A 69,498-nucleotide genomic window follows, 5' to 3' on the forward strand; every position below is an offset into this window, starting at 1 on the left:
CCATCAATGCCCATCCTACACACACAGGCAACTGAAGGAGGCCAGCAACCCATGCCTTCTCTGGGAGCCGGGCTCATAGGGCAGCGAGAGCCAGAAAGCCTAGCTTCATGTCCTTTCCCTCCTCTCTGCCCCCAGGGGGACTCTGGTGGCCCTCTGGTATGTAACAATGTGGTCCAGGGCATCGTCTCCTATGGAGACAGTAATGGCATCCCTCCAGCTGTGTTCACCAAGATCCAGAGCTTCCTTCCCTGGATAAAGAGGACAATGAGGCGCCTTGCACCCCGGACATCAGCGACCTACTGACTCCCTGTCTGGGGCACAGACCAGCTCCAGGGGATTTCCATAGCCTTGATGAATGTCATATGGAGAGTGTAAACTTTGTTTATTAAATATCATTTAGTAGTGTCTTAATTTGTTGAACTCCTATGTCAAAATGCCACACAGTGGTATGATAAACAACAGAAATTAATTTTGTTAGAGAGGCTGAGAAGTCCAAAGTCAGAGAGCCCCAGGCATTCGGTGTCTGATGAGGGGCTGCTTACGAGATCACAGCTGTCTTCTTCCCGTGTGCTCAGGTGGTAGAAAGGGCAGGGAATTCCATGGAGCCCCTTCAATGGGGTGACTACTCACAAGAGTTCCTCTCTCGTCACCCACCGCCTCTCATCTAACCCCTTTCAAATGGGGATGTGGTTTCAATGTGTCAGTGTTGAAGACGCATTAACCCTCGTTCACCAGTGACATGAGCCTGGGCAGAGTGAAGTTCCTCCAGAAAATGAGTTTTCTTCCCCATGACAAACACACCTTATCATCGACCCACAGCCTGGGGCTGGAGGTGAGCTCCCTCCCTTCCTGACGCCACAGCCGGCCTTTCTCCTCTTCTCACTCTCCGGAACCGGCTTCTCTCCCCAGGGCAAGGCTCTCTCTCCCTGAAACTCCCCCCCCCCCCATCAGTGCTGATCTATGCAGACACAGATAAGCCTGGTCAAAGGACAGAGTTGCAATCCCATGAAAATCCCCATTTAATACAAGACAAATCTCAAATCCTTGAAAACAATGAACTTTTAATAAGTGGTATTAGGACAACCAGATAGTTGTTTTGATGGGGAAAAGATAATATTGAATCAATTCCTTACACCCCACTCAAAAAATAAACCTTAAATGCATACAAATGCTAAAGATTAAACTACACAGGCACTAGGAGAGAGGAGCAAACAGAACACTGATGTGTTTAAATGAAGACCAATGTTCATAGGAGCACAAGTCACAAGAGTAAAGGGAGAAGCAAGGCAGTGTCTGTCACAGACGGCAGTTCTTGTCTAAAACATCATACCGCCATGCTGTGTTATAGACCAGTGCTTTCATTTTCAGTGTACACTTTCAGTACTCTGAAGTTATATAAAACTTCAAACAAAATATTGACCAAAAGAATAATGTTTCTATGGCTGTCTACATCGAATAAAGGATCACTGAAATCAGACTTTAAACATCTTGAGGTCACTGCACAGAATCGCTGTAACGGTTTTCTGGTACATCAAAACGTTCTTTACACCCGACAGTGGGATGTCTGCAATCTGAACTATTTCGGTTTCTATAGTCTTAAGTGAAATAATTACTGAACAGATATTTTACCAAATCCAGCTGGGCATACACACAAATGCTCTGGTGGATTCCATCATTGTTTTATGTGTAACTCCTATCAGAAGGACATTTGTTTAATATTCAATATAGGTCATTTGTCAACAAAATTGTAGCCAATAGCGTCTAAGGCATCATTCATTTTGTCTGGTAACTGTATGCTCAGGGGAATTATCTATTACTTCTGGGTTCTCGGGGATGAGTCTCACTATTAAATGTTTATACTGACAAATGGAAAGAACTCATGCCAGCAAGATTAGAAGAACTGAAAACAGTAAAAATGTCCCCCTATTTGTCCTGTGACATTGACTTAGAGTGCCCAGTCCTAGAGTCAATAATAAGGAAACCCAGGGGCAGCCCCAGCTCTTTGCACGTCCTCCTGTTCCTACCAGCACTCCCAAGGCAGCTTCTCATAACTGACTTCCATTTAGAAAGGTTCCTACTGGTCCCTAAGGTCCTGATGTCTATTTCCCATGAGATTGTGCAGGCTCTGACCTCACCTTCAGGCGCCTTTGGTGTTTTCATGTTCTTTAGCACACCACTCCATACACACATGCACATTCACACATATACTCAGGACTTGAAGTCTCACTGAGGGGCCTGACCCACTAACGCAGGTAGGTCTAGGCTGTGAATTGTGTTCTTCTCATGACCAGATCCGAGTGCTCTGTTTAGCAAACAGATCTGAAGGGCCTGAGGGACTGGGAGATCACTCTCTACACCATCACCTGTTCCCACTGTGTCTCTTACATGTCCCTGATGAAAGTCTCAATGTCATTTTTAACATTTTTAACAGTGGTGACAGCTAGAGTATTCCTTTGATGACAGTCTACTTATATCTCAGCAAAGAGGATTCTAAGATGGATTCTAAGCAGGCTCCTGGGCATCTATCCAAGGTTTAAAACATTCGCACTACCCAGCCATTCGCCAGTCTCAATATACATCAGCCCACCCCTCTGCTAATAGTTGTGAGCCTCACTTCTGAGCCACACCCCTGCCTGCTGAACATGTGTGCTTCACCTGCCTTTTGTGTAAGAGGAGTTTTGGAATGTTGTGCCCTCCCTCCTTCAAGACATAAGTGGTTGTGAGAAGCAGGCAATTTCCAGGGCAGTGCTGGCTCTGGAGATGTAGTGGTGAGCATGAGGCTTAATAACCTATTATTGGGGTGATGACAATCTGCACTCAAGATGGCTTTGTCCTCAGAGCCCCTTGTGATGAAGCTTAGGTGAAATGTTAATATGAGGAAAATGGGGGGGGAAAGGGGGAGGGCTTTACCAGGGAGGGAAGAGAGAGGTTGATGTAGAAGAGGAGGGAGGGAAGAGAGAAAAATAATACTAAGGATGTTTGGAGAAGCCACAAGGACCGTCTTGGTTAGGTTTCTATTACTGCAGTGAAACATCATGACCAAAAACCAAGTCAGGGAAGAAAGGGTTTATTTGGCTTACACTTCTATATTGCTGCTCATCATCAAAAGAAGTCAGGACAGGAACTTAAACAGGGCAGGAACCTGGAAGCAGGAGCTGATGCAGAGGCCAAGGAGGGGTGCTGCTTACTGGCTTGTTCTCCATGGCTTGCTTTCTTATAGAGCCCAGGACCACCAGCCCAAGGATGGCACCATCCACAATGGGCTGGGCCCTCCCCAATCAATCACTAATTAAGAAAATGCCTTACAGCCAGATCTTACAGAGATATTTTCTCAACTGAAGTTCCCTCCTTTCAGATAACTCTAGTTTGTATGGCAAGTTAACATAAGCTTAGCCAGCACAAGGACCCACATTATTTTTTACTTAGGTAAGATTACACATTATACATGTAAGTGTGTGTGTATACAGACACATATACAGCTTAAATGAAGTTATGTCACTTGAGCTGGCAGTGCTGACCCCAAGAGCCATATACTCTTGAACAAAACCCCCAGTACCAGGCATGGGAAACCTCCTTTTGAATTGTTGATCAGGGGAGTCCAAGAGACCCCTAAAACAATGGGGGTCATTTCTGCTGCCCTTGGTTGCCTCCCAGATCTTGAAAGTAATTCCCTGTTGCTGAAGTCACCATGCACTTTAGACACAGGATTCAATGGATCTGGTAAGAGTGGAAGCTGTCAAGGGAGGGAAGCAACCAATAGTCCTACCCAACCGGGATGCCTTATGAACCACAACAAGGACCATGATAACAAGATATCCCTAAAGGTGCGACAGTGGCACTTATATCCCGGAAGTAACCAACACCCATCTAATTAGATTTAAAGCCTGTTCAACAGAAGAAAAACCATGCTTGGTACTGGAAATCTAACCAACTACTTGGATGGAGCTAGTGAGGTCATTATGCATTTATATAATGTAACAATAGTAATTAAAGAAAAGAAAGTAATTAAAGAAAGGCTTTGGATCTGGGGAATTGGCTCAGTGGTTAGCGTGCTTACTGCTCTTCCAAAGGACCTGAGTTTGGTTTCCAGCACCCACATCAGGCAATTCACAACTGCCTGTAACTGCAGCTCCAGGGGATCCTATGCAGGCTTCCATCCCCCACACATGTGACACACATACACATAAATAAAAATAACTATTTAACAAGAAGGAAAAAAACAGGCTGTGAATATGACAGGGAGTGCATAAAAAAGGTTGGGGAGAGGGAAAGGGAAGAGGGAAGTGTAGATGAATTTCTAAATGGTCTTATTAAATAAAAAACATGGAGCCAAATATAGGAGTGAAAGCCTTAGATCAGGGAAACAGGGAAAGCTACCAACCAAACTTACCTCACCAATTCTGCAGCTTCCAAATGACATGACTTCCTGTCGACCTAGGCTTTATATGCCTTGCTTTTCTGCCCTCTCATTGGCTCTCTTAGCCCAGCTACCTCACTTCCTCTTCCTACATAGCTCTGTCATTTTTTTTGTCTGTCTTCATAGACCTCCAGGTCTCTATGATTGGTACTGGGATTAAAGGCGTGTGTTACCACCCTTGGCTCTGTTCCCTAGTGTGGCCTTGAACACACAGAGGTCCTGCCTGCTAAGTGATAGGATTAAGGGTGTATGCTACCACTGCCTGACTTCTTTGTTTACTTATAATGGCTTTCCCCCAACCTCCAGGCAAGCTTTATTTATCAAAGCACAAATAAAATATCACCATATTTCAGCACAGTTAAAATATCACCACAGGGAAGTGATGTGATTATATCATAATTTTAAAAATTAAAGTCACTACAAAGGTAAGAATATTCAATTCTAGTATAAATATCACAACTTTCATTGTAGCACCTATATTCTACTGGTATCATTTCACATGACCATAGAAAATAGTATAAAAATGACTAGAGTTCACAGAACCTTGCTGATGGTCATGGCCCATGGATCAAACTAAGAAGTACCCCAGACAAGAAGGGGAAGAAGGAGATTGACACATAATTACACATGCCCATGGGTCTTAAATGTGAAATATTCCACCCATTGGTGAAAGTATTTCCTGAAATAAAACTATCCCTTTAAAAAAAAGAAGAAGAAGAATTACAGACACAGAGTGATACACAGATGTAAGTCCCAGGCAAGAGAGTAACCATCAGAGATCTCAGCAAGTTCACTACAGAACATGGGCTGCCTTGTCCACACTGCCAAAACAGGGCTCCTCTACTAGGAAAGTTCACTTCTGACAATCATTTTTCTTCCAAATCTGTATTTGTGTGGCCACCCAGGCCCCTCTGGCATTTCCTGGAGAGGATATTGCACATGAGACCATGTGGTCTCACGTCCTTCCTCTGAGCTGGTTATCACCTGCACATCTCCAGGAGTGGCAGGATTCGAGCTGCCTGGTTCTGTTTAGATATCTATTGTTGTAACTCTCTACATTTGAACTACTAAAGAGTCAGAGAAAAAGAAGATGCCCGTGGCTGATACAGGGCACAGTCCCTGGTGTTGTGGAACATTATGAGTGGGAGTGAAGCCCAGGAGACACAGCAGGGGTGACCTCATCAGTTGAAGGAGACATCTCCATCAAGAATAAAAGTTCAGGAAACATCTTGACAGTATAGGTAATTGAGCCAAGTGAAGCATGACTGAAGTCCTGATCTAGGTGGCATGTCTTCCAGAACGGTTAAAATCATCATCATTCTTATAGTCCACCACAATTATTTCAGCATATCTTCAAAAATGTAAGAGCCTTTGGGACCCAGACTTCCTTCCACTCTGATAAGTGTCGCCTTCACCCTTCATCAAAGGAACTTCTCTTCGCAACAGAGACCACTCCAGGAAACCACAGCCAATCGATAAGGACAGTTGTGGAGCCCAGTTCAAGTGGGTACATCTATGGCACACTCCCGCACCTAAGGCTCGGGGGGACATTCCAGAAGAGGAGCCAGAAAGCCTGTAAGAGTCAGAGGGTCAGGGAGTGAGCTGTGGGACTGTGCCGCCTAGTAACAGCAGAAGCTACACCATAAAGCCTCACCACCATGACTGTGAGAACAAGGATGATGCCAGTGAACATGCCAAAATGGGCAAGGAAAAACCCATGAGGTCTCAACCCTACACAGAGAGCTATAGGTGACTGAGGAGAGCTGGGGGGGAGGGGCATCCCTAGGGAAGAGCACACCAGTCGGTTGTCCAGTGCCAAATGGTCAGTCCTGAAAACATACAAACAAGCAACGTTGTACAGAATCCGCAGTTATATCTTAAAACATATATGTGTATACAGATACACATATAAACATAACAGCAATTAGGTTTTTTCTTTAAGGCCAGGAATTTGAAGGCAAGCAGGGAGGGGTATATAGGAGAGTTAGGAGAGAGAAGAGGGAAGGGAGAAATACTGTAATTAAATTATAATCTAAAAAAATTAAATATCAAAAACAAATAACCTATGGATACATTATGACCAGGTATGGCATTTTACAAAACCATTTCGACAATGAGAAACGTAAGTGTTTCTCTTCGAGAATAATTGTGTTATAAGCAGCATCAGTAGGACCGGTCACTATTTTAGAAGCAGTTACATCTGAGCAGAAAACAAAACTAGCTCAAGCTGGCCTCCTATTCCGGGCATAATCACACTCATGGCCACCTTGCCTAAGGACAAACAGCCCTGAAACTCCCGAGTCTAGAGACCACCAAGCCCAGGACCCACACAAGAGCGGAGGGAAGAGGGATAGTGGCCCTTTAGTTCCGAGTCACTCAGGGGCCTGAGGTACCTTCAGGAGACAAAGTTCCAGTCCCTGGCCGTAGGAACCAATGTGAAGGCAGATGCCAGCTTCCACGTCCCACTAGGCAGACTGGTCGTCCTTACTGCAGGACGGCTGTCATAGTCTCCATCCTCTCAGGACCACTGTCTTCCCCCACACCAAACTCCTCCTCTCCAGCTCTTCACCTGCCATCTTCATGTGCTTGGGAGTCCATTCATTTCCCAGGATCCTCTCCTGTGGGAATCCACCTTAAGATGGGAACTCCTGTCACAGCCTCAAGCAAACCTGTGAGGAAGATGCAGTCCTCAGACACAGTGAGCAGCTCAGCAGATGCTCAAGCCTTTGAGTGTGGTTCCTGGAAGCCATGCAACAAACACCTCAGCTGCATGGACCACTGTGCCTGCAGTGGTGGGTTCTACAGAAGAGAGGAGGAAGGAAGGCCCAGGTGGGTCAACAACATCACCTTAACTGGGGTGCTTATTCCTTGGAGACCAGATCAGAGGACAGTGCAAGACCTCAGGCTTTCTCAGATGAGTCTGATGACATCTGTTTGTCACTTTAAAAAGTGTGAATCTCATGTTTTCCTCCAAAACAACCAAAACTGTGGTAATCCTGACCCAGAAGCCTGCCTTAAAAAAACTAAGGAGATCATGAAAACAAACTCCCTCCTGGAAGATGGCTCCTTGGGGTCCAGATCAGAGAGATGAATTCAGGCAGGCTTTTCTGTTTCCACCTCACCCCCTCCCCAGCTCTCACTCTGGTTTTAACACTTTCTTCATTTTCAAGGCCTCAGCATAGTCCTTACCTATCTAAGCGGGTCTAGTTAGTAGATAAAGTATGAGACATGAGGTAGCATCCTGCTCAGGAGGCTGGTGTCTGTGCAACAGTCTCTCACAGATCAACAGAGACACAAATAAAATCAGACAGGAGCAACAGGTCAGCATTATCTTATAGGTTCAGTGTTTCCATACAGAAATCTGAAAAGTAAGTAAGATGAATGTAGCTGATAGCCAAACAAGGATGTGGGTCTGCACAATGCCATTGAACTTGACTAGTGAAAGCAGGTAAAATTATCAAACTTGTGTTTTTACATTGTGTAGCAGTGGCAATTGTTTGATTTTAAACAATCTGTAAGAATATAAGGAGACCAAGTCTTAATGGAATAAGATGTTGCCTAGAGAAGGCGGATGGCACCATCCCCTGTTCAGATAAAGCATTGATGAAGCTTCTTTTCCCCTGGATCTTTCAGTTACCAGGCCTAAGAAGAAGGTTCCAAGAGTAGCGGCTATCACATCCTGGCAGGGTCCCCAGTCTACCTTTCTCCTCTGTGATCTTAACACAGAAAGAGAAGTTGTGGGTGACGGGGACCCAGAAGCACTATCTAAAGAGAGGGCTGGGCAGAAATGGAGAGGATGGGCAAAGACACACATGGAAAGGGCTTGCATGGCCTAGACACTTGTCTGAATTCATCCTACTAGGATCATGAGAGGACTTCAGTGATTATTTTTTCATCAAACATGAGAAATTCTCATCATGATTTCCATGCATTGATCCTGGCCTGTTTGTAATTTGCTTCTGGACCTCTCACTCACATACAGACACTATTCTATTGAAATGTGGGCCTTTCTCTTCTTCCAACTCACAAAGTAATAAGGCAACTAAACATTCATCTGTGAAATCCTAACACCAGCAAAAACACTTAATTCACCACAAAGTGTCCAATCTACTGCACATATTCCCCATCCCCTGGTCAAAAAAGCTGTCAGCTCTGAGAAGGGCCAGAGGGAGCAGGAGGGACTCACAGTGTGGCTGCTTGACAATGTGAACTGGTCCCAAGAAGCTATGAGATAATGGGGCTCTGAGCCAAGTGTGAGGCAGAAGGCTAGCCCAAGAGACCGCCCCAATCACTCAAAAGTCGTTTAACTGCCAGGAAAATGTGATGGCACTATCAAGATGTAAGAAATCAGGAAGGAACTTGTAACAGAGCAGGACCAGATGATTCTAAATGATAATCAGTTGCTGCAGGGGTAACATAATCAAGCATCTTTCATTTTCTATGTGTATAACCACATAGATTTTGTATTAGCAGTTATATGGTACCACACAGATATTTAATAATTGTTCCAACATCAGAGAAACTTCATCATTTGCAAATTGGACATATGAAGATAGAACTGAATTAACAGAGAATTTAACAAGAAATTTACTTCACAAAAGTAAATTAACAAGACAGAAATACTACCTTTCATATGCTTTGGGAGGAGAATGAAGATGACAATGGGTTTGACTATTCCAGCTTTGCTGTGACAGATGCCAAGTCAGCAGAAGGACGGCATGCAGCTTACATCAGAGGTCTCCTGTGTCTGTACTAAATGACAAACATGTCCAGAAGACCAGTCTTAAATGTCACGTGGACTCTGAGATCTGAAGAAGAAATGCACATGACTTTTACATTAAAAGCACCTGTGTATAAAAACTGCAAGAGGAGCTACAGCTGATTCCTCAGCAGACACACAGAGAGAAGATGGTTCTCAGGGGAGACAGAGAGAGAAAGAAGCTGGTTCCTCAGCAGAGACAGACAGCAAACAGGGAATACCTTTGCCTCCATCACCTTCTTCCCTGGAGTCCAGAGTGCCTTGACAGTGTGGAACAAGAGCAAGTACAGACTCTGGGCAGGAGCAACACAGCTTTGTTTCTTCTCTTCATCTCTCCTTCCTGCCACCAACTCCTTTCCTGATGAAATATGTTAAACCTTTGAAATGTCTTTATAGACTGGCATGGGAACCTGAATGTTCGTCTGTCAAGTCCGTTCTACTGGCTTCCCTACTCTGTCATTTCCTCACCTCCTGACAGAGTCATCAACATCACAGTAATCTTCATGCTAAATCCCTACCACACATGTCATCCCCCAATAGAGTTCAAAGCTCTTGAGATGTCAATAGGTGACCCGGCTTTTTCCAAGGGTATTATCTTAGAAGGACACTTTTGAATCTTGAAATAAAGCCCTTGTGCTCTTGGAAAAAAAAGATAAACATAGATAGTATTAGGGGATGTAGAGCTGTTACTTTTAAAGAAGATAAGTACCTGATCATACCTTCAAGGCACAGAGGCATCATACTGAAATTCCCTGATGACTGACATGAGAAGGGGACCCCCTCTCTGCCTGATGTGGAAAACCTCAGAAGACTCTTGCTCCCTTCTCAGAGACCAGCATTCCTCTGGGAATGTGATCATGCTCACCAGCAACTGGCTGACAAAGTGCTTCCTGTACATTCACCACAGAGATGCAGCAAGAACTCAGATCTTAAATATTACACAGGAAACAGTGGCCACTGGCCCTGGCCCTCTTTCCACACCTAATGGTTTCAAAGTTGTGAGGCATAAACAGGTGACAATTGAGAACTGGTCAGACCCCTGAAGAAGATGTTCCTGCTCCTGCTTCTCCTGGTGGCTGTCCTGCCAGTCCGCACTGAAGGAGGTAAGCAGCCATTCCCTTCTCTAGAGTCTGAAATCTGTCACCAGGGACACTTTCATGGTGCCCCAGTCAGGCTGTGTCTAAGGTCTGCTCCTCACTCAGTTCATCTGAGAAGTTTGCTGAGCCCCAGCTCCAGGACTGGATAGAGAGGGCTCTGAAATCACCAGGAAATACTTGTAATGTCACCTGGTGAGTGAGATCTCAGTCATCTAACAGTGAGGAATTATAAAAGTATTCAGGGACCCTAGTGGAAAGATGCAGTTGAAACTGAGGGCTGCAAGATCCAATTGGCCAGGCCTAAGAGAGGGCATCTTTATCCCAGTTCTGCAATCAGGATTTCAGACTCCAAGAACTGTCTATTCTGGATTCCAGGGTTCACCTTTGTCTTGTCTCTGTTCTTCTGAGCCATACAGGTCTCCATGACAGCTACCCACAGTCTAACAGAGCCTGCAAAGTGAGGCTTCATCCCTGCTCCATAGCTTGATTGGAACAGGCTGACACTGGATCCTCCCACCCATCACCCATCTCACTGGGATCCCAACTCCTCTGTGTTCTTCTTCTAAGTGCTGAAGGTTATTTCAATGTCCTAGAAAGACAATTCTATGCTGAAGTTCAGTCTACACTGGGAACTCTCCAACCAGCTACTGGCATAGGGCAACGAGGGCTTCTCATGGTTAAGACAAGCTTGTTGTTTCTAAGTTGTACACTATGTATGGAGAATCAGAGTGGAGAAAAGGCAGCCAGAGTTTTCTAACCCAATAGAACATCATGTTTACTTCAGGCACAGCCCAGTGCTTAAGTGAACAGGACTCCAGAGGGAGCAGGAGACAGAGAAGTAAGGGTAGTTGGTTGGAGGTATTCTAGATTTTCTGAACAATGTATGCTGAATTCTTCCTTAATGTGAACATGAGCTTGAATTTGATTCAGGGAAAAGTCTCGACTCCATCATTACTACAAAGAGAAACTGCAAACTAGGGGAAAAGTGACATCATGCCACAAGGTCGGGGTGACAAACCACAGAAGCCAGGGTTTCTCAGTGTGTGACAGTCTCTACAAAACTCTCTTCTCCATCCATGTCAACTCCACAGACTCTCCTAGCATGAAATGTCCCTTAGGCCAGCAACCAAGTGTGGTGCACAGTTTCAAAATGCACAGAGGAATCCAGAACAAATACTCTCTTTCAGGAAAAATACGTTGGGGTACAGAGGCCAAACCCCACTCCCGGCCCTACATGGCATTCATAAATTATTATGATAGCAAATCAGTCAAGATTCGATGTGGTGGTTTCCTGGTGAGAGAAGACATCGTCATGACAGCCGCTCACTGTAATGGAAGGTGAGGAGAGGCAACTGGGTCTTTGTTGCCTGGGATTGACCAAATAACAGGTATGGGTTATCCCTAAAAATAGACCAAGGGTCCAGATCAACCTCACCTTATCTCATTTGACCTAGGCTGTTATAGGTCATGGGACTGTGGTACCAGTGAAGGATTTGAGAGGCTGTGGAGGTTTCTGAAGACCTAGGACACAACTTTTCCATGAATTTCTTGCTATTTGACTCAGCCAAGCTCTGACGTAGGGTGAGCCTTACACCTGCCTTCCCGAGACTGATTCATTGCTCCTATGTTTACTTCATCCATTTTATGTTCAAGGAATATAAATGTAACCTTGGGTGCTCACGATATCAAGAAACAGGAAAACACACAACACATCTCGGTTCTTAAATCCGTCCCTCACCAGGACTTTAACGGAAAAACACTGGTCAATGACATCATGCTACTAAAGGTACCATGTTACTGATTATTTTTGGTTCACTCCACAGGTTACTAGTGTATAAGTCCAGTGTTATCCCCTGAGTGGCTGAACTATTGGTCCCAGGACCATAGAATAGAGCTTTTGAAGGCTTTACAAGTGGGGAAGGTACAGGGAACCCCATCAATAGTTAAAGCTTGCTGAGAGTGCGAAACCTAAACACTTATTTTCCATCTTTCTAACCAGCTGAAACACAAAGCTCGACTCAATAATGTTGTGCAGAAAATTGACCTTCCAAAGAGCCAGGACTGGGTGAAACCTGGGCAGGTGTGCACAGTGGCAGGCTGGGGAACCCTGGCCAATGATAGTCTGTCTAACACACTTCAGGAAGTAAACCTAGAAGTTCAAAAAAGTCATACATGCCAAGAAATGTCCAAAAACTACAACGACTCCATCCAGATCTGTGTGGGCAATCCCAAGAAGAAGAAGGCTACTGGTAAGGTAAGGACATGGCCATCTTCAAATGTTTGCCCAGAAGCAGAGCCATGCTGCAGACACAGCCAGCATGTCTCCCTTGTGCTACTGCTGCTAGTCTAGATGCTGTGTAGGGATCAACCTACAGGGATCTAGCACTTTCCCTGAGCCAATCTTCTGTCCTTTCACCATGGGAAATAGGAGAGCTGGAGTCCAGTGAAACTGAAGAAGGATGCAGCCAGGCAAGGACACACCAGTTAGAGAGTGACAGGGCTCATCGACCCCATCCCATCAGGACCGAGGGTGATGGTGGCACTTAGCCTTTCCATCTGAAAACTCCTGCCTTAGTGGGAACAGAGATGAAGGGGGAGAAAACCAGTCTGGTAAGAGATGATGATATTTACTAAGACTTCCCATTTTTCCATCCACAGGGAGATTCAGGGGGACCCTTTGTGTGCCACAATGTGGCCCAGGGCATTGTCAGTCGTACCTTTAATACCATAAAACCTCCTCGGGCATTCACTAGAATCTCTAGCTTTCTACCTTGGATTCAAGAAAAAATGAAACTCCTTCAACAACCCTAGAAGACAAGCCCTGTGTCTAGGGTAGTGTCCAACATCCTGGGGCACAGCTACCTGAATCTTAATAAAGAAATCTGTCTTCACAACAAAGCTGACATCAGTCTGTTCTGTAAAAGCCCATCTCTAACAATTTTGTTCACCAGCTTCTTCTTCACCCTCCCCGGTCTCATGTTCACTATCTCCAAATACTTCTCACTAAGCCTGCTCATACCTGTGCACTGACTGCATTCAAACAGCACTGATATAGACCAGTACTGTCAGTCCTGGGGAGAATTGACTGTCTGACAAGGATGCCTTCTTCCTTTCCAAATTCTTCTCCAAATTTCACAGACTACGAAGGGAAGGCAAGATCAAAAGCCCTTAACTCCCACTCTACCCATTCTTCTAAGGAATTTCTACAGTCTTAGGAAGTCCACCGTTCTCTCAGGCTCCCCCCAGGTCTCCTGGTCCAGTACCCCAAGGCCTTCTCCCCAGCTGTCCTCTCATCTCAGAACTGCATCCACCTCTCTTTATCTTGCCCACAGGGACTCAGGCGATGACACATGACAGCTCCATCACCCGGGTCAGGAGCTTTAGCAGAGGATCAATGTTGTGTGCCTAGACCTGTACAGTCACCTCCAGTGCAGCAGGGCCAGCTCAGCACTCTCATATACGTGTGTTTACATCTTGTCCCAGAGCCCTGGTGTGAGCTGAGTCACGAACAATCCACTGAACAACTACTGTCTCATTCAGCTTGTGCGCCTAGTCATAATGGCAACCCGACAACTATTTTTAAACAATTTCTCACACGTGTTCTGTGCTTCTTGAACATTCTCAAAAACTCTCACCTCCATAACATATTTATATACCTTAGGCTCTCCTCACAAATCTCTCTCTAACACACATTTATATCTTTGTATTAGTTTTATATTAAAAAGGTCAACTGTGTAATTGTGGGTTTGGCTCTATCCTTGTAGGCTCAGCGGTGGATATACAGCTCAAGACATTGATTTCCTCCTCTCCCAGACTATAAATAGCCAATAGTTCAGAGCTAAAGAATGGGGTCTACAAGCCCCTCCCCATTTCTTGACTGATTGTTGACAGGACTGCTCTTATATGAGCCAGTGCTGGTAGCTACATTTGGTCTGAACTGATTATTGCAATAATTCTATCAAGACTAGGTAAAGAAATTATGAAGCCCTTCATCCTACCTTCCAGCTCTTTCATACTTCCCATGCCCTCTCCCATAATGTGGCCTGAGCCTTAGAGGGGGTGGTATAATGACTTGATTGTGGATGGACTCGCAACCATCACATTTTTGTGCATCTTGGGCAGCAATGATCTCGGCATTAACCAGCATTCACCATAGGGAGCAGCATCTCTGATTGAGGCTGGAAGACACTTTTATCTATGGGGGAAAGCCCTGGTATTTGGAAGTCAGTTTGCTGCTGTGTGAGTTCAGTTAATAATCAGAAATGCACTCCCCACATGGGCCTATGCCTCCCCTGTAGGTTATAAGGCAGGCTTACAGCACCAGGCAGCGTCCCCTGCAGCCCATGGTGTGGATCTTGAATCTGATCAGAAGACAGCTGGCTATCCTCAAAACAGTAAAGCTGCTATTGCCCACCTGGCTTTCCATATGGTTGCTTTATTCTTTCTTTATCTCACTTAATTCTTCCCTCCAGCCCAAACCTACAGCTCCCATCCCCTGCCTCTCTTCCACCCTAACCCTTTCTATTTCAATATTCCCCTTCTTTACTACCTATCTTTTCCAATCTGTGGAGGGTTGAATGTAATTGGTCACCATAAGTTCATAGGGAATGGCACTATTAGAAGAAGTGGCCTTGTTGGAGGAAATATGACACTTGTGGGTGGGATTCGAGATCTTTGCTCAAGCTCTGCTCAGTGTGACAGATAGATGACTTCTTGTTGCCCTTGGATCAAGATGTAGAAATCTTAGACCCTTCTCTAGCACCATGCCTGCCTGCATGCCACCATGTTTCCTGCCATGATGATAATGGACTGTAAGCCTCCCAAATAAAATATTGTCCTTTATAAAAGATGTTGTCATCATGGTGTCTCTTCACAGCAATAGAAACCCTAAGGCAGAAATTGGTACCAGGAGGAGGGTACTGTTTTCATAGGCTTGCCATGGGTTTCTTTGGAGGAATTTGAACTTTGCTACTTTGGGTTAGGAAAGCAGTGCAATCCTTTAAGCACTGCTTGATGGACCATACTAGTCGGACCATGGAATATTTGAACTGTAGGAGTCTGGATCAAGGGGTTTCATAGGAGAAGAATTCTAGTATGTTGCCTAGATCAAGGATACCATGGGAAGGCTCACACAATCAACTAACCTGGGCTCCTAGGGGCTAGCAGACACTAAACAGACAACCAGGAAGCCTGAAATGAACTGACCTAGGCACTTTGCATATATGTGACTGTTGTGTAGCTTGGTCTTCTTGTGGGGTTCCTAACAGCAGAAACAGTGACTGTCTGACTTTTACTCACTTTTGGGACCTTACTCTTCATACTGGATTGACTTGTCCAGCCTTAATACAAGGGGAGATGCTTTGTCTTACTGCAACTTGATATACCAAGTTTTATTGATACTCATGGGAGACCTGCCTGCCCTTGCCTGGATAGAAACAGAAGAAAAAAGGATTGGGGGTGGGTTGTGGGGACAACTGGGATACTCTGATGGGAGCATGGAGGAGACACTGTGGCTAGGATATAAAGTAAATAGATTAATAATATATATACATATACATAAGCAATATGGACCTCACATATAATTTGTTAAAATATGATGCCATGTTTTTTCTGTTTAGAAAACTAAAATATTGTCACTTGCTAGTTCCATTTTACAATAATACCTGGACTACTTACTAGCCTCTTCAGAAGACCCTTCTTAACTTTTGAATGCCAAAAATGGATTACAGTTAACAGATACAGAGACCCACACTCAAACATTAGGCTGAGCTCAGAGAATCCTGCTGAAGAGAGAAATGAAGGACTGTGGGAGTCAGAGGAGTCAAGGACATCACAAGAAAATCCACAGAATCAGCAATCCTGAGCTCATAGGAGCTCATAGAGACCGAACCGACAACCAGGGAGACTTCATGGGACTGACTGTGCATATATGTGACAGTTGTGTGGCTTGCTCCTCTTATGGGACTCCTAGTAGCAGGAACAGGTGCTGTCTCTGACCTTTTTGCTGACTTTTGGATCGTGTTCCTTCTACTGGCTCCCCTTGTCCAGCCTTAATATAAGGCAAGGTGCTAAGTTTTCCTGAAACTTGATATACCATGTTTGGTAGATATCCACTCAAGGCCTGCTCTTTACTGAATAGATACAGAAGAGGAGTGGGGGAAGGGTGATCAGAGTAGAGGTGATGTCAGGGACTGGGAGGAGATGGGGGATGGAATACTGTGGTCCAGTCATAAAATATATACATACATACATACATACATAAAATATTAAACTTGAAAAGGAAATGGATTCCAGTCAAGGTTCACATTCATTTTTACCACAGATACTGGTTCCTGGTGTATCCTCACCACAAAGGGCTTTGAGCTAGGGGTGCTCAGGATTCTACTACAAAGCAGCAACAGCAGACTGCTTGATTCACAGGCCTCAGTTCCCAGCTCTCCAGTACTTCCCATCACATGGTACCTACAGGATTGTCCTGCTAGACCAGAACTTGCCATTCAGATTCCATCACACCTTAGAGCATTCCAATTCTGGAGCTGCCTATAAAGGGTGGAGGAGAAAAAGAATAAAGAAACCTACCTCATATCTTTTAATTACAGAGGACCATGAGTATTAAATATTTGCTATGGCTTTTACTTTTATTTCATGTAAATATCATGGTTAACAAAAGAAAAATGTTTAAAGGAGCAAATATACACTACCCACCTCCATGAAATGGAAGGAGGACCCAGAAAGGAAGTGACCACACAGCATCTTGTTAGTTAATTGAGGAACATAGTTAATTCAGATCCCAGGTCTCCACTCTTAGCTGATGCTCCTCTGATTAAGTATATTTGATGATGCCTCCTCTGCTCAAATATGTATGTGGAGAGGATTTCTCATGGGAAACCAATTGACCTATTCGTTCTCTGTCCACTGACTTGAAACCTACCTCCCTGGGATTTCCAAACAGCTGTGCATCCCAGGAAGGTAGCAGTGTTGGATAACCTGTTTCTATGAGACTCCTGTGTGACTCTTTAATTGAATGAATGTCTGCGATGGGTCATTTGTCCTCTCTGAACCAAAGAATTCCCTCAAAAGATTCTCAGCATCAAATCAAACAGTGTCTGTGTGTTCTGTACAGCACACCCCGCACTAGAGAGCATCCGTTCACATAGACTCCTTTGCCCTCTTCTGCCCCATCTCTGGAACCACGAAGAGAAAATCCCACTAGGCAGACTGGTCGTCCTTACTGCAGGACGGCTGTCATAGTCTCCATCCTCTCAGGGCCACTGTCTTCCCCCACACCAAACTCCTCCTCTCCAGTTCTTCACCTGCCATCTTCATGTGCTTGGGAGTCCATTCATTTCCCAGGATCCTCTCCTGTGGGAATCCACCTTAAGATGGGGACTCCTGTCACAGCCTCAAGCAAACCCGTGAGGAAGATGCAGTCCTCAGACACAGTGAGCAGCTCAGCAGACACTCAAGCCTTTGAGTGTGGTTCCTGGAAGCCATGCAACAAACACCTCAACTGCATGGACCACTGGGCTTGCAGTGGTGGGTTCTACAGAAGAGAGGAGGAAGAAAGGCCCAGGTGGGTCAACAGCATCACCTGAACTGGGGGTGTTTATTCCTTGGAGTCAAGATCAGAGGACAGTGCAAGACCTCAGGCTTTTCTCAGATGAGTCTGATGACATCTGTTTGTCACATTAAAAAGTGTGAATCTCATGTTTTCCTCCAAAACAACCAAAACTGTGGTACCCCAGACTCCTGTAGTCTTCCTTAAAGCAGTCAGAGATGCAATCAAACTCCCTCCTGGAAGATTCCTTTTAGTGGCCCAGATCAGAAAGATGAACTCAGAGAGGCTTTTCTTTCATCACCTGGGCCCCTCCCCATCTCTCACCCTGGTTTTAACACTTTCTTCATCTTCAAGGCCTCAACATAGTCCTGATCTATCTAAAACAGTCTGGTTAGTATATAAACTATGACCAGGAGGTAGCATCATGCTCAGGAGGCTGGTGTCTGTGCAACAGTCTCTCACAGATCAACAGAGACACAAATAGAATCAGACAGGAGCAACAGGTCAGCATTATCTTATAGGTTCAGTGTTTCCATACAGAAATCTGAAAAGTAAGTAAGATGAATGTAGCTGATAGCCAAACAAGGATATGGGTCTGCACAATGCCATTGAACTTGACTAGTGAAAGCAGCTAAAATTATCAAACTTGTGTTTTTACATTGTGCAGCAGTGGCAATTGATTGATTTTAAACAATCTGTGAGAATATAAGAAGACCAAGTCTTAATGGAATAAGATGTTGCCTGGAAAAGGTAGGTGGCACCATCCCCTGTTTAGATAAAGTATTGATGAGGCTTCTTTTCCCCTGGATCTTTACATTTCCAGCACAAGGATAAGGCTCCAAGTGTAGCTGATATCACATCCTGGCAGGGTCCCCAAACTACCTTGCTCCTCCATGATCAAAACACAGAAACAGAAGTTGTGGGTGACAGGGACCCAGAAGCACTATCTAAAGAGAGGGCTGGGCAGAAATGGAGAGGATGGGCAAAGACACACGTGGAAAGGGCTGAATGGCCCAGACAATTGTCTGAGTTTCTCCTATAGAGTCCCCAGGGCTCATGGGAGGACCGCAGTGATTTTTGTTGTCAAACATGAGAGTTCTTCACACATTACATTCATGCATTGATCCTGGCCACTTTGTCACTGTCTTCTGGACCTGTCACTCACATACATGGTGTATATACGCTATCCCAATCACATGTTGCCATTTGATCATTACCCTCTAGACATCTCACTCACATACATACACTATCCCATTCAAATGTAGGCCTCCTTTGTTTCCATTCTTTCAACTCACAGAGTTCCCTGTGCTGGAAATAAGGCAATTACATATTCATCACTGAAATCCTCACACCAGCGAACACACTACATTCCACCCATAGTGTTCAGTTTCATGAACATATTCACCATTCCTTGGACAGGACATCTGTCACCTCTGAGAAAGACCACAGGGAGCAGGAGGGACACTCACAGTGAGGCTGCTTGACAATGTGAACTCGGCCCAAGAAGCCCTGAAGTAATGAGGCTGTGAGTCAGGTGTAAGGCAGAAGGCTAGCCCAAGAGCCCGCCCCAGGCACTCAAAAGTCATTTAACTACCAGAAAAATGTGATGGCGATATCAAGATGCAAGATATCAGAAGTGAACATTATGAAACAGAGGGACCAGATACATCTAAATGATAATCAGCTGCTGCAGGAGTAACATAATCTAGCGTCTTTCATTTTCTATGTGTATAACCTCATGGGTTTTTTTCAGTAGATATATTGAGCAACATGGATTTTAACAATTATTCCAACATTACTGAATGTATTTATCACTTGCAAATTGTAAATATAGGATACAAGTAAGTTAACACAGAAACAGATAATAATAAACCCTTGGATACCTTAAGAGGAGAATGAAGATGACAATGGGTTTGACTATTCCAGCTTTGCTGTGCCAGATGCCAAGTCAGCAGAAGGACGGCATGCAGCTTACATCAGAGGTCTCCTGTGTCTGTACTAAATGACACGAATGTCCAGAAAAATCAGTCTTAAATGTCACGTGGACTCTGTGATCCGAAGAAGAAATGCACATGACTTTTACATTAAAAGCACCTGTGTATAAAAACTGCGAAAGGAGCTACAGCTGATTCCTCAGCAGACACAGAGAGAGAAGATAGTTCTAAGGGGGGAGAAAGAGAGAGAGAGAGAGAGAGAGAGAGAGAGAGAGAGAGAGAGAGAGAGAGAGAGAGAAAGAAGCTGGTTCCTCAAGGGAGACAGAGAGAGATAGAGAAGCTGGTTCCTCAGCAGAGAAACAGAGAGAGAAAAAAGCTGGTTCCTCAGCAAAGACAGAGAGCAAACAGGGAATACCTTTGTCTCCGTCACCTTCTTCGCTGGAGACCAGAGTGCCTTGACAGTGTGGAACAAGAGCAAGTACAGACTCTGGGCAGGAGCAACACAGCTCAGTTTCTGCTCTTCATCTCTCCTTCCTGCCACCAACTCCTTTGCTGACCAAATATGTTAAACCTTTGAAATGTCTTTATACACTGGCATGGGACCCTGAATGTTGCTCTGTCAAGTCCATTCTACTGGCTTCCCTACTCTGTCATTTCCTCACCTCCTGACAGTGTCATCAACATCACACTAATCTTCATCCTAAGTCCTTACTCCACAGCCATCCCCAATAGAGTTGAAAGCTCTTGAGATGTTAATAGGTGACCCAGCTTTTTCCTAGGATATTATCTTAGAAGGGCACTTTTGAATCTTGAAATAAAGCCCTTGTGCTCTTTAAAAAATATAAGATAAACATAGATAGTGTTAGGGGAAGTAGAAATGTTACTTTTGAAGGAGATAATTGCCTGATCACATTCAAGGCACAGAGGCATCATACTGAAATTCCCTGATGACTGAAATGAGAAGGGGACCCCCTCTCTGCCTGACTCTTGCTCCCTTCTCAGAGTCCAGCATTCCTCTGGGAATGTGGACATGCTCACCAGCAACTGGCTGACAAAGTGCTTCCTGTACATTCACCACAGAGATGCAGCAAGAACTCAGATCTTAAATATCACACAGGAAATAGTGGCCACTGGCCCTGGCCCTCTTTCCACACCTAATGGTTTAAAAGTTGTGAGGCATAAACAGGTGACAATTGAGAACTGGTCAGACCCCTGAAGAAGATGTTCCTGCTCCTGCTTCTCCTGGTGGCTGTCCTTCCAGTCAGCACTGAAGGAGGTAAGCAGCCGTTCCCTTCTCTAGAGTCTGAAATCTGTCACCAGGGACACTTCCATGGTGCCCCAGTCAGGCTGTGTCTAAGGTCTGCTCCTCACTCAGTTCATCTGAGAAGTTTGCTGAGCCCCAGCTCCAGGACTGGATAGAGAGGGCTCTGAAATCACCAGGAAAAATTTGTAATGTCTCCTGGTGAGTGAGATCTCAGTCATCTAACAGTGAGGAGTTATAAGGTTATTTCAATGTCCTAGGAAGACAATCCTATACTGAAGTTCAGACTGCATTAGAACTCTCCTCCCAGCCACTGGCATAGGACATATGAGGGCTTCTCATGGTTAAGACAGGCTTGTTGTTTCTAAGTTGTACACTATGTATCAAGAATCAGAATGGAGGAAAAGCAGCCAGAGTTTTCTAACCCAATAGAACATCATGATTACTTCAGTCACAGGCCCGTGCCTAAGTGAGTAGGACTACAGAGGGAGCAGGAGACAGAGAAGCAACTGTAATTGGTTGGAGGTATTCTAGATTTTCTGAACAATGTATGCTGAATTCTTCCTTAATGTGAACAAGAGGTTGAATTTGATCAGGGAAAACTCTTGGCTCCATCATTACAAGAAGAAATTAAAAACTAGTGGAAAAGTGGCGTCATGCAGCAAACCCTGAGTGACACCCGAGAAGCCAGGGCCCTTTCTCAGTGTGTGACAATCTCTGCAAAAGCTCTCTTCTCCACCCATGTCAAGCCAACCGACTCTCCTGGCATGAACTGTCCCTGATGCCAGCCACCATGTGTGGTGCACACTTTCCACATGCACAGAAATTCAGAACAAATTGTCTCTTTCAGGAGAAATCTTTTGGGGTACAGAGTCCAAACCCCACTCCCGGCCCTACATGGCATTCATAAATTTTTATGACAGTCAATCAGACCGGCAGCGATGTGGTGGTTTCCTGGTGAGAGAAGACATCGTCATGACCGCCGCTCACTGTAATGGAAGGTGAGGATCAGCAACTGGGTCTTTGTTGCCTGGGACTGAACAAATAACAGGTATGGGTTATCCCTAAAAATAGACCAAGGGTCAAGAGCAAACTCACTTTAACCCACTTGACCTAGGCTGACACAGGACCCCGGACCATAGTGTCAGTGAAGGATCTGAAAGAATGGGGAGGTTTCTGAAGACCTTGGACACAACTTTCCCCATGAATTTCCTCCTCTTTGAGTCAGCCAAGCTCTGCCTTAGGCTGAGCCTTACGCCTGCCTTCCAGGGACTGATTCATTGCTCCTATGTTTACTTCATCCATTTTATTTTCAAGGAATATAAATGTAACCTTGGGTGCTCACAATATCAAGAAACAGGAAAATACACAACACATCTCGGTTCTTAAAGCCATCCCTCACAAGAGCTTTAACAGTAAAACACTGGTCAATGACATCATGCTCCTGAAGGTACCATTTTCCTGACTTCTGGTGCACTCCACAGGTTACTAGTGTATCAGTCCAGTCCTCTCTTCTGGGTGGCTGATCTATTTGTTCTCACGGCAATAGAGTGGGTATTTGGGAGGTTTTGAAATTGGGGATGGTACAGGGAACCCCATCTGTGGTTTAAGCTTGTTAAGTGCCAGACCTGAACCATTAATCTTCATCTTTCTAACCAGTTGAAACACAAAGCTAAACTCAATGGTGTTGTGAAGACCATTGCCCTTCCGAAGAGCCAGGACTGGGTGAAACCTGGGCAAGTGTGCACAGTGGCAGGCTGGGGAACCCTGGCCAATTGTAGCCTGTCTAACACACTTCAGGAAGTAAACCTGGAAGTTCAAAAAAGTCAGACATGCCAAGCAATGTCCAAAAACTACAAGGACTCCATCCAGATCTGTGTGGGAAATCCCAAGGAGAAGAAGGCTACTGCTGGGGTAAGGACATGGCCATCTTCAAATGTTTGCCCAGAAGCAGAGCCATGCTGCAGACACAGCCAGCATGTCTCCCTTGTGCAACTGCTGCTAGTCTAGATGCTGTGTAGGGATCAACCTACAGGGATCTAGCACTTTCCCTGAGCCAATCTTCTGTCCTTTCACCATGGGAAAATAGGAGAGCTGGAGTCCAGTGAAACTGAAGAAGGATGCAGCCAGACAATGACACTCCAGTTAGAGAGTGACAGGGCTCATCGACCCCATCCCATCAGGACCGAGGGTGATGGTGGCACTTAGCCTTTCCATCTGAAAACTCCTGTCTTAGTGGGAACACAGAAGAATGGGTAGAAAACCATTCTGGCAACAGGTGATGATATTTACTAAGACTTCTCATTTTTCCATCCACAGGGAGATTCAGGGGGACCCTTTGTGTGCCACAATGTGGCCCAGGGCATTGTCAGTCATCACTATTGTACTGGAAAACCTCCTCGGGTATTCACCAGAATCTCAAGCTTTCTACCTTGGATTCAAGAAAAAATGAAACTCCTTCAACAACCCTAGAAGACAAGCCCTGTGTCTAGGGTAGTATCCAACATCCTGGGGCACAGCTACCTGAATCTTAATAAAGAAAATCTGTCTTCACAACAAAGCTGACATCAGTCTCTTCTGTAAAAGCCCATCTCTAACAATTTTGTTCACCAGCTTCTTCTTCACCCTCCCCTGGTCTCATGTTCCTTCTTTACTACCTATGTTTTCCTGTTTGTGGAGGGTTGAATGTAATTGGTCACAAGTTCATAGAGAAAGGCACTATTAGAAGAAGTGGCCTTTAGGAGCAAGTGTGCCACTGTGGGAGCAGGCTTCAAGGTCTCCTTTTGCTCAAGCTCTGCTCAGTGTGACAGACAGTTCACTTTCTGTTTCCCTTGGATCAAGATGTAGAAATCTCAGACCCTTCTCCAGCACCATGCCTGCCTGCATGCCACCATGTTTCCTGCCGTGATTATAATGGGCTAAACCTTTTAAACTGTAAGCCTCCCAATAAAATATTGTCCTTTATAAAAGATGTTGTCATCATGGTGTCTCTTCACAGCAATAGAAACCCTAAGGCAGAAATTGGTACCAGGAGTAGGGTACTGTTTTCATAGGCTTGACCATGGGTTTCTTTGAATTGAACTTTGCTGCTTTGGGTTAGGAAAGCAGTGCAATCCTTTAAGCACTGCTTGATGGACCATACTAGTCGGACCATGGAATATTTGAACTGCAGGGGTCTGGATAAAGGGATTTCATAGGAGAAGAATTCTAGTATGTTGCCTAGATCAATGATACCATGGGAAGGCTCACACAATCAACTAACCTGGGCTCATAGGGGCTAGCAGAGGCTAAAGAGAAGCCAGGGAGCCTACATGGAACTGACTAATCACTTTACATATATGTGACTGTTGTGTAGCTTGAGCCTCTGTGGGACTCCTAACAGCAGAAACAGTGACTGTCTGACTCTTACTTGCTTTTGGAACCTTACTCCTCATGCTGGATTGACTTGCCCAACCTTAATCAAGGGAGATGCTTAGTCTTACTACAACTTGATATACCATGTTCTATTGATACTCATGGGAGACTTGCCTGCCCTTCCCTGGATAGAAACAGAAGAAAAAAGAATTGGGGGTGGGAATGGGAGGTGATGGGGACACACTGATTGGAGGCTGGAGGGGACACTGTGGCTAGGATGTAAAATAAATAGATTAATAATATATATACATATACATAAGGAATATGGACCTCACACGTAATTTGTTAAAATATGATATCATGTTTTTTCTGTTTAGAAAACTAGCCGGGCGGTGGTGGCGCACGCCTTTAATCCCAGCACTTGGGAGGCAGAGGCAGGTGGATCTCTGTGAGTTTGAGGCCAGCCTGGTCTACCAAGTGAGTTCCAGGAAAGGTGCAAAGCTACACAGAGAAACCCTGTCTTGAAAAACCAAAAAAAAAAAAGAAAAGAAAAAGAAAACTAAAATATTGTCACTTGCTAATTCCATTTTACAATAATACCTGGACTAATTACTAGCCTCTTCAAAAGATCCTTCTTAACTTTTAAATGCCAACAAAATTCATTCTAGCCAACAGATATAGAGACCCACGCTCAAATATTAGGCTGAGCTCAGGGAATCCTGCTGAAGAGAGAGAGGACTATGGAATTAGAGGAGTCAAGGACATCACAAGAAAATCTACAGAATCAACAAATCTGGCCTTATAGGAGCTCACAGAGACTGAACCGACAACCAGGGAGCCTGCATTGGACTGACAGTGTGTATATATGTGACAGTTGTGTGGCTTGGTCTTCTTGTGAGTCTCCAAATAGCAGGAACAGGTGTTCTCTCTGACTCTTCACTGACCTTTGTGATCCAATTCCTCCTACTGGCTCCCCTTGTCCAGCCTAAATAAAAAGCAAGGTGCTAAGTTTTTCTGCAACTTGATATGCCATATTTGGTAGGTATCCACTGGAGCCCTGCCCTTTACTCAACAGATACAGAAGAGGATGGGGGATGTGGGGTGATCAAAGAAGAGGTGGTGTCAGGGACTGGGAGGAGATGGAGGATGGAAAACCGAGGTCCAGCTGTAAAATAAATAAGTAAATAAAATATCAAACTTGAAAAGGAAATGGATTCCAGTCAAAGTTCACATTCACTTTGACCACAGACGCTGGTTCCTGGTGTAGCCTCACCACAAAAGGCTTTGAGCATATGGCATTGAGGATTCTATGAATCAGCATCAGCAGTCTGTTTGATTCCCAGGCCTCAGTTCCCAGCTCTCCAGTACTTCCCATCACATGGTACCTACAGGATTGTTCTGCTAGACCAGTACTTGTCATTCACATTCCATTACACCTTAGAGCATTCCAATTCTGGAGCTGCCTATAAAGGGTGAGGGGGGGGAAGAATAAAGACACCCACCCATACCATTTAATCAGACAGGATCATGAGTATTAAATATTTCCTATGGCTTTCACTTTATTTCATGAAAATATCATGGCAAACAAAAGAAAATGTTTAAAGGAGCAAATATACACTACCAACGTCCATGAAAAGGGAGGCGGACCCACAAAGGAAGTGAACACACAGCATCTTGTCAGTTAATTCAGGAACACAGTTAATTCAGATCCCAGGTCTCCACTCATAGCTGATGCTCCTTTGATTAAGTATTTTTATGATGCCTCCTCTGCTCAATTATATATGTGGAGAGGATTTCTCGTGTGGAACTTCTGACCTATTTCTTCTCTGTCCACTGACTTTAAACCTACCTCCCTGGTATTTCCAAACAGCCATACATCCCAGGAAGGTAGTAGTGTTGGATTATCTGTTCCTATGAGACTCCTGCTTTGGTGTGACTCTTTAATTGAATGAATGTCTGGGATGGGTCATTTGTCATCTCTGAACCAAAGAATTCCCTCAAAAGATTCTCAGCATCAAATCAAACAGTGTCTGTGTGTTCTGTACAGCACACCCTGCACTAGAGAGCATCCGTTCACATAGACTCCTTTGCCCTCTTCTGCCCCATCTCTGGAACCACGAAGAGAAAGTCCCACTAGGCAGACTGGTCGTCCTTACTGCAGGACGGCTGTCATAGTCTCCATCCTCTCAGGACCACTGTCTTCCCCCACACCAAACTCCTCCTCTCCAGCTCTTCACCTGCCATCTTCATGTGCTTGGGAGTCCATTCATTTCCCAGGATCCTCTCCTGTGGGAATCCACCTTAAGATGGGAACTCCTGTCACAGCCTCAAGCAAACCTGTGAGGAAGATGCAGTCCTCAGACACAGTGAGCAGCTCAGCAGACACTCAAGCCTTTGAGTGTGGTTCCTGGAAGCCATGCAACAAACACCTCAACTGCATGGACCACTGTGCTTGCAGTGGTGGGTTCTATATAAAAAAGGCAGAAGAAACGCCCAAGCCAGGCAGGAAGTTCACTGGGGATGTTTATTCCTTGGAGACAAGAACAAGAGGACAGTGCAAGACTCAGAATTTTTTCAGATGAGTCTGATGACATCCATTTCCACTACAAAATATTGTTTCTCATGGTTTTCTTCCAAAACATCTAAAACTGTGATAACCCAGACCCCTGTAGTCTTCCTTAAAGCAGTCAGGGATGCAATTAAATTCCCTCTTGGAAGATTCCTTCTAGTGGTCCAGATCTGAAAGATGAATTCAGATAGGCTTTTTTTAAGGTATGATCATTTATTGTTACCCATATAACTTATTTTTGGCTGGACCCAGACATAGAAGTAGAATCTCTCAAAGAGCACATCTGCCTCTTTCTTGGTGCCTTTCTTTGTTTTCCTTCATTCTCTTGGCCAAAAGTTTAGCATATTCTTTACCCTCCTCCTTGTTTTTCTTTTTCTTTTTTGTTGTTGTTGTTTCTTTGGAGCAATACATCGGCATTTGTGTTGCGGGACACGCAGAGTAACAAGTTCCTAAATCTTGGGTGCTTTGGTCCTGGACTTCTTACCTTCTTTGTTTAACGGCTTTCTGACCACGTATTGGCAGACATCATCTTTTTTAGAAAGATTAAAAAGCTTTTGGATTCTGCTAGCTCTTTTAGGTTCCAAACAACAAGGCACAGTAGTATCTGTCAGTCTAGGAATATCCTTCTCTTCTTTTTTCACAATAACCAAGTTGAGAACACTGAGATTGGCATCCACGATGCATCCTTGAACAGACTTGTGCTTCCTCTCTCCTGTTCTCCTTGGTCATAACAAGAATGTCCCTTACTCCCTGAGTGAGGTAATCCAGACTCAGAAAGACAAATATGGTATGTACTCACTCATAGGAGGATACTAGATGTAAAACAAAGGATGACTAGACTGCTACTCACAACTCCGGGGAGGCTACCTAGTAAAGAGGACCCTAAGAAACACACAGGGATCCCCCAATGATAGAGAAATGGATGAGATCTACATGAGCAAACGGGACATGAGGTGGGGAAATGAAGGGCAAGAGTCGAGGGAAAGAGAGCTTGGGGGAGCAGGAGATACCAGCTAAATCAAGAACAGAGAGGGAAAACAAAGAAAAAGAGACCATGATAAATGAAAACCTCAGGGAAATAGGAAAAACCAAAGTGCTAGAGAGGTCCCCAGAAATCCACAAAGATACCTCCACAGTAGACTACTGTCAATGGTCAAGAGAAAGCCCGAACTGACCTACTCTGGTGATCCCGATGGCCAAACACCCTAACTGTTGTGCTAGAACTCTCATCCAATGACTGATGGAAGCAGATGCAGAAATCCATGGCCAGGCCCCAGATGGATCTCCAGGACTCCAATCAGTGAGAAAGAGGAGGGATTATATGAGTGAGACTTGTTGAGACCATGATTGGAAAAAGCACAGGGACAAATAGCCAAACCAGTGGAAACATATGAACTGTGAACCAATAGCTGAGGAGCCCCCATGAAACTGGATCAGGCCATCTGGATAAGTGAGACAGTTGATTAGCTTGAACTGTTTGGGAGGCATCCAGGCAGTGGGACCAGGACCTGTCCTTGGTGCATGAGCTGCTGTTTGGAACCTGGGGCCTATGCACGGACACTTAGCTCAGCCTGGGAGGATGGGACTGGACCTGCCTCAACAGAATCTACCAGGTTGAGCTGAGTCTCCAGGGGAGTCCTTGCCCTGGAGGAGATGGGAATGGGGGGTGGGCTGAGGAGAGGGTGGGGGAGCGGGAGGAGGGAGGACAGGGGAATCCGTGGCTGATATGTAAAATTAAATTAAATTATAAAATAAAAAAAGAATGCCCCTTACTCAACAGTAGGTGCACTCTGCCACGGGTCAAAACACCTTGCTTCATGGGAAAACCTTGTTTGTCATTCCCGCCACTGAATCGGACCACACAGCCCTTCTGTTCTTCACACTGAGCGTCAGCAGCCACTTCTGTGGCCATGCGCTTCTCGTAGACTGCAGGAAGCCTGCACTCATCGTTCCTTTTGATGAGTTTCTGACAGCCAGTGGCAGGGAAGGAGATATTCAGCTTCATCTTGACACTCAGGCAGGCTTTTCTTTCGTCACATGGGGCCCTCCCCAGCACTCACTCTGGTTTTATTGCTTTCTTTATTTTCAAGGCTTCAACATCATCATAACCTATCTAAAATAGTCTGGTTAATAAATAAACTATTGACCAGGAGGTAGCATCATGCTCAGGATGCTGGTGTTTGTGCAACAGTCTCTCACAGGTCAGAGACACAAATAGATTCAGACAGGAGTGACAGGAGAGCATTATCATATAGGTTCAGTGTTTCCATACAGAAAGAGAAAAAAAAAAAAGACTAAGAAGAATGTTGTTGATGGTCGTACAAGGTCTACACAGTGCCATTGAACTTGACTAGTGAAAACAGCTAAAATTATCAAACTTGTGTTTTTACATTTTGCAGCTATGGCAATTGTTTGATTTTTAAGCAATCTGTAAGAATATAAGGAGACCAAGTCTTTATGGAATAAGATGTTGCCTAGAGAAGGCGGATGGCACCATCCCCTGTTCAGATAAAGCATTGATGAGGCTTCTTTTTCCCTGGAGCTGTCAGTTTCCAGGCCCAGGAAGAAGGTTCCAAGAGTAGCAGCTATCACATCCTGGCAGGGTCCCCAGTCTACCTTTCTCCTCTGTGATCTTAACACAGAAACAGAAGTTGTGGGTGACGGGGACCCAGAAGCACTATCTAAAGAGAGGGCTGGGCAGAAATGGAGAGGATGGGCAAAGACACACGTGGAACGGGCTGCATGGCTTAGACACTTGTCTGAGTTTCTCCTACATAGAGTCCCCAGGGCTCATGGGAGGACCGCAGCGATTTTTTTCTAACAAACATGGAGTTCTTCATACATTAAGTTCATTCATTGATCCTGCCACTTTCTCATTCCCTTCTGGACCTCTCACTCACATATGTTGTATATATACACTATCCCATTCATATGTGGCCACTTTCTCATTCCCTTCTGGACCTCTCACTCACATATGTTGTATATATACACTATCCCATTCATATGTGGCCACTTTCACATTCCCTTCTGGACCTCTCACTCACACACGTTGTGTGTGTGTGTGTGTGTGTGTGTGTGTGTGTGTGTGTGTGTGTGTAATATATATATAATCCCATTCATATGTGGCCGCTTCCTCATTCCCTTCTGAACCTTTCATTCATTTACATACACTGTCTCATTCAAATGTAGACCTCATTCCTCATGTGTTCTATTTTTTCTAATCACAAAGTAATAAGGCAATTACACACTTCATTCCACACATAGTGTCCAATTTCATGTACATATTCACCATCCCTTGGACAGAACAGCTGTCACCTCTGAAAAAGGCCACAGGAAGCAGGAGGACACACACAGTGTGGCTGCTTGACAATGTGAACTGGTCCCAAACAGCCCTGAGGTAATGGGGCTCTGAGCCAAGTGTGAGGCAGAAGGCTAGCCCAAGAGACTGCCCCAATCACTCAAAACTCGTTTAACTGCCAGGAAAATGTGATGGCACTATCAAGATGTAAGAAATCAGAAGTAGAAATTGTGAAAGAGTGGGACCAGATGCATCTAAATGATGATCAGCTGCTGCAGGAGTAACATTTTAATCTAGCATCTTTCATTTTCTATATTGCCTCATAGATTGTTAGTAGATATATTGGACCACATAGATTATTAATAATTCTTCCAACCTTACTGAATGTGCTCATATTTGCAAATTGGAGTTAGAGGACACAAGTAAACTAACATAGGAACAAGATAATAATAAACCCTTTCATACCCCTTAAGAGGAGAAAGAAGATGATGATGTGTTAGAACATTCCAACTTTGCTGTGACAGATGCCAAGTCAGCAGAAGGACGGCATGCAGCTTACATCAGAGGTCTCCTGTGTCTGTACTAAATGACAAGAATGTCCAGAAAAAACAGTCTCAAATGTCAGGTGCTCTCTGGTGTCCTAAGAAGAAATGCACTTGAGTTTTATATGAAAAGCACCTGCGTATACAAACTGCAAGAGGACCTAGAGCTAGTTCCTCAGCAGAGACAAGAGCAAACAGGGAATACCTTTGCCTCCGCCACCTTCTTCCCTGGAGTCCAAAGTGCCTTGACAGTGTGGAACAAGACCAAGTGCAGGCTCTGGGCAGGAGCAACACAGCTCAGTTTCTGCTCTTCATCTCGCCTTTCCTGCCTCCAACTCCTTTGCTGATGAAATATGTTAAACCTTTGAAATGTCTTTATAGACTGGCATGGGACCCTGATGTTGCTCTGTCAAGTCCGTTCTACTGGCTTCCCTACTCTGTCATTTCCTCATCTCCTGACAGTGTCATCAACATCACACTAATCTTCATCCTAAGTCCTTACTCCACAGCCATTCCCAATAGAGTTCAAAGCTCTTGAGATGTTAATAGGTGACCCAGCTTTTTCCTAGGATATTATCCTAGAAGGGCACTTTTGAATCTTGAAAAAAAAGCCATTTTGCTCTTGAAAACAATAAGCTAAACATAGACAGTATTAAGGGATATAGAAATGATACTTTTAAAGGAGATAAGTACCTGATCACACCTTCAAGGCACAGAGGCATCATACTGAAATTCCCTGATGACTGACATGAGAAGGGGACCCCCTCTCTGCCTGATGTGGAAAAAACCTCAGAAGACTCTTGCTCCCTTCTCAGAGTCCAGCATTCCTCTGGGAATGTGGTCATGCTCACCAGCAACTGGCTGACAAAGTGCTTCCTGTACATTCACCACACAGATGCAGCAAGAACTCAGATCTTAAATATCACACAGGAAATAGTGGCCACTGGCCCTGGCCCTCTTTCCACACCTAATGGCTTAAAAGTTGTGAGGCACAAACAGGTGACAATTGAGAACTGGTCAGACCCCTGAAGAAGATGTTCCTGCTCCTGCTTCTCCTGGTGGCTGTCCTTCCAGTCAGCACTGAAGGAGGTAAGCAGTCGTTCCCTTCTCTAGAGTCTGAAATCTGTCACCAGGGACACTTCCATGGTGCCCTAGTCAGGCTGTGTCTAAGGTCTGCTCCTCACTCAGTTCATCTGAGAAGTTTGCTGAGCCCCAGCTCCAGGACTGGATAGAGAGGGCTCTGAAATCACCAGGAAATACTTGTAATGTCACCTGGTGAGTGAGATCTCAGTCATCTAACAGTGAGGAATTATAAAAATATCCTGAATGTTATTTCAATGTCCTAGGAAGACAATCCTATACTGAAGTTCAAACTACATTAAAAACCTTCCTCCAAGCTACTGGCATAGGGCAATCAGGGCTTCTCATGGTTAAGACAAGTTTGTTGTTTCTAAGTTGTACACTGTGTATCATGAAACAGAATGATAAAAGGCAGCCAGAGTTTTCTAACCCAATAGAACATCATGTTTACTTCAGTCACAGCCCCGTGCCTAAGTGAGCAGGACTCCAGAGGGAGCAGGAGACAGAGAAGCAACTGTAGTTGGTTGGAGGTATTCTAGATTTTCTGAACAATGTATGCTGAATTCTTTTTTAATGTGAACAAGAGGTTGAATTTGATCAGGGAAAACTCTTGGCTCCATCATTACAAGAAGAAATTAAAAACTAGTGGAAAAGTGGCGTCATGCAGCAAACCCTGAGTGACACCCGAGAAGCCAGGGCCCTTTCTCAGTGTGTGACAGTCTCTGCAAAAGCTCTCTTCTCCACCCATGTCAAGCCAACCGACTCTCCTGGCATGAACTGTCCCTGATGCCAGCCACCACGTGTGGTGCACACTTTCCACATTCACAGAAATTCAGAACAAATTGTCTCTTTCAGGAGAAATCTTTTGGGGTACAGAGTCCAAACCCCACTCCCGGCCCTACATGGCATTTTTAGAGATTTATGAGAGCAAATCAGACAAGTTTCGATGTGGTGGTTTCCTGGTGAGAGAAGACGTCGTCATGACCGCCGCTCACTGTAATGGAAGGTGAGGATCAGCAACTGGGTCTTTGTTGCCTGGGACTGAACAAATAACAGGTATGGGCTGTCCCTAAATGTAGATCAAGGTTCCAGAACAACTTCACTTTAATCCATTTGACTGTTTTACCCATTTAACAGTCTAGACTGGTACAGGACCCGGGACCATAATTTCAGTGAAGCATCTGAAAGACTGGGGAGGTTTCTGAAGACCTAGGTCAAAATTTTCCCAATGAATTTCTTGCTATTTGACTCAGCCAAGCTCTGACTTAAACTGAGCCTTACACCTGCCTTCCAGAGACTGATTCATTGCTCCCATGTTTACTTCATCCATTTTTTTTTCAAGGAATATAACTGTAACCTTGGGTGCTCATGATATCAAGAAGCAGAAAAATACACAACACATCTCGGTTCATAAAGCCATCCCTCACAAGAACTTTAACAGTAAAACACTGGTCAATGACATCATGCTACTAAAGGTACCACCACTTTACTGATTATTTTTGGTGCACTCCACAGGTTACTAGTGTATCAGTCTAGTCCTCCCTCCTGGGTGGCTGATCTATTGGTCCCAGAGCCATAGAATGGGGCTTTGCGGGGGCTTTGAAAGTGAGGAAAGTATAGGGAACCCCACTTGTTTAAGCTTGCTTAGAATGCCCGACATGAACTCTTATTTTCCATCTTTCTTTCAAGCTGAAACCCAAAGCTAAACTCAGTGGTGTTGTGAAGACCATTGCCCTTCCAAAGAGCCAGGACCAGGTGAAACCTGGGCAAGTGTGCACAGTGGCAGGCTGGGGAAACCTACCGAATTGTAGTCTGCCTAACACACTTCGGGAAGTAAACCTGGAAGTTCAAAAAGGCCAGACATGTCAAGGAATGTACAAAAACTACAAGGACTCCATCCAGCTCTGTGTGGGAAATCCCAAGGAGAAGAAAGCTACTGGTAAGGTAAGGACATGGCCATCTTCAAATGTTTGCCCAGAAGCAGAGCCATACTGCACACACACACACAACCAGCATGTCTCCCTTGTGTAACTGCTGCTAGTCTAGATGCTATGTGGGGATCAACCTACAGGGATCTAGCACTTTCCCTGAGCCAGTCTTCTGTCCTTTCACCATGGGAAAATAGGAGAGCTGGAGTCCAGTGAAACTGAAGAAGGATGTAGCCAGGCAAGGACACTCCAGTTAGAGAGTGACAGGGCTCATCAACCCCATCCCATTCTGATCTGAGGGTGATGGTGGCACTTAGCCTCTCCATCTGAAAACTGGCCTTAGTGGGAACAGAGACCAAGGGGGAGAAAACCAGTCTGGCAAGAGATGATGATATTTACTAAAACTTCCCATTTTTCTGTCCACAGAGAGATGCAGGAGGACCCTTTGTGTGTAACAATGTGGCCCAGGGCATTGTCAGCCAACATCACTGTACTGGGCAACTTCCTGAGGTATTCACCAGAATCTCAAGCTTTCTACCTTGGATTCAGGAAACAATGAAACTCCTTCAACAACCCTAGACGACAAGCCCTGTGTCTGGGGCAGTGTTCAGCATCCTGGGGTACAGCTACCTGAATCTTAATAAAGAAAATCTGTCTTCACAAAAGGAGCTGACATCAGTCTCTTCTGTGAATACAAAACTTAAACAGTTTTGTTCACCAGCTTCTTCTTCACCCTCCCCTGGTCTCATGTTCACTATCTCCAAATACTTCTCACTAAGCCTGCTCATACCTGTGCACTGACTGCATTCAAACAGCACTGATATAGACCAGTACTGTCAGTCCTGGGGAGAATTGACTGACAAGGATGCCTTCCTCCTTCCAAATTCTTCTCCAAATTTCACAGACTACGAAGGGAAGGCAAGATCAAAAGCCCTTAACTCCCACTCTACCCGTTCCTCTAAGAAATTTCTACAGTCCTAGGAAGTCCACTGTTCTCTCAGGCTCCCCCCAGGTCTCCTGGTTCAGCACCCCAAGGCCTTCTCCCCAGCTGTCCTCTCATCTCAGAACTGCATCCACCTCTCTTTATCATGCCCACAGGGACTCAGGCGATGACATATGACAGCTCCATCACCCGGATCAGGAGCTTTAGCAGAGGATCAATGTTGTGTGCCTAGACCAGTACAGTCACCTCCAGTGCAGCAGGGCCAGCTCAGCACTCTCATATACGTGTGTTTACATCTTGTCCCAGAACCCTGGTGTGAGCTGAGTCACCACTAATCCACTGAACAACTACTGTCTCGTTCAGCTTGTGCACCTAGTCATGGATGGCAACCCGATATCTATTTTTAAACAATTTCTCATGTGTATTCTATACTTCTTCTTCTTTCTTCTTTTTCTTCTTCTTCTTCTTCTTCTTCTTCTTCTTCTTCTTCTTCTTCTTCTTCTTCTTCTTCTCCTTCTTCTTCTTCTTCTTCTTCTTCTTCTTCTTCTTCTTCTTCTTCTTCTTCTTCTTCTTCTTCTTCTTCGGCTTCAGCTGTTTATTGACATTCAGGTGGGCACTATAGCAACAGGCTTGAAGATGCTTCTTGAACATTCTCAACTCCTTTCACATCCCTAGCATGCCTGTACACCCTAGGCTCTCCTCACAAATCTCTCTCATGTTCATATCTATGTGTTTAGCTTATGACCCCTGAGATTAATAAACACCATCTGTGTAACTGTGGTTTGGATCTATCTATTGGAGTCTGGTAGGTTCATCAGTGGATACACACTAAAGACAGTCATTTCCCAGACTCTATCAATAGCCAATAGTTCAGAGCTAAAGAGTGAAGTCCTGCAAGCCCCTCCCCCTTTTGACCTATTGTTGATAGGACTGGTCTTATGTAGGCCCTGTGCTGGTAACTGCAGTTGGTCTGAACTGATGATTGTAATAATTGTATCAAGTCTAGAGAAATGAATTTTGAAGCCCTTCATACTACCTTCCAGCTCTTACATACTTCCCATGCCCTCTCCCATAATGTGGCCTGAGCCTTAGAGGGGGTGTATAATGATTTGATTACAGATGGACTGGCAACCACCACATTTTTGTACATCTTGTGTGGCAATGATCTTGGCATTAACCAGCATTCATCATAGGGAGCAGCATCTATGATTGAGGCTGGAAGACACTTTTATCTATGGGGAAAAGCATTGGTATTTGGAAGTCAGTTTGCTGCTGTGTGAGTTCCGTTAATAATCAGAAATGCACTCCCCACATGGGCCTATGCCTCCCCTGTAGGTTATAAAACAGGCTTACAGTGCCAGTCAGGGCCCCTGAAGCCCATGGTGTGGGTCTTGAATCTGATCAGAGGGCAGTTGGTTACCCTCAAAACAGTGAAGCTGCTATTGCCCACCTGGCTTTCCATATGGTTTCTTCATGCTTTCTTTATCTCAGTTAATTCTTCCCTCCAGCCCAAACCTACAGCTCCCATCCCCTGCCTCTCTTCCAGCCTAAAGCTCTCTACTTCAATATCCTCCCTCCTGAAGACATATCCCTTTTAGGTTAATTCTCCCCTTTTTCATGTTTTCCTGACTTCTACAGTTAGTTACTCCACGTTAGACACAAAAAAACAAGCATCCACAGAGCTAGGATCCTCATATGAGAAAGAACATATCATTTTTGTCCTGTGAGCCTTGGGTTAGCTCACTCAGGAAAAACAATTTCCATTCCATCCATTTTCTACAGATATTATTTTTTCATATGTACCACATCTTTATTGTCTATTCATCAGTTGATGGGCAGCTAGACTGCTTCCATTTTCCAGTTATTGTAAACATGGCAGCCATGAACACGGATGTTCAGGTATCCATGCCGTATGCTATAGAGTCCTTTAGATAACTGCCCAGGAGAGATTTTGATGGATCATGTGGTAGTTTTATTTTTAATTTGTTTTGTTTTGTTTTGTTTTTAGACATCTCCAGGCTGATTTTCAGGGCAGGTGTGGGTGATGTGGAGATGTGGAGCTCTGTGTAGAGTTTTCTCAACATAAGTGGCATTAGCATATGACCCAAATGTACCACTCCTGGACTCATGCCAGAGGAGCACAATCCAACAGAGAGACTTGCACATCCATGCTCATCGCTGCTCTGTTCACAATAGCAAGGAATTAGGATCGACCTAGATGTTTATCAACTGCTGAACGGATAATGAAACTGTGGTACCTGTGCAAAATAGAATTTCTCTCAGCCATAAAAAAAGAAGTTTGCATGAAAATGGATAAAACCTGAAACTGTATTAAATGAGGTGACTCACGCTCAGGGAAACAAATACTACATGTTCTCTCTCATATGTGGACCTTGACTTCTAACTTTTACATCTTTTTATTTATGTGGGGGTGAGTGTGTGTAGAGACCAGGAAACTGGGAAGGGGGCATGAGCGAGGGATAAAGGATGCTTTAAGGGAGGAAGATGGGAAGTGTTAGAGAAGTCATTTGACCCCAAAGTGGAGAGGTGAAAGGGCACAAACAGGGATGGGTCCAGGGAAGGGGAACAGAGTGCAAGTCAGCAAAACCTAAAGATGTGTGGAAATGCCATAAGAACACTTGTTGCTTTGTATGCTAATGAAGAAATAAAGGGAAAGGAGTCAATAGAGTAAGATATCATGGTAGAAAGGATTAAAGGCATGCGCCACCACCACCCAGCTGTTTTTATTATTTTTAATTACATGCATACATATGGCTATGTACACAAGAGTGCAGGTGCCCGGAGAAGCTAGAGATGTTAGATTCCCTAGAGTAGGAGTTACATGCAGTTCTGAGCTGTATGACCTGGGTGCTGGGAACAGAACTCAGGTCCTCTGTGCTCAGTACACACTCATAACCTCAGAGTCATCTCTTCAAGCCGTGCTTTCCCTCACTAAAACCTACAGTCAGGCCAGGTATGGTGGCACACGCTTGTAGTCTCAGACACTCAGGAAGCTAAGAAAAGAGGATTACTGTAAATTCCAGTCTCAGCTACAAAAGGAGACCCTGTCTCCAAAAAATAAACAGAAAAAAAGAAGGAAAAGAAGAGAAGGGGAGGGAGGAAGGAAGGAAGGAAGGAAGGAAGGAAGGAAGGAAGGAAGGAAGGAAGGAAGGAAGGAAGGAAGGAAGCTTTCGGTCAAGTATGATGACTTACACCTGTGCACCCAGCATTTTGGAAGCTGAGGCATAGGACTGAAAACTGGAGAGCAGCTTGCCTACAGTAAGAACCTGTCTTAAAACAAACAACTGGTTTGGGAGAGGGCAAAGGGTGGAGGACACAGAGGACACAGGAGGGACTGGAGTGAGACAAGGAAAGGGGGGGTGGTGATTTCATTATAATTTCAAAAAGTAAAAAATATATGTTTGTTGCTAAAATTGAAGGCCTGAAGAGATGGTTCAGCAGTTAAAAGCACCAGCTGCTTTTCCAGGGGATCCAGGTTCAAGTCTCAGCATCTACATGGCAGGTCACAACTACCTATAATTCTAACTCCAGGGGATCCGATGCCCTCTTCTGGGAACCATGGGCACCAGGCATGCCCATGGTTCACAGACATACATGCAGTCAAAACACCCACACAAAAAAACAAGTAACGAAATCAAGAACAAAAAAAAATTAAGCCAGAGAGAACCAAGATGGTTAAGAGCAGATAGAGTGCCCATCATCCATTCCTAAGGACTGGGGTTCAGTTCCCAGTAATAATCTGGCATTTGTGTCTCCGTGTGTGTGCTAGAGCAGGGGTGGCAGGAGGAGTAGCAGAATGGGACACCAAAGAATGGGCTCAGCAAGCCAGGGTCACACTGGGGTCCTAAAGCAGCGAAGAGCAGCATTTTGTTCTTCAATGCACATGTTTTTGAGTCTTTTTTTCCTGAAGAAAAGAAAGAAGGAAGAGAAAGGAAGGAAGGAAGGGAGGAGGGAGGGAGGGAGGGAGGGAGGGAAGAGGGAGGGAGGGAGGGAAGGAAGAAGGAAGAAAGGAAGCAAGCAAGCAAAGAAGCAAGGAAACAATAGGGTTTGCTATGCTCCATCATCTCCTTCCATGTTAAGGTGAGAACATGGTCTGCCACCTTGTGTTAAGAAAGTAAAGCAAACAATAGTTTCACTCAACTGGAAAACTTAGGGACCACTGCAATGGCAGCCTGGCAAGACATTCACAGTGGTGTAATAATGGCACTTTTATCTTGGGAGTTACCAGCAACTGTTTAATACAATTTAAGGCCTACACCATAGAAGGGAATTCATGCCTGGTACTGTAAAGCTAGAAGAGAGCCTACTACTATTCCTTGAACAGATATAAGTTCTACTGTATTCTGTACACTTATGCTTAGACCCATAGGCAAGTGTGGTGTTCACCCCTTATCAAAGAAGAATCGTTATGCAAAATACGGAGACTATTACAGAGACCCACAAGTGGAAATATGCAAAGAGTAAGTTACTATGGGGTGCCCAGCCCCAAAGGACACATCTACAGTGTAATCCCTACACATGAGGCTCCTGAAACATCACAGAAGAAGGGGCTAAAAGACTGTAAGAGCCAGAGGACCAGGATGCCTGCTGCAAAATAGTGTCTGCTAGTCATGACAGAGAAGCTGTTCCTGGGAACTCTGAGCAAAATGGTTGCCTAAACAAGAACTACATAGTGACACCACCAGTGGACATACAAATGTGGAGCGGGGAAGATTCACAAGACCTCACCCCTAAGTGAGGAGGGAGAACTGGTTTTCTCTGTGGACCAATGCCCTAATAAATTATCCAATCCTAAGTTGTCAACCCTAAATACATGTACATACCAGCAACACTAAATGGACTCAATAGTATGTACACACACACACACACACACACACACACACACAACAATAACAATAATTAAAGAAAAAGAGGTTATATGTTTAAGAGGGAGTAGGGAAGCATGAAAGGAGTTTGGGGGAAAGGAAGGCATGATAATGCTGTAAATATAATACTATTGTATGGAATTTCTAAAGTCAAACATTTAAATTTAAAGCATTGTCTCTGGACAAGATGAAGGTCAAGATGACTCTGGTTATATTTTACAATTGCATAGGAATCTACAACTGTCTAAAAGAAAAGAGGAGTTAAAAAAAAAACTACTTTGGTTGCTACTTGCTACTATGACTACAGATTAGATGGTCTTCTCCTGGAAGTGTAACGATGTTTTTATTTTGAGTTTGAGTTTCTGTACATCATCGTCTTCAAGGACACCATCAAGTAGGATTGTATTATTCCAAACACCCACACTCAAATGGCACCAGCCTATCACAGGGAGCCATCCATAAGCCAGATGTGAGCATCCTTTCACTATCAACCAAATACCCAGTAATGATTTTACCTCTTCCTTGGGAGTAGAGGAGCCAAATGCAACAACTTTACTTAGGAAGAGATAACTTGGCATATAAAAGATCACTGAAACTGTGGATGCTTCTCTGAAGTCAATGTTTTTAGTGTAACCAGACTTTCTTTGGATCACCAACTCCCAAATAATGACACAGAGACTTTTATTAATTATGAAAGCCTGGCCTTAGCTTAGGCTTGTTCCCAACTAGCTCTTAAAATTTAAATTAACCCATTTATATTAATCTATATTCTGCCATATGGCTCATTACCTCTCCTCAACACTGTACATCTAATTTCCCTGTGTCTTGCTGGTGAATTCCCTGCCTCTCTTCTTCCTGGAGTTCATATCTATTCCTGGAAGTCCTACCTATCCTCTCCTACCTAGCTATTGACTGTTCAGCTCTTTATTAAACCAATCAGAAGATGCCTTGGCAGACACACATCTTCACAGTATACAAAAAGATTATCCCACAACATTTTAGAATTGTTTCCTACTTTGAGGCAAGAGTATGTCTTCCCAAGGTGTCTACAGTAGTTGCTGCCTCTTTCACCCCAAGCCCAATGAACACAAAACCATCAGTATAACATGATTGAGCTCCCTGCAATGGATGTTGCTGCCCCTAATGATTCATGTCAATGCATTCCCCAAATTGATAGCTGCAAGGGATGCATCATTTGCAGCAACAAATAAAACTTAAACAAGAGCAACTACAGCTGGAGTTTCCACCTGGTTAAGCTTACAATAATCCACTGTAGTTCTCTAAGATATAAATGGATATACTAGAAGGAGATATAGCAGAAATCAACTTTTCTGCAACATTCAATAATGTGTCAGTTGCACTGACCCCTGGATAACTCCATGTATAACATTGCCCTGGTTTGCTTTTTGGTAAGTAGAGGCAGTTGTGCTGTTTTCCACTAGTTTCTATCATAAGGTCACCTCCTGAATCAGGCAACCACTAAGGGAATGACGCCAATTGTGACTATGTCTCTCCTAGCTCTGTATTCCAGAACTAGAGAAAGAAAGAGCTCATTTCAGACCCAGTGTGTGGGCCATCTCCAAAGCCCATCCTCTAACTGGGGCTTCACAGAAGAATCTGGGTTTTTTGTTTGTTTGTTTGGTTGGTTGGTTGGTTGGTTGGTTGATTGGTTTTTGGCTTTTTTCAAGACAGGATTTCTTCGTGTAGTTTTGGTGCCTGTCCTGGATCTCGCTCTGCAGACCAGGCTGGCCTCAAACTCACAGAGATCCATCTGGCTCTGCCTCCCGAGTGCTGGGATTAAAGGCATGCACCACAGCCACCCAGCTGAATGGGGGGTGGTCTTTACAAAGTACTATCAAGTCAGATCTTGTGCACAATAATAAAAAAAATTGATCTTTTTTTTTTCTATAATCCATATCACTCTGCTTAAGACAGCCCCTTGTAGCTCTGAGGAACCAAAGGAAGGAAATACAAAAAGACTAAGTTGGGGTCAGGACTTTCCTCAAGGGCATCCACCCTCTAGCATGCAAAGAGCTTTGAGGGTCAGGTCCAAGCCTGGGAACTACTGAGGCTCCATATGGTAATCAATACCTTTTTTTTTTTCAACCAGATCTGAGACTTTTCTTCAAAGTACCAAGACTCCAGAATGTCAGTGACGATTGTATAGTTGACTGAGATACAGTCTTTTAGTCTGGACTAGTGCTTGTTGGAGATGCTACATTAATCTAGCTGCATGATTTTTTTCCTTTGAAAATTCCTCACAAATTATTTTTATCTTAAAAAAAAAATTTATCATCCTTATTTAGACCAAAAATACTGTCCATCATTTTCTTTGCCTATGTTCTTGAGTACTTAGACTCAATGAACTAACCACTTTACACTCTTATGTTCTGTGGTTGTAAATACTTGGTCACCCAAAGCCTTGTCTTGCACTGCAGATACCCATGGATGACATTGTTTAAGTGGCCAGATTACTCAATGTCCCATAAATAATCATTTCATACCTACAACTACTACATTTTATCACTTACAACAGGATCTATAAGACCCTTAAATTATGTCTAGATTGGTAAACAGAAAAGGTCCCCTGTTATTTTTTTCCAGTGAGGATCTCTATTCTACAGGATCCAATCTGGAGGGAAAGCCTGGGTGAGTGGTGCAACACACATGTGTAAAATATGTGAGCAGTGTAACACACAAGATCTGTTCTAAGGTCATCCCCGATGAGCTTGTAGACAGGTGAACTGACCCCTCGGGATCCTTGTGGTTTGTAGCTGGAGCTTTCTCCAGTCCAGCCCAGGTCTGCATCTTCTCAGACCCAAATAAACACACAGAGGCTTATATTAATTAAAACTGTATGGCCTAATGACTCAGGCTTCTTCCTAGCTAGATCTTACATCTTTTGTTTTTGTTTTTGTTTTTTGTTTTTTGTTTTTCGAGACAGGGTTTCTCTGTGTAGCTTTGCTTTGCACCTTTCTTGGAACTCACTTGGTAGCCCAGGCTGGCCTCGAACTCACAGAGATCCTCCTGGCTCTGCTTCCCGAGTGCTGGGATTAAAGGCATGCACCACCACTTACATCTTAAATTAACCCATTTCTATAAATCTATACCTTGCCACATGGCCCATGACTCACCGGTATCTTTACATCTTGCTTACTCTGTGTCTGGCTGGCAACTCCTGACTCAGCCTTCCTGTTCCCAGAATTCTCCTCTCTCTTTGTCCTGCCTATACTTCCTGCCTGGCTACTGGCCAATCAGGACTTTATTTATTAACCAATCAGAGCAACACATTCACCGCATGCAGAGTGATATCCACAGCAATGGTTGCTTCCTCTTACTTTGTTTTTGCAAACAAGGACAGCAGGCTGGCACAAAGAAAGGCTAGTGGAATGGAGTCAAGCGGCAACTATTTGAGATTTATACTTCTGGTATTTAATGACTATGGCATTTTGTCATGGCTCGATTTCCTCATCTGTAAAATGGAAACAGTAATACTCAGGGTTGGTAGGGTCTAAAGAAAGCACAGAGCAGAAATGCACCGATATGTCAATTTTTCCAAGATGAACAGCATTTCAAACTGTAATCAATTAAGCAGGATTAAATTTGCACTCAGTGGCACATTCCTGTTTAACTGAGAGCAGTGTTTGATTTCCAGTGACACATGAAATGAGGAAAGCACCAAGGTCTCAAATACTGATCTGCACAGATAGTCTGTTGTTATCAAGCAAGCATGGCTCTCAATGTATAAATATTTCCCTACCCTGCAGAGCATAGATGTGGTACTTTATCCATTCTGGTGTGCTTTCTGTTCATCCCACTGGAACTGAAAACAGTAAGTTTCAGAAACTAATTAAATGTGTGATCTTCCTGTTACATGATATCTTGAGAATCCATTGAGTTCTCCCTAAATGTGTATTGCAATAGCCACCGAAATGACTTAGTATGACTAAATCAGAACATGCACTTACAGCAGCAGTTCTCAACCTGTGGGTCTCGACCCTTTGGGGTTACATACCAGATATCCTGCCTATCAGATATTTTCATTAGGATTTATAACAGTAGCAAACTTGCAGTTATGGTTGGAAGTCATCACAACATGAGGAACTGTATTAATATAAAGATCGCAGCATTTGGAAGGTTGAGATCCACTGACTTAAGGTCTCTGTCCTGCATATGTAACTGTGCATTCAATACACTCTCCCCTTTCTTTCTTCTCTCTCAACCACATTCTATCATCTGCTACTTATTTGAATAAATATGAAATGCCCTCCCACTTGTCAACACAAGTGATGGCCGTCAGGCTCAATCAGTTTTTGTAAATAAAATGTATGCCCTCACACCCATGTGTTTCACACACTGCAGATGCCTGTGTTTGTGACTCTTTACATGTATGCTGCATCAACCTCAAAGCTGACACCAATTCCTGGTTGTACAGAAGGACAGTTTCGTGACCCCTAAATTAGACTAGGTTCCCCATCTCCCCTGTCTCTGAGGAGTAGCTTTGGAGGATGGAGTAGGCACCTCATCATGGGAAGCAGAGAGCAGCTTTGGAGAGTGGAGTAGGCACCTCACCGTGGGAACCAGGACTCTCAGGATCTGGTCACAGATTCAACACCAGCAGAGAGCAGCTTTGGAGGGTAGAGTGAGCATCTCATCATGGTATCCAAGATTCTCAAGATCTGGTCATAGATTCAACACCAGCAGAGAGCAGCTTTAGAGGGTAGAATGGGCATCTCATCATGAGATCCAAGACTCTCAAGATCTGGTCATAGATTCAACACCAGCAGAGAGCAGCTTTAGAGGGTAGAATGGGCATCTCATCACGGGATCTGGTCACAGATTCAACACCAGCAGAGAGCAGAGTCATGAGAATTTCTGATTAAGAAGATAAAACTTGACCAGACCAGCTCTGTAGTTTCCAGCCCTCCCTTTCTCCTGCTTTGGAACTATAAAAGCAGGGACCAGGCAGGAACACAGCAGAGGCTGACCGCAGGCTGTGCCAGTGGGAAGATGCAGGCCCTACTCTTCCTGCTGGCTCTTCTCTTGCCTCCTGAAGCTGGAGCTGGTGAGTTTTGTCTGCATCTCCCTATCCTTTGAGCTTTTCAGTAACTGATCCAAATCTGTTAACTTGTTAACAGAGATCCTAAAGTGAGGCAGGATCCATTATATGTAGTCCAGGGGAAATCTCTTAGGTCAAGTAAGAATGAAAAATTAATTCCCCTTCACATTGTTTCATCAAAATACTCTCTGTTCTGGTAGGCAGCTCTTCTCTGGCCTTCCATTAGTGTTGAGGAAGACAGGATGAGGGAGTGAAGAAATGTCTAAATGAACTGGCAATTCAGGAACATGAATGACCATTGTGTTCTGAAACAGAGGATCGTGGTGGACAGGGAGGACTTGAGAGGAAAGATCAGAGGATGCTGGGAGGGGCCTGAAACCCATGAGACGTCACTCAGCCTTGGCTCCATTTCCTCTGCCAACACTGTGTTGGGGTATCCTGCAAGTCTGTGACTGGGGACTCGGGGTTCTCTGTTCCAGAGGAGATTATTGGTGGTACCGAGTCAAAACCACACTCCCGCCCTTACATGGCCCATCTGGAGATCACCACCGAGAGAGGTTTCATGGCCAGCTGTGGTGGATTTCTCATAGCCCGAGACTTTGTGATAACGGCTGCACACTGCAAAGGAAAGTAAGAGGGCCCTCTTTCCATGTGGAGAAATGCACGAACCAGAGTCACAAAGCAGCAGAGGCCTGAGGAAAGGTCCCCAGCCCTGCTCATCTCCAGATGGGCTCCTGCTCACACAGAGAGGACAAGGGGAACACACTGGACCATTTTATTTGTCATCTCCATTCTCAGAGGACAGAGCTTCAAGCAGGGCTCCAGTCGAGATGAACTACCGCTTTCCTCTTGTCCTGGTGTCCTCAGAGCTCTCGGTCATGGGCTGGGGTGTAACTGAATGATACCACATGCAAAGCCTTGGGTGCAGTCCAAATACTGGGAGAGAAAAAGAGCCTGTTCTCAGTCCTGTGTTTCCCTGGCTTGTTCCTTCTGGGGGGGCAGTGGTCCTGAGAGCTCTGTCTCAAGGACAATCGAGTCTCTCAAGTGTCTCTGCTCTGGGATAGAGAAGACCCTGGTGTCCCTCTGCCCAAAAGGAGTCCTCCTCACGAGAACAGCATTTTTTTACTGCCTCTTTTCTCTTTCAACAGAGAAATCACTGTCACTCTTGGAGCTCATGATGTGAGCAAGAAAGAGCCCACACAGCAGAAGATAAAAGTCAAAAAACAAATCGTTCACCCAAATTACAGCTTCTATTCCAATCTGAATGACATCATGTTACTGAAGGTGCCATTGTTTTTCTCGCCCTTTTTAACTCCTTCTTCCTTAGCTCTCCTCCTGGCCCAGGCTTTGAATTTACTCTTATCCAATGCATTTCCTCGGAACCCACCCCTGAATTCCATGTCCTTACCACCACAGTGGGCAAGGACCCATTCTCCTCTGGGTTACCATGTCTACCCTCCTTCCCCCTGCAGCTTCAAAAGAAAGCTAAGCAGACTCCGGCTGTGGATTCAATCCCCTTGCCTAGACCATCAGACTTTATTAAACCTGGGAAAACATGCCGGGCCGCTGGCTGGGGAAGAACTGGGGTGACAGAGCCAACCGCAGAGAAACTGATGGAGGTGAAGCTGAGAATCATGGAGAAAGAAGCCTGCAAATACTATCCCAATTACAGCTATAAGCTCCAGGTCTGCGTGGGCAGTCCCAGAAAGATAAACTCAGCCTACAGAGTGAGTACACACCTGCTTTCCCTCCCCACATCAGGAACAGCGTCTGCGAGAGGGCCAAACGGCCCTCCACTGTCAAGATGCCTGGGGTCTTAGGTCCGCAGCATTCTGGGAACTGAAATTCTCCCTCTTGGTCTCATTCCCACATCCAAACCCTGCCTGCCACCTTCCCAGGGGGCTCCAGAAGAGAAAAGAAGGGAGTGAAGGGAGATGATTGAGTCAAGATCAGAGGAAAAATTAAATCCCTAACTTCTGGCTCACAGCAGGGAGCCGGAACTCCTTATCTCACTGTAGGGTTAGCTATGGTGAGGGGTCTGTAGCTGGGGGAAGGTGATCTTTGCTCACAGTCCGCTTCTTCTAACCTACAGGGAGACTCCGGGGGACCTCTACTGTGTGCTGGGGTGGCCCATGGCATTGTGTCTTATGGGCGTGGAGATGCAAAGCCCCCTGCGGTCTTTACCCGGATCTCCTCATATGTGCCCTGGATTAATTCAGTCATAAACAGCGAGTAGCTGGAAAGCCTGGTCAACCTGAGTCAGGGTCTCCAAGCCAGAGCTCTTCTAGCACCCTTTGGGTGTGGAAAAAAAAAAGCTATCCCCAGTCTGCCCCCAGCCTAACCCAACCTCTCCCCAGCCTGCCCCCAGCCTGCCCCCAGCCTGTCCCAGCCTGTCCCAACCTGCCCCCAGCCTGTCCCCAGCCTGTCCCAGCCTGTCCCGGCCTGCCCCCAGCCTGTCCCAGCCTGCCTCCAACCTGTCCCCAGCCTGCCTCCAACCTGTCCCCAGACTGCCCTCTGAGAGGATCTCAAAAATACTCAAGGTCTGGTGAATGACTGTTCCCTGTGATGCACCTCAATAAAGACGTGGCCTCCAGCCTCTGTGAGACTCCACGCCATGCTCTGAACTGACTCAGTCCCTCACCCACACCTAGACCCTCTTTGAGCTGAATGAAGAATTATTTGGGGATGCTCTCTTGGCAAGTTAGCAACCTTGACTACTGGTTTCCTGGCACCGGGTGTGCCACCGTGGATCATTGAATGTCATCTAACATACATGCGTGTGTACTGTAAGGTTTCACACCCAGAGTAATTTGTGGCTCTGCTGTTTTCCTCCGCTGTCCTTTCCTCTCCTCTTCTCTCTCCTTGTCCTCATCTCTTCTTTCCACAAACCCCATGCCTCAGCCACTGCACCTTTTCCACACATCATAGCAAATTCCCATGTCTAGGTCAGGGATGGCTGGTGATAGCGTGCGTCCCCAACACCTGACCATCCTCTCAATACTGCACCCGCACCTAGAGGAGAGCCTGCCCTCGGAAGTCCCTGGAAGGTGTCTGTGGCTGTAGCAGTCATCCCAGGGGAGTCTTGGCCCTTTCTGGAGCCAAACGCAGGGCAGAACTAGCCATGGGTGGGAAGAGGTCCTCAAGAGCCTCAGCGCGGAGCTGGTTCTAGAACTGCTTCTGAGGCACCCAAATTCAACTGTCACCTTCCTCAAAGATGGCATAGTGACTTCTAGCCTTTCAGAAGAAGAATGCCCGAGTTAGGTCAACTTCTAAGTGGCCTGCTCTCCTCCTAGAAGCCAGAGCCCCCATTGTCCTTAGCCAAGAAAAACAGCAGGGTACTGTGGAGTCTGAAACTGAAGAGACCTCACGTGAGCCCTACTATGCCCCAAGGGGAACCTAACATAATGGGCTTGACCCTTGACTGCTGTACATGAGAAATTGCTGCTATACCATGAGAAATTGCTGCTATACTGCCCCGACCGGGAACTCAGCACCTCCACCCTCCTCAGTGCCTGCCGGCCCACACATCTGGGTTTCCCGCTTCACCACAGACAGGACCTGCACTGATATCCTAGACTCCTATGACCATTGAAGGCAGTGTAGATGCCTGGGATCTGGACCCACACCTGGGGCCATGTGTGGGTTCAAGGGCCACGCCGCTGTTGGGTTCATGTCAATCTAAGTGACCTGCACTGCCACCCAGGGCTATGATGTCATCCAGGCCCGGGCTGCTGCTGCCAGGGCCCACGTCTGGGACCGTGGCACAGCCACGGTCTGTGTTGATGTCTGTGGCTCCTGTTAGCACTGAAAGCAGTGAGGATAGAGCTGCACAGAGTTGGCCCTGGCCCTCACCAACTGCACCTCTCTGGAGAGCGCGCCCTCCACCTCCCCAGGGCAGCACAGCAGAGCTGTCCCTGCTGGCTCTGAATATGCGAGAGTGGGAGAGCTAGACCCAAGGCCTGTTGCATGCACAGCGGCGGCGGCATGGGCAAGGGATCTCTTGCCCCTTGAAAAGAAAAACTGGTCCCAGGGTCACGAGAGTGGGAGAGCTGATCCTGCCCCTCACCAGCTGCAACACTCAGGACTGTGGGCCCTGTACTTAGCCTGGGAAGCTGAAGAGAGCTGATCCCATTGATTGAGTCCCAGGTGATCTGGTGCCGTGAATGCATGTGGGAGATCTGGCCTCACCCTTCACCTGCCATCTGGTGGAGGGGGCAAGGGAGAGATGACCCCCCCTCCTCCCCCGCCCCTTGCCACCTGTGGTGGGTGGGAAAGTTGGTCCTGAGGTCCTGGGAGTGGGAGAACTGGCCCTGTCCCCCACAGGCAGCAGCACTAGGAAGAGCAAGCCCTGCATCTTGCCTGGACATCACAATAGAACCTGTTGGTGGGGGCGTAGGTGAGCAGGCCAGGGGCATGAGAGCCAGAAGACTGCCCCCCCGCATCTGCCATGTGATGGCTTGGGTGAGGGAAAAAGTATCCTCCCTCCCCTCATCCCTGTCACCTGCAGCAGGTGAGAGAGCTGGCCCCGGGACCACGAGGATGGGAGAACTAGCCCGGCCCCTCACCATCTTGAGCACAAGAGAGAGTGCGCACCGCACCTCGCCTGGGCAGCGTACTAATGCTGACCTTGTTGGTGGGGTCTCAGGAGAGCCAGGCCTGTAGGCATGAGAGCAGGAGAACCGCCCCCACCCCCTCCCTGGTTAGCCACGGAATGGCAAGGGTAAGGGAAATAGGCCCTCTCCCCGACTTGTGACAGGCAGGAGAGCCCACCTTAGGAGCATGAGAACAGAAGAGCTGGCCTTGCCCCTCACCAAGTGCAGCGATCCAGAGATAGGGCGTTGCTGGAGTCCAGCTCTGGATGAGGGCAGGGTCTGAAGATGCGTGGAAGCAGGAGCGGCCACGGAGAAATCAGACACGGGACACTTTATAGTTTCGTTTTAGGAGAGATGGACAGAGAGGAAACACATCTCGGTATGGCTTGTCCTACTCTGACAACCTGTATATCTCACCAGCTTTATTTATACACAAAATTGTTTCCTTGTATACTTTAATCATTGATTACAAAGTCTTTTCATAGTATATTCATTTTCTAAAGTTTTCCATAACTACATAAGCACAGCAAAGTAAAAGAAACAAAATGAGCAAACAGTAAATTTCACGAGAACTAAAATCTAGCATTATGATAAAATCAATTCTTTTAACTCAATATCCTTTTTCTTAACATTGGTGCCATAAAGCCTTGCAGTCACAGAAAAACTAGACAGGATGTCTCTATTTAAGTTTGACTAAGTTAATAGATCAGAAGTTACTTCCTACTACCTGTTATTCTATTAATTTACTATTATGAATATTTGCTCTTTCTACAGAAATCTAATTCCTTGGTCCCTTGTTTAAATTCTTTCTTTTATAGCTAGCGTAAGACCACCATTCTTTCCCTCGACTTCTGAAATGCCGTGTTCTGCTCTTCATTCTTTCTACAGAGAAGTCCTGACCTGACAAGTCTGCTCAGGAAGCCAGGCAGTTCACCGAGCCAAGATGTTTCTCTCTGTGTCTCTGTCATAAACTCTTGTTTCAATATGGTCTCTATCTTTATTATAATCCTACAGAGAGTAAAAGAACATCAAGATTCCTAAAACTGCTTAATTTGCCTTCAGGAGGTACCAAGGCTTGTTGTTCATTTTATAATCAAAAATCTTTTCCTTGTCCATACTAGTTCTGTGTTTCTAAGGCAATCCATAAAAACCTAGTGATTAAGTTATAGTTTGTCAGCTTCTAGAATTTCCCAAAGTTTTTCTTCTTAAATGATTTGTTCCAGACTCTATGTCTCATGCTTATTAATACCACTTAAGTAATAAGTTCTATAGAAGACTCGATTTCTTGCCTAGCTAATTCTCCCAGGGAATCACCATAAGTTTTATTCTTAACATCAGCTTCCATAAAAATGGCTATGTTACCCCAGTTCTAGCCTTCAATGAGGGGTCCTTAACAATAAGAAATTCAAACATTAAACATGTCAAAGACATAGCTTAAGAGTTATACAGCAAATTCCGCGAAGGACAGTGAAGGGTCAGTCCAAGTCATTTGAGCACTGTGATTTTTGTCAAGCAGCGCCTTCAAGATGCTTGGCATCGCCAGCGCCCTACACCTCACCTGGGCAAAACAGCAGAGTTGGCTGGCCCTGGTGGTCACCTTGTGGTGCATGTGAGCTAGACCCAAGAGTGGGAGAGCAGAACTGCCCTAGCTCCTTGATGTCCACTACACTGGTATGAGCCAGCCAGGGCAGTGCTGGAGAGCTCGCCTGAATGGCAACAATGAGGGAAAGCTGGCCAGCTGACCAACCCAGCTGCCACCCAGGCCAGAACCAGAACTATAATCTGTCCCATCCCAACACCCACGTCATCTATGAACTATTGGAGCATGTGAAGAAGCCAGACCTGCAGATCCAAAGCTACAGGATCTCCATGACACGGGGCAACAACAGGATATCTGAGAGGAGTCCCAATGGGAGCCCAGTATTGACAGTGTGGCAGAAGCCAGAGGCCTCGAACCAGACCAATGACGCATTGCAGCGAGCGTTTGCAGGTAAAGATGTATGGACCAAAGGGTCTACTGTGTGACTCACTGGGCCCACTGCAGCTTCCATGCTGAAATTTTTTTGTTTTTTTGTTTGTTTATTTTGTGTATGTGTTTGGTTTTTTTATTTTTGAGGGGCTTTTTGGACTTTTTATATCTTGCTTTTGGAGGGAGGTTGCAAGGGCAGAAAGAGGAAACAAGGGGATGGGAGATGAGTGGAATCAGAATGCATGATGTATCGATAAAAAGTTTTTTTTAAAGATAGCTATCCAAGTACAAGACTGACTATAAACTCTAACTCTATGAAAAAAAAAAAAAACCCACATATGGGGATTAAACGGCCTAAAAGGACCTTTAAAAAGAATCTGTGTTGGATTACAGTTTCAAAGGTGACTTTGTTTGTTTGTTTGTTTGTTTGTTTGTTTGTTTGTTTTTTCTAGCTCTATAATCTATAGTTGTGCAATTAAGTGGTATGGTCTTTTTCATTTTGATTTAGATTGGTTTGATTTGGGCATAGTCTCACGACATAGCTCAGAATGGCCTCCAACTTATAATCCTCCTGCCTCAGCCTCTCTAGGACTGGGACTACAAGCATGCCCCACCACCCTTGGCTTACACAAAAGTCTCAAAGGGTGAAATACAAAGCAGAGACCGTGGTTGTGTGTTTTCCTAGGAGATGTGAGCACTCACTAACCTGCAGCTGAGGCCACACTGCCTCTTTACCCCCACAGTCTAAGAACAACATGTACTTGGGACAACTCTTCCTCCCCGGAGCTGGGCAACTGGATGTGGGAGAGAGTTGATTACCCCACCCTGCAACCTGGCCCACAGTAAAGTGGGGCAGATGGAAACTCCTGAGGGCTGTGCTGGGGCCTCATTCTGGAAGTTGAATTGCTTCCAGGAAGGTCACCACTACAGAACAAACCCCATGACATGGGCCCCTGGTGTCAAAGGAGCAGTTGGTGGCCCAGAAGCTCCAAAATCCAGAGCCTGGTTACCACCACAGCGGTTCATTCTTAGGGATGGTGGATAGGGTACAATAATGACCTGCCCGATGAACCCTGGGCAGGGCCTCATGAGGTCAGCAAGGGAAACATAGATTAGAAGGTTTTGCCTGTGGTGAGTACTGTAGCAGGGCTGAGCAATTCAACTTAATGAAGCCTCTCCATGCACCATTGGCAGCAGACACCCACGGAGGATGTCAAAGCAAGCTCAGCCAGCAGCAGCTGAAGGAAGCATCCAGAGGAGGCCAGCCGCTTCTCACCCAAGCCTTGCAAAAGCAGAAACAAAATGCAAGAGTCAGAAAAAAAGGCATATCTTCTGCCCAAAGAAATTGCAAGTGAGAAGGATTTACAGGTGACCAAAGGTTTGCCTTCAGAAAACAAAAAAAGCTTACACTGAGGAGAATCCAGTCTCTGGTGACATGGGACAAGAAGAAAGAAGCCGGGGTTGATTAATGTCCTCCAGCCAGTGTCACTACCTGCCCCCATCTGTTCTCGTACTATCCAAAGGAATACTTTATCAATTATTTTCTAAATGAAAAATTTTAGTAGCTCTGAAAACATTTTTTTAAGAAGGAAAGATGTTGCAGCATATTTGTTTATACTGTGAAGATGTGTCTTTGCCAAGGTGCCTTCTGATTTGGTTTAATAAAGAGCTGAATGGCCAATAGCTAGGCAGGAAGAGGTTAGGCAAAAGTTCTAGAAAGAAGAAAGGCAGAGTTGCCAGCCAGACAAGGAATGGAAAGAGTAGGTATAAGATGGAAGAGAGGTAATACCATGTGGCAGAACATACATTAATATAAATGGGTTAATTTAAGTTATAAGAGCTGGTGAGACAAGATTAAGGATGAGCTTTCATAATCAATAAGAAGTTTCTGTGTCATTATTTGGGAGCTGGCTGGAAGGACAGAGAAAGATTTGCTACAGAATATGACTTTGTCATTTTTAAGCATAAATAATTTGGGGGTTTTCTTCATTCTGTTTAGTTTTATACAAAATCTTGCTATTAAGCCGAGGCTAGCCAGGGACAAGTGCCATAATCTTGCCTCAGCCTTCCAAGTACTGAGGATTGCAGTGTCTACCACTATACCCAGCTTTTCATTTCATAATGCAGAGCTACTAAATGTTAGCTTGGAGTCACCTTTGTGCACTGAATAGATCTTGAACATCTTAATTATTTTTAGCATCACATTACAAAATTATCTCCTAAGAAACAAATCCTAAACTGGACATAGTAATTTAGGATTAAACACACATAACCCTGCACTTGAGGGGCAGAGGCAGGAGGATCAGGATTCAAGGCCATGGTCTCAGCTGTATACGGAGTTCAAGGCCACATAAAAGCCTGACTCAAAATGAAAAATGAGAGAGGAGAGAGGAGAGGGGAAGGAAGGAGGGAGGGACAAAAAGAGGAAGGAAGAGAGGAGAAAAGAAGGAAAGGAGGGAGGAAGGGAGGGAGGGAGGGAGGGAGGGAGGGAGGAAGGAAGGAAGGAAGGAAGGAAGGAAGGAAGGAAGGAAGGAAGGAAGGAAGGAAGGAAGGAAATTAACCACCCCTGGGTGGTGGCTGTCCCTGCCAGAGCATACACTCTACGACATATTCTATTATGATAGTCCAGTTTTCCCAATGGCTTTATAATGTTGTAGATGATGAAATTTTGAGTGTATATTATATACACTATTGTATCGTGAATTGATCAAACATCTTGAATGGTTTTCTGTGACTCATGTCTTTAACACTGGGTCCTCAGCTAGAGGCACCACCTTTGGAAGGTTGTAGAACCCTCAGAGGTACAGCCTTGAGGGAGGAAGTTGGTTGCCGTAGGCTGGTCTTTAAGTTTTGTATTGGAGTCCCACCTCCTGTCTGCTCTCTTTCTCCTGACTGCTGATGCAGTGGGTCTCACCCCTTCACAATGCTGCTGCCATGTCTTTCCATCACGGACAGCACCCTCAGACTGTAGCAACGAGAAGAGTACCTAACACGACTTCCTTGAGACAATGCAAATCACAGGTTTCATCAGTTACTGCCTGTCAGTGAAGACAAGATCTCCTAGAGACCCCCATTCCCTTCTAACTAATCACACTCCCAGTTTCATGATCTTCAAACCATAGCTAAACTATGAAGCACAGCAACATATAAAGCAGACAAGGGAGCCAAAAGAGAAAGCAGAATTCTGATAAACTATACTCACATCAGACAAAGGAAATGCAAGCAAATCATGGATCTATATTTATGAGGTTGATGCCCTGCTGAGGACTGAACTGTATCAATCTCTTCCCTCACCTCCAGCCAAGCAGATAAAACACAACTCAATGATGGTGGATCTGAGCTACGATGCTGGGAGGCGTCACCTAGTCCTAAGTGACCTACCCCAGGCTTCTGGGACTTGGTCTCACAGATACAGAGCCACCAGACAAGACTTCTCCAGCTCCAGATCTTCCTCTGTCCTGCTAATAAATGAAAACACAGGATTTACAGTTAAATTCCAACTTTAGATAGACAACAGTTTTCAGTAAAGGTTCCATTCAATATCTGGGGTGTTGTTTCTTGGGGTTTTGTTGTCATTGGTGTCCCCCTGAAACACACATTTAATGGGGCATTCTGGGCTTTATGTGACAACCCCAGAGGGTGAACAAAGCAATGCTAACCCTAAAAAGCCCAGATGCAGAAAGACTCTAGGGAAGTGTGTGTAAACGTCTTGTTCTTGAGAGGATCGGAGTGGGTGATAGGCTCAGAAAGTTCAGATGAGAGCACTAGCTGATGGAGACTAAGAAACAGGTCACTGTGCTCACAAGCCCAGGCACAAGGGCGTGTGGAACAGTGTGCGGAAGCATTGACCCTCTGCAGGCTCCCCGCTATGAACCCAATCTCTTTGTGGTCTCCAAAAGAAACTGCACTGCACTGTGTGACCTGCTCTTCCATGTCCAGGGGAGCATCACGCAGGTGCTGGATGTGTTTTTAATAGTTAGAGGTCCTGTGGTCTTCCTCCCAGTTTCAATTCTACCTCTATAAACAGTTTTTCCAAGGTAGTTACAAAAAGAAGTGTTAACTCTCAGACATTGGCATTGTACTCTTCAGTTTAGAACCCACCCCCACCCCAGCCCTCCAGAGAAGATGACTTACTTCATATCTCTGTCCCTTCCCTCACACTTAGCAAGACTCTTTCTCCTCCGTGGTTGAGCAGAAGGATCCTTAATTTGAAATCAGAAAGATCTAGCTCTACACCACAAACCCTAAAGGTCAGGTCAACAAAACTGAAATTTTCGTTGGGGTTGCTAGGGAAGTAACAAGGTATCTAATGGAATGGCAGACTGAGGAAAGGTCATCCCATCTCTTCACTCTCGGGTTGAAGTGTGTGGAGTAGCTTAGAGTCGACTTCCTCCTCTACTTGATCTCTCTTTTTCCCTCTGTCTCTTCCTCTGACAATAAACACTGGTTCAGAGGAAGAAAGGCAGGTTAATGTGTTTCAGATAATCATTATTTAAGAGGAATGCTGTTTAAGTTTTAATATATAATGTAATGAAATGGAATAGCATGAAAACTAACAGAATATTATATTTTTTATTTTTCTTTATTTTTGAAATTTTCTCCCAACTTTTTTTTTTTATAACCCAAGAAGTCCAGTTAGTGCTGCCATGTGTATGAGTCTAGAACCATCAGGGGCCACATCCTCTATGAAGAAGACGTCTGCCTCCCCAGCAAGTATTCACTGGCAGTCGCTCCTTGGTGTGGGGTCTGGAGATGATCTACCCCGCCTATGGCAGGAATTAGGCTGGCTTGATCTCCTGTAGGCTTGTACAGGAAACCACAGCTGCTTCAAGTCCATGAGTGTGACAGCCACCCCATGCCCAGAAAACAGCCTTTCACCGTGCTCCTCTCCATCTTCACACTCTTTCTGCCTCCTCTTCCACAATGATCCTTGACTGTTGCTTGGGGAGTGGAGAGGTGATATAGATGTCCATGTAGGGCTGAGCACTTAGTCCCTCATTCTCTTGACAAGTTACGCATCTCTACATTGACTGCTGCAAAGAGAAGCTTCTCTGACCAAGGATGACAGCAACTCAGGTCGATGATCATAAGCACAAATATTTAGAGGAAATTTTGACAACTTTACCATCAAACAAAATAACAATAGCAGGTTCTACCCTAAGACCTTCCATAGGCTTTTGACTTTGGGTCAAGGTTACAATAACAGGCATACTCCTCCTGTGGAGTATGCATCAAATCCAATCAGAAATCAGTTATTTACCCCAATAATAGTCATGCCACTATGGCACTAATAGACACATCTTGCCTGGCAGATCTGTATTGCAGTATACAAGGTCCAGAGCTGAATAAGTCTATTGATGTCTGCTCCCCCAGCAGCCTGTATCGTACCTTCCAGAACTAGGTAAGAAGTTTCCAGGTCAGTTTGAGACTGATTTTCTATTTCCTGCAGCCAATAGGTGTGGTATCTTCAGCAATAAGGCCTTACCGTGATGCTATGGTAAGCGACCAAGAGCAATGGCAGTAGTTTGTGTTGTTCTGGAGACCAGTAACTCATAGGGAGGTATCCTATGCCTAGTGTTATGATTTTTATTTAAAAGCCCATGTTTTCCAGTATTGACATTTGCCACACATGCATAGTAATTCTGTTCAAACTCTTTATTTAATTAGCTTACTAATTAGTGGATTTCCTTAAGTTTTTTTTTTTAAATAGTACTTTAGTGTGGATTAACCTACCCAGTATCCCTTTTCTCCCCCACCCCTGATTAATACTTTAACCCCCCTTACTCTGCAAAAATGGCATATTGTGTATGTTTGTTTGCTCATGTACATATCTATACATGTATATGTCCATTGAGGCTTTCTGAAAGACACATTTCCTACTGTGGGTTATAGTAATCGCAACCTGTGTGCTCCTGGATGCTCAGTGCAAAGATTACCCTCAACCCAAGTTTCTAGGGACTTTTAACAAGTTGGCCTAACTAGAAAAGGTAGGATTCCTCCATAGTCTGCCCCCACACTCCTAACCCACACAGAGGCACAGTTGAGAACCCACCTGAGTACCTAGGCTTCAGTTCCACCTCTAGTAAAACAGTGTCATTCTGGAGGACCATCCAGTCATGAAGAGAGCAACTCTAAAAAAAAAACACGACCACACAGTTCCTGTGATAACAGCTCTGCCACTCCCCTGCCCCCTGGGAGTAATAAGTCCTAAGACCCAAAGATAAAGCTTGCAGCAGCTGTGGGCAGCCCCTCTGAGAGGATGCGTCTTCTCGTTCTCCATCTGCTGCTCTTCCTCCTGGGCTCCACCGCCAAAGCTGGTGAGTGTCGGGGTCCTTCCCTCGCAAGTCTTCAGGGTCAGCTCCTAAGACAACGAGGTTTAGTCTGACTTTTGGGACTCTGAAAAGGGTCTCATAGCTCTTCTCAAGAGCCTCAGACTGAAATCTCCTTTTGGAACACACCCACCCATTCTTTAAAGCCATGGTGGTCTCCAGGAACACAGAAGCTTGTGTTGACCCTGCGGGGGAGGGTAATCCTAAAGCAAGTGGGAGACAGAGGGAGACTCCACAAGTAAAGGATTGCTTTGTGATTTTGCAGTTCTATGCCTATAAGGGGGCAGGACAGGAGGAACCTGGACAACATGGGCTGCAGGAAGGCAGCTGGGCCAGGGATAGGGCAGAATGTGGGAAGTCAGAAGCGGGAACCGCCTAAATCTAAGGCAGGATTGGCTGCTGTTCCTTGAGAAAGAAATGACTATTTGGAGGAGGATGAGTTGTGGGTGAGAAAATCTGATCAAGATGTCTGAGAGGATGACCGGCAGGATCTAGGGCAAGGAAATCAAGGGAACCCTCTCCCAACCTTAACCCAGCTGTGCATGCATCTGGAGAGGGCATCCACACCTATGTCAGGCCCTGGGGTTCTCTGTTCTAGGGGAGATCATCGGGGGCACGGAGTGCAAACCACACGCCCGCCCCTACATGGCCTATCTGGAAATTGTCACTCCTGACCATCACCTGTCGGCTTGCAGCGGCTTCCTCATAAGACGAAATTTTGTGCTGACCGCTGCACACTGTGCCGGAAGGTGAGACAAGGGGTTGTTTATCACTAACTACAAGGTAAACCATCAGGGCAGCATCCTGGGACAAGCCCAGGTGGGACCTGAAGAGGGATCCTGAGCCTAGGTCAACTGACGGAGAGAGAGATTGTTAAACAGATGCCCTGACCTTCGATCAGTGTAAATGCAGCTCCCCTCAGAGGCAAGGGAGGTTTCTCCAAAAGTCTCCTCTCCAATACCCCCTTCAACAGAGAAGACACTCATGCTCACTTGTCAGTGTCTACTCGGTAGTTTTCTGGGTCATCTCTCCTTGACATTTTCAAGAACGCCATCAGTTTCCAGGGTCCAGAGCCCATCATTTCTTTTTTTTTTTTTTTTTTTTTTTTTTTTTTTTTTTTTTTTTTTTGGTTTTTCGAGACAGGGTTTCTCTGTGTAGCTTTGCGCCTTTTCCTGGAGCTCACTTGGTAGCCCAGGCTGGCCTCGAACTCACAGAGATCCGCCTGGCTCTGCCTCCCGAGTGCTGGGATTAAAGGCGTGCGCCACCACCGCCCGGCTAGAGCCCATCATTTCTAAGGAAGACAGAACAACATCCATAGGACACTACTACTTCCTACTTCCTACTTGACTCATAACTCTTTCTGCAGAAGACTGGCTCCATATAAAGCTCCCCAAACTGGGGAGTGCTAACCCTATCCCCTAGGTCCTTCATTTTTTGCTCATTCCCCAGCAATTCCAAGGGACCCAGACCTAGAAAGTATGTCTGCTGCAGGGAACACTCTTTCTCGAAGCCTTTTCTCTCCTGAAAGTTGGCCCAAGCTCAAGATCCACCTTCAGGCCCAAGTGCAGACATCTCCACATTGCTTGCCTGCTTAAAAACTGAGCCATCCAAAACCATGAGTAGCCCAGAAAGGGGGTATGGGAAGAGTCCCCAGTCTCAGTGAGGAATTCCAGCCTTTTCTCAAAATGTGTTCATCTCTGAAGCCGCCTCTGCCTTATCCTTGTCCTTTCTTTTTGTCGTTGCTGTTGTTGGTTTTATTTGTGTTTGTTTTTGAGGCACAGTCTCATGTAGCTCAGGCTGGCCTCAAACTCACTATGTAGCTAAGAATGACCTCGAACTTCTAATCCTCCTGCCTCTACTGCCCAAGTGCAGAGATTATAGGCATGCACCACCTTGCCAGTCTATACAGCGCTGTGGGTCAAACCCAGAGCTTCATGTAAGCTAGGCAAGCACTCTCCATCCTCAGCCCCCCTCCGTCTTCACAATAGGTCTATCACAGTCCTCCTCGGAGCCCACAACAGAAAAGTCAAAGAAGACACATGGCAGAAACTTGAGGTTGAAAAGCAATTCCCTCATCCAAAATACGATGGCCATTTGGTTCTCAACGACATCATGTTACTGAAGGTAACAAGCGTCTCCCTCCAGTCTACTCCCTTAGACTTTTCCTTCAGGTCCCCATTGCCCTGAGCTTCCCCTGCCCTGACTCAGGACACCACTCCCTTCTTATCCACTGGTTGGACTTGGTGTTTTGCCCTTTTCCTCTCCGACAGCCCATGGCCCTCACTAAAAGCCCCTCATTCCCTTCACAGCTGAAGGAGAAAGCCAACCTAACCCTAGGCGTGGGCACCCTCCCCTTCTCAGCCAAATCAAACTTCATCCCACCTGGGAGGGTGTGCCGGGCAGTCGGCTGGGGCCAAACAAACGTGAATGAACCAGCCTCCGACACACTGCAAGAGGTGAAAATGAGTGTCTTGGATCCCCAAGCCTGCCGTCACTTTGAGAGTTTTCACCACGAACCCCAGATGTGTATGGGCAATCCCAAGAAGATGCGAAATGTATACAAGGTGATCCTCTTACTAGTATTTTTTCAAAAACCACTGCTGGGGGCCCTGAGTGCTAGAAGGAAAGGAAGCAGGGCAGAAAATTGTCAGCTAATCACAGCGTTTAGGAACCACGGGAGTGAGGAGAGAAAGTTTACATCTTCCATCGCTGTGCAGAAAACATGGAGTGAAGGTGTGGTGGCTGCCCCAGGAAAGAAAGATGTGCAGGCTCCGGGACTGGCTAGCCCTCACTGCAACTCCAAGGTGAAATGGGTGGGTAGAGGTAGAGGCATTCTTCATGCGTTTCCTCTCTAACAGGGAGACTCTGGAGGGCCCCTCCTGTGTGCTGGGATAGCCCAAGGCATCGCGTCCTATGTACATCAGAATGCAAAGCCCCCGGCTGTCTTCACCAGAATCTCCCATTACAGACCCTGGATCAATAAGATCTTGAGAGAGAATTAACTGTGGAGCTTGGGCGAGCCTGTGAGGAAATCTGGAACTGGAACTGAGCAGGTTTTCTGTGCCATGTGCCCTGGCCTGTCTAGCTTCCTGCTGAAGCCCTGCCAGCTCCCTGGTATCCCTAAAGGTTCTTCCACGTCTCAGAAGGTTCCTAAAGAGCAATGAACCTCAATAAAGACCCAGATTCTAGACTGCAATGTGTCTCCTCTCTCAGCCACTCTCTTCTCCCTACACACAGCAACCTGATAACTTAAGATTTGGGAGGGGGTCTGTGGGGGTGCATGGGTATGAAGGAGCAGGCAAAGACAGACAAATACACAATGAAACAGGGGATGGGAATTAATAAAGAAAAAAATAAGAGTTTTCCTGGAAAGGCAAGGTCTATATTTCCATATTAAACAAAAAATTATGCCCATTCCTTATCCTTATCTTAACATCTATCTTTCTTTCTTTCTCTCCTCTCTTCTCTTCTTCTCTCTCTCTCTCTCTCTCTCTCTCTCTCTCTCTGTCATTGTGTATGATGGGGGGGGGGGTATATACACATGTGTATATACAGGTGTGCATGCCCATGCACACCAAAGCAGGCCTGAAGAGAACGCCCAGTTTTGTTCTATCACTCTCTGACAGAATCTTTTGAGACAGGGTCCTCAGTGATCCTGGAGTTACACTGGTGGCCAGCAAGCCCCAAAGATGCTCCTGTCTCATAGTGCTGGGGTTACAAGCACACTTGGCCACACCCTGTTTTTTATATGGATGCTGGGGATTCAAACTCAAGTCCTCGCTCTTTCCCAGCATGCTCTCTTAGCCACTGAGCCATCTCCCATTCCCTGACTTAACTACTAACCCTATACCAACTCTAGTTTATATTTAATAATTCAGAATCACTGAGAACATTTTGTATTACAAACAGGATATGGGATCTTTAACATATTTCTGGCCTCTCTCAAGTAGAGGCCAGTAGCAACACCCTCTACACACCCAATCAAAATGTCTCCAGATATTGATCCACTTCCTTGAGGGCGAAAGTGCAGAATCACCTTCAGTTGAGGATCACTGCTTTCTCCAGGAAGTATAGAAAGGGTAGCTAAGGGCAAACAATCTGGAAAAGAGATCTCCCACCTGTAAAGCTCTAACGGGGTGCAGAGGGGATTGCCTCTCACTTGTGACCACAGAGTAGATGCCAGAAGCAAACAAGAAGAAAAACTATCACAAAGTCAGCTTTTGCAACATCCATCCATCCACAAAGGGTTCTGTGAAGACTTCTAGGAAACCCAAGATCTACAAGTGCTCAGTACAAACATTCACCCACAAGAGCAATGGTTGAAGGCAAGCACATGGCAGGGTAGGGATGCCAACCAGAGCCTGAGGCTGGCAACACTCATGGCTTTTGTGGGCATGGTGAATCCCTTTGACCAAGCAAACTATTCCCAGGAACTCATTAAGAAGTAAAAGGGATGGGCTGCAGAGGTGGCTTAGCAGTTAAGAGCATTGGTTTATCTTCCAGAGGACCCAAGCTCAAATCCCAGCACCCACATGGTAGCTCACACCTATTTGTAACTCCAGTTTCAGGGTTTCTATGACAACTTCACACAGACATACATTAAGGCAAAACACCAATGCACATAAATAATTTTTAAAGGAACATGCATGAAGATTGGTGTGTAAATATCTACATCTCAACCTTCTTAATTTTAAAACAAATTAGAATCCCATCCATGGAACAGAACTTAAGTGGTAAATTTCTACAGCTGAATATTTTGATCATTAACCATTTGTTTTCAAATGCATTTAATAATGCAGGAAAATTCAATACAATCCTTTTTAAAAAGCAATATGAAAATCTCTCCATAGTAGAATCTCAATATTAATTATATATGGTTTGTTGTCACACAAAAAAAAATATGGAAGTGGTTATATCAAAATTATTTTGGGAATTGTCTCCAGAGGACAGGACTAACGGCTATTTCTGCTTTGTTTATACACCCTGTGTGTTCTGACCATAGAGACTCAGCACTGGGTAAGTGCATATACCCATCTTCAGTCCCCCACCAGTCAAGTATTGGTCCACAGCAGTAACATCCTGTGCTTACGGGCTCACATAGCTGAGCCATCCGGAAAGCCAGAGAGGCTGAACCTCCACCAGCTCCCCTGTAACGGAAACAGAAGAGATAGTCTTTTCTTTTTTTTTTTTTTTTTTTGGTTTTTCGAGACAGGGTTTCTCTGTGTAGCTTTGCGCCTTTCCTGGAACTCGCTTTGGAGACCAGGCTGGCCTCGAACTCACAGAGATCCGCCTGGCTCTGCCTCCCGAGTGCTGGGATTAAAGGCATGCGCCACCACCGCCCGACAAGATAGTCTTTTCTTATCAAATGCGGCTGTGAATGGGAGTCTTTTGGTCCTTAGCAAGGACAGTGGTGGCATGTTTGTGAACATGGAAACTGAACTGGAAAAGCTGAGCTGATCAAGATAATGAACACAGCGGTCCTGATTCAGCCCATGCCATGACACCCAAATCTATTTGCATATCCTTGGCTGGGAATAAGATGCCATCTCTTCTTTCCTAAGGGGGAAGGTGCAGTCCAAATCCTCAAAAGTACAGCATGAAAAAGATTTAAAGGGTTAGGGTCAGAGACACAGTGGTCAGCAGCTAGCTGGCCGGTGCTCACGGGCCATGTTCTATCCAGGCCTCATCTCTGCCTGGAGAGGTGGGAAGATTCCAGGCCGCAGTCCCTGTTCAGTAGCTGAGATGTCTCTCAATCTTGTGTGCTGAGGAAACTCGGTCAGCTTCTAAGATGAACTCGGCTGATGGCTCACGGCAGTTTCTGTATTGGAAAGGGTTTGACAGAAAGTGGTGCTTATCAGCCGGGCAGTGGTGGCGGCGCACGCCTTTAATCCCAGCACTCGGGAGGCAGAGGCAGGTGGATCTCTGTGAGTTCGAGGCCAGACTGGTCTCCAAAGCGAGTTCCAGGAAAGGCGCAAAGCTAAACAGCATATCAAATTGAGGCAGGAGTAAGCCCCCCACTCCCGCTTCAAGGCTGAACAAGGGACCTCATCATGGGGAATAGGTTTCCAAAAGCCAGCTCATATACCAGGGACAGGTTCTGATCTCACTGCCAGGGGCCCCACAAACAGTCCAAGCTACACAGCTGTCATCCACATGCAGGCTCCCTAGCTGTTGGTCAAGAGTTCGTGACTGTCTCTATGGGTTTCCCTGTCATGATCCTGACCCTCCCTTGGTCTTACAATCCCTCCTCCCTCTCTTCAACTGGACTCCCGGAGCTCAGCCCAATGCTTGGTTGTGGATCTCTGCATCTGCTTCCATCAGTTATGGGATGAAGGCTCTCTGCTGACAATTAGAGTAGTCACCAATCTGATCACAGGGGAAGGCCAGTTCAGGCACCCTCTCCACTATTGCTAGGAGTCTTAGCTGGGGTCATCCTTATGGATTCCTGGGAGTTTTCCTGGAACCAGTTTTCTCCCTAATCCCAAAATTCACCCTCTCATCAAGATACCTTTTATTACTCTCCCCCTCCATCCTGCCTCTAACCTGATCAACCCGATCCCTCATGTTTGCATCCCCCCCCCCAGTTTTACCCAGGAGATCTCATCTATTTCCCCTTCCCTGGGAAATCCATGCATCCCTCTTTGGCTCCTCCTTGTTACCTAGCTTCTCTGGGGTTGTAGCCTGCTTATCCTTTACTTTACAGCTAATATCCACTTATGAGTGAATCCATAAGAATGACCCCAGCTAAGACTCCTAGCAATAGTGGAGAGGGTGCCTGAACTGGCCTTCCCCTGTAATCAGATTGGAGACTACCCTAATTGTCAACAGAGAGCCTTCATCCCGTAACTGATGGAAGCAGATGCAGAGATCCACAACCAAGCATTGGGCTGAGCTCCAGGAATCCAGTTGAAGAGAGGGAGGAGGATTGTAAGAGCCAGGGAGGGTTAGGATCATGACAGGGAAACCCATAGAGACAGTCACGAACTCTTGACCAACAGCTAGGGAGCCTGCATGTGGATGACAGCTGTGTACTATGTTGTCTTTCTGGGTCTGGTTTACCTCACTCAGAATGGTATTTTCTAGTTCCATCCATTTGCCTATAAATTTCATGATGTCATTGATTTTTACCACTTAGTAAAACTCCATTATGTAAATGTACCATATTTTCTTTATCTGTTCTTCAGTTGAGAGGCTTCTAGGTTGTTTCCAGGCTCTGGTTATTACAAATAACACTTTCATGAACATATTTGAGCATGTGTCCTTGTGTTATGATTGAACATCCTTTGGGTATATGCCCAAGATTCTTTTAGCTGGGTCTTGAGGTAGATTGATTCCCAATTTTCTGAGAAACTATCATACTGATTTCCAAAGTGGCTGTACAAGTGTACACTCCCACCAGCAGTGGAGGAGTGTTCCCCTTACTCCACATCCTTTCCAACATAGGCTGTCATCAGTGTTTTTGATCTTAGCCATTCTGACAGGTGTAAGATAGTATGTCAGAGTCTTTTTGATTGCATTTCCCTGATAGCTAAGGATGTTGAACAATTAATTAATTGTATTTTGGCCATTTGAGATTCTCCTGTTGAGAATTCTCTGTTTAAATCTGTTTATTGTTTTTCCATATGAAATTGAGTATTGTTCTTTCAAGATCTGTGAAGAATTGTGTTGGGATTTTGATGGGGATTGCACTGAATCTGTAGGTTGCTTTTGGTAGGATTGCCATTTTTCCTATGTTGATCCTACCTATCTAAGAGCATGGGAGAGCTTTCCATTTTCTGATATCTTCTTCAATTTCTTTCTTCAAAGACAAAGTTCTTGTCATACAAGTCTTTCACTTGTTTGATTAGAGTTATCCCAAGATTTTTTATGTTATTTGTGGTTATTGTAAAGGGTGATGTTTCTCTGATTTCTTTCTCAGCCTGTTTATTGTTTGTGTATAGGAGGGCTACTGATTTTTTTTTTAGTTAATCTTGTATCCTGCCATATTATTGAAGGTATTTATCAGCTGTAGGAGTTCCCTGGTACAATTTTTGGAGTTACTTATGTATACTATCATATCATCTGTAAATAATGAAAGCTTGACTTCTTCCTTTCCAGTTTGTATCTCCCTTAATCTCCTTTTGTTGTCTTATTGCTCTAAACTTCAAGTACTGTATTGAACAAATATGGGGAGAGTGGACAGCTTTGTCTTGTTCCTGATTTTAGTGGAATAGCTTTGAGTTTCTCTCCATTTGATTTGATGTTGACTGTTGGCTTGCTGTATATTGCTTTTACTATGTTTAGGTATGTTCCTTGTATCCCTGATGTCTCCAGAACCTTAATCATGAAGGGGTGTTGAAAAATCTGAATATTCTTAATGAATTTTACAAATTTTACTAACCTGTAAAGTTGTAAGTGTGTAAAAGTCACTTGGAACTTTTGGAAAGAGGTACAATGTGTGCTCTGCTGGCTTCTTCAATGCAGTAGATTAACGTCTGCCAACAGATGTTAATATATTGCACCCTGACCACAGTTGCCCCTCCCTCCTCTCCCCCCAGTCTCTCCCTTCCACCTCCCCTCTCCCCCAGATCTACTCCCCCACTCTGTCTCCCCTTAGAAAAGAGCAGGCCTCCCAAGGACATCAACCAAAATAGCATAAAAAGCTACAATAAGACCAGGTACTTACCATCACATCAAGGCTGGACGAGCCAACCCAGCAAGAAGGAAAGGATCCCAGAAGCAAATAAAAAAAAAAAAGTCTAGACTGCCCCCACCCCCACTGTTAGGAATCCTGCAAGAACATCCAACTGCTCAGCTGTAACATATATGCAGAGGACATAGGTCAGACCTCTACAGGCTCCCTGATCTCTGTGAGCCCCCATGAGTTCCTTGTTAGTTGATTCTGTGGGCAGTGTTCTTGTAGTGTCCCTGTCCCCTCTGGTTCACCCAATCCTTCCTCCCCTCCTCTGCACGACTCTCTTTTCTCCGCCTAGTATTTGGCTGTGGGACTCTGCATTTGCTCCCAGCAGTTGCTGGATGAAGTCTCTCTGGTCTCTTTGATGAGGATTCTGCTAGGCTCTGGACCCAGAACACTCTGCAGGCAGAGTTTTGATAGTTTTGTGGCTGGGTTGGTGTCCAGTCCAATTGAGGCCATGCCTGGTTACAAAAGATGGCCAGTGCAGGCTCCATGTCCCCCATTACTAGGAGTCTTTGCTAGGGTTACTCTCATAGATTTCATGGAGTTTCCATTGCACTAGGATGACACTATGTTTAATTTTTTTATACTAATTTTTGAAAACTTAGTACATGTTTTGATCAGATCTGTGGCACTGTGTTATGATTTTTTTTAAAAAAAAAAAGATCTGTTATATTCTAAGAGACTGGGAATTAAGTCCTATTTGCTTCTTTAAAGGGCTCCATTTATTTGTACACGAGTGGATGCATGTGTGGGGATGGAATTGGGGGAAGGAATCTGTGTGATTGTGGGCACGCAGGAGCCAGAAAGGGCATTGAGTGTCCTCTTCTGTCAGTCTCCACCTATTCCTTTGCAGCAGGGTCTCTCCCTGAACCTCAAGCTGCAATCTTTTCTATTAGGCTGAAAGCTATCAAACCCTCTCACTCACACTCAGGGAGCTGGGGTTACAGGCCACAGAGGAGTGTCCAGCTTTTTACACAGCATGTGCTGGGATTGAGTTCCAGCCACCATGATTTTATAGTAAGCACCCTTTACCAAACTTAACCATCTCCCCAGCCAGTATCTACTTATTCTATAAATAGCAATTTTATCGTGAAAACACAAGGATATAACTAACACATTGTATTAGTTACATTTCACCTCGCTGTGACCAAATTCTTTTTTTTTAATTTAATTTAATTTTATTTTACAATACCATTCAGTTCTACATAACAGCCACAGATTCCCTTGTTCTCCCCCTTCCTGCCCCCCCTCCCCTTCCCCCCAGCCCACCCCCCATTCCCACCTCCTCCAGGGCAAAGCCTCCCCTGAGGACTGAGATCAACCTGGTAGACTCAGTCCAGGCAGGTCCAGTCCCCTCCTCCCAGATTGAGCCAAGCATCCCTGCATAAGCTCCAGATTTCAAACAGCTAACTCATGCAATGAGCCCAGGTGCCTAGATGCCTCCCAAACATATCAAGCCAATCAACTGTCTCACCTATTCAGAGGGCCTGATCCAGTTGGGGGCCCCTCAGCCTTTGGTTCATAGTTCATGTGTTTCCATTCATTTGGCTATTTGTCCCTGTGCTTTATCCAACCTTGGTTTCAACAATTCTCGCTCATATAAACCCTCCTCTTTCTCGCTAATTAGACTCCCGGCGCTACACTCGGGGCCTAGCTGTGGATGTCTGCATCCAGATTCCTCAGTCCTTGGATGGGGTTTCTGGCACAACTATTAGGGCGATTGGCTATCCCATCACCAGAGTAGGTCAGTCCCGGCTGTCTCTCGACCATTGCCAGCAGTCTTTTGTGGGGGTATCTTTGTGGATTTCTTGGGCCTCTTTAGCACTTTGTTTCTTCCTTTTCTCATGTGGTCTTCATTTACCATGGTCTCCTATTCCTTGTTCTCCAAGCTTAAGTGACCAAATTCTTAATGAAAAGCAGTTTCAGGAAGGAAGAGTCTCCAGTATCAGATGGTTTGACAGGCGCAGAAGTGATTCTCGGCAATTTTCATTATTTTCCGTTCCTAGAGATCTTCGTCTGCTACACAACCTCCGCCTTCCTGTCTGATCTGGCAGGCTGTTCTCACGACCTCATGCTCAGCTCTGGTCCTGGAGTTTGTCTTTTCCAGTCTCCCATGCTCATGAATCTTAGCAGGAAGTACTTCAATGATGCAGCATAAATCACCCCGAATTATACTTGCGATCCCTGCCCCTGGGTCCCAGGCCTTGTGGAGTGACTTGCTGCCAAAGCTGTACTCAGTTACAAGGTGAAGTTCTTCGGTCCCTTGGCACAGCCCCAAGTTCCATGCATTTTTTTTTTTTTTTTTTACAGAGGACATAAATTCACTATTCTTAGTAGCTGAGTAATATCTCATGGGCCCGCTTCTTATCCTTTTGTTGACTGATAGGCACTAGGTTACTTCTACAACTCAGCTACTGTGGGCAGTGCCACAGTCAACATGGTGTTCAAGTATTTCTCTACTACATGACACCTCTGCATCCTCCGGGCATTTTCCTGGGGAGTACACCTGAATCATACGCTAGTTCATTTTTCAGTTAGGAACACCCAGGCTGTTTCCACGGTGGCTGGGCTAATTTACATTCCCACCAACAGTGCATAGATGTTCCTTTTCCCACCGCATGTTGCCAGTATTTGCTGCTTCTTTTTTTCCTTGATAATAGACGTTCGATGGCAAGAGAAACTGAGGGAAATAAACAGATCAGAGAGCAACTTTTGCATTATCAGTGCGTCATCAAAGAAATCAGGGGAAATTTTATAATTCACAGAATCAAATGTAAACACAATATAGAAGACCCTTTGGGGGTTAGGGAAATTACTCCATGGGGAAAGGCCTGCCCCTCTCTCCCCATCCCCTCTCTCCCCATCCCCTCTCTCTCCCTCCCCCTCCCTATTCCCCTCTTTCCTTGCCCCACTCTTGGCCCCTCAGGATCTATTTGTTCCTTCCACAAGCAAGTCCCTTGCTGAGGCCTTGTCTGTGTCTCCTGGGCTGAGAGCAGAGGCTGCTCCCTTGTGTCCACACCTCCGGCTCTGGCTCTCAGGGCTGCAGTGTGGATGGTCCCGTCAGAGTTCTGCTCATTCCCAACCACAGACCTGTGCCCCACCCCACCAAAAAAAAAATCCACTCCAAGTGGATCAAAGATCTCAGTGTGTAACCTGAAGTGCTGAAATGCCAGAAGAAAACACAGGCAGTGTCCCACAAGGAACAGGTGTAGGAGCAGACTTTCTGTGTAGGGCTGCTTTCACTCA

General features: G+C 45.3%; 6 protein-coding genes and 1 pseudogene across 8 annotated transcripts in view; 6 read left to right on the forward strand and 1 right to left on the reverse strand.

Annotated features, from left to right (window-relative positions):
- Positions 1–411, forward strand: part of LOC114708764 (cathepsin G-like) — a 10,565-nt gene extending 10,154 nt beyond the window's left edge. For both annotated transcript variants that reach the window (XM_037208510.1, XM_028892267.2), the window contains one exon: positions 136–411. In XM_037208510.1, the coding sequence (XP_037064405.1) occupies positions 136–303 (168 nt within the window). In that variant the 3' untranslated portion in view covers positions 304–411. The remainder of the gene's footprint in view (positions 1–135) is intronic.
- Positions 412–9,744: 9,333 nt separating this feature from the next.
- On the forward strand, positions 9,745–13,171 carry LOC114708763 (granzyme-like protein 2). Its single transcript, XM_028892265.2, has 5 exons — positions 9,745–10,279; positions 11,461–11,611; positions 11,927–12,059; positions 12,273–12,527; positions 12,932–13,171. Exons 1-5 carry the CDS (start codon positions 10,225–10,227, stop codon positions 13,082–13,084), a joined length of 747 nt encoding a protein of 248 aa, XP_028748098.1. The 5' UTR covers positions 9,745–10,224; the 3' UTR covers positions 13,085–13,171.
- A 7,717-nt stretch (positions 13,172–20,888) lies between these two features.
- LOC114708759 (granzyme-like protein 2) lies at positions 20,889–23,586 on the forward strand. Its single transcript, XM_028892261.2, has 5 exons — positions 20,889–21,041; positions 21,877–22,027; positions 22,344–22,476; positions 22,686–22,940; positions 23,346–23,586. The coding sequence occupies exons 1-5, from the start codon at positions 20,987–20,989 to the stop codon at positions 23,496–23,498; spliced, it is 747 nt and encodes a 248-aa protein (XP_028748094.1). The 5' UTR covers positions 20,889–20,986; the 3' UTR covers positions 23,499–23,586.
- Positions 23,587–27,181: 3,595 nt separating this feature from the next.
- On the reverse strand, positions 27,182–28,954 carry LOC114708756 (annotated as a pseudogene).
- Positions 28,955–31,724: 2,770 nt separating this feature from the next.
- Positions 31,725–34,462, forward strand: LOC114708762 (granzyme-like protein 2). The gene is made up of 5 exons (XM_028892264.2): positions 31,725–31,878; positions 32,725–32,875; positions 33,212–33,344; positions 33,559–33,813; positions 34,224–34,462. The coding sequence occupies exons 1-5, from the start codon at positions 31,824–31,826 to the stop codon at positions 34,374–34,376; spliced, it is 747 nt and encodes a 248-aa protein (XP_028748097.1). The 5' UTR covers positions 31,725–31,823; the 3' UTR covers positions 34,377–34,462.
- A 10,128-nt stretch (positions 34,463–44,590) lies between these two features.
- Positions 44,591–47,295, forward strand: LOC114708716 (mast cell protease 4-like). 2 transcript variants are annotated; one of them, XM_028892202.2, is made up of 5 exons: positions 44,591–44,691; positions 45,165–45,315; positions 45,834–45,969; positions 46,158–46,412; positions 46,778–47,295. In XM_028892202.2, the coding sequence occupies exons 1-5, from the start codon at positions 44,637–44,639 to the stop codon at positions 46,919–46,921; spliced, it is 741 nt and encodes a 246-aa protein (XP_028748035.1). In that variant the 5' UTR covers positions 44,591–44,636; the 3' UTR covers positions 46,922–47,295. The 2 variants fall into 2 exon arrangements, with proteins under 2 accessions (XP_028748035.1, XP_037064406.1); XM_037208511.1 differs by lacking the exon at positions 45,165–45,315 and having other exon boundaries at positions 44,626–44,691.
- A 10,165-nt stretch (positions 47,296–57,460) lies between these two features.
- Positions 57,461–60,771, forward strand: LOC114708743 (chymase). The gene is made up of 5 exons (XM_028892237.2): positions 57,461–57,563; positions 58,174–58,324; positions 59,564–59,699; positions 59,885–60,139; positions 60,434–60,771. Exons 1-5 carry the CDS (start codon positions 57,506–57,508, stop codon positions 60,575–60,577), a joined length of 744 nt encoding a protein of 247 aa, XP_028748070.1. The 5' UTR covers positions 57,461–57,505; the 3' UTR covers positions 60,578–60,771.
- The last annotated feature ends 8,727 nt before the right edge of the window (positions 60,772–69,498 follow it).

The sequence above is a fragment of the Peromyscus leucopus genome, chromosome 9 (genome assembly GCF_004664715.2).
Source record: "Peromyscus leucopus breed LL Stock chromosome 9, UCI_PerLeu_2.1, whole genome shotgun sequence".
NCBI classification, from domain to species: Eukaryota; Metazoa; Chordata; class Mammalia; order Rodentia; family Cricetidae; genus Peromyscus; species Peromyscus leucopus.

Coding starts and splice junctions, on each gene's coding strand:
- LOC114708743 (XM_028892237.2), top strand. CDS start 57,506: ATGCGTCTTCTCGTTCTCCATCTGCTGCTCTTCCTCCTGGGCTCCACC. Junction 58,325..59,563: donor GCTGCACACTGTGCCGGAAG/GTGAGACAAGGG, acceptor TCTTCACAATAG/GTCTATCACAGTCCTCCTCG. Junction 60,140..60,433: donor AGATGCGAAATGTATACAAG/GTGATCCTCTTA, acceptor CCTCTCTAACAG/GGAGACTCTGGAGGGCCCCT.
- LOC114708763 (XM_028892265.2), top strand. CDS start 10,225: ATGTTCCTGCTCCTGCTTCTCCTGGTGGCTGTCCTGCCAGTCCGCACT. Junction 10,280..11,460: donor GCCAGTCCGCACTGAAGGAG/GTAAGCAGCCAT, acceptor ACTCTCTTTCAG/GAAAAATACGTTGGGGTACA. Junction 11,612..11,926: donor GCCGCTCACTGTAATGGAAG/GTGAGGAGAGGC, acceptor TTTATGTTCAAG/GAATATAAATGTAACCTTGG.
- LOC114708762 (XM_028892264.2), top strand. CDS start 31,824: ATGTTCCTGCTCCTGCTTCTCCTGGTGGCTGTCCTTCCAGTCAGCACT. Junction 31,879..32,724: donor TCCAGTCAGCACTGAAGGAG/GTAAGCAGTCGT, acceptor TGTCTCTTTCAG/GAGAAATCTTTTGGGGTACA. Junction 33,345..33,558: donor ATGACATCATGCTACTAAAG/GTACCACCACTT, acceptor CTTTCTTTCAAG/CTGAAACCCAAAGCTAAACT.
- LOC114708716 (XM_028892202.2), top strand. CDS start 44,637: ATGCAGGCCCTACTCTTCCTGCTGGCTCTTCTCTTGCCTCCTGAAGCT. Junction 45,970..46,157: donor ATGACATCATGTTACTGAAG/GTGCCATTGTTT, acceptor TTCCCCCTGCAG/CTTCAAAAGAAAGCTAAGCA. Junction 46,413..46,777: donor AGATAAACTCAGCCTACAGA/GTGAGTACACAC, acceptor TCTAACCTACAG/GGAGACTCCGGGGGACCTCT.
- LOC114708759 (XM_028892261.2), top strand. CDS start 20,987: ATGTTCCTGCTCCTGCTTCTCCTGGTGGCTGTCCTTCCAGTCAGCACT. Junction 22,028..22,343: donor GCCGCTCACTGTAATGGAAG/GTGAGGATCAGC, acceptor TTTATTTTCAAG/GAATATAAATGTAACCTTGG. Junction 22,941..23,345: donor AGAAGAAGGCTACTGCTGGG/GTAAGGACATGG, acceptor TTCCATCCACAG/GGAGATTCAGGGGGACCCTT.